Raw genomic sequence first — 72089 nt, 5'->3', positions numbered from 1 at the left:
GAATTTCTCTTGAGGTTTTCCTCAGTTCTCTCTTCTTTTGCGCAACCTCTGGGTCGTACTTGTGTTTTAGATAATTTTGGTTCCTTGAAGAGATCTTCTTTTTGGTTTTATAAATTTCTAGCAACTGCTGGTATTCCATTGCCTCAGTTAGGCCTTTTTCCTGGGCTCGTTGCAGTTGTTCTGATACCACCTTGATATCAGTTTTCTTTAGCCTTAATCTGTTTCGCCCTGGTTCCACTGAGATATCACAACTCCATTGCTCCCTTTTCACAACTTTGTTCCATTTCCATTCCGTCGATATAATATTGTGGTCACTTTGGTTATCTTTAATGACTCTAAAGGAGACTATTTCTTGCAGTAGATTATCGGAAACAAAAATGTAGTCTAATACAGACCACTGATTTCCTCTTTCCCATGTCGGCTTAGCCGGAATGTCTCCGCTTATTGCTCCATTAAGCATTGAGAACTTTCTGAGTGACATTTCTTCTAGCCAACATTCGTTTTTGTATCTCTCACTACTGGTCTGTATTGTATTCCATTGCTCCAGTTCGATTCATTTCATATTAAAGTCTCCACAAAACATAATTGAAGCCTTTGGGTCGTCTATTAGAATGGAGTCTATGGCTTCAATGATCTCATCCTCAAACTTTTGGATGGATTTTGGTGTTGTGTTCCAGTGTATATTTAATATGTACAATAGGTGGGGATACTTCTCTGATTGCTCCACTTGTTCTAAACAGACCTCCTGAAGAAAGGGTGACAAATTTTGGGCTGATTTGATTCTTAGACCACATGTTCTTTTGATTAGAATCAGTTGGCCTGACATTGGCCGCCCTTTTTTTGGTTTTATGGCTGGATTTATTGCTACTTCAAATCCGTCCACACATGGCATATTAGTAACCCTTGTCTCTTGTAAACATATCAAGTCGGCCTTTTTTAATGCTTCTGGAGGGGCTCTCAGAAGATGTGAGAATCCTCTAGTGTTCCACGAGGCTATCACCAAATTCGCTCTCTCGTTATAACATTAGCTCTTCCTTGAAGTGTTTAGTGACTTTGCTAACCAGGTCCACTTTTTCGTCTCTTCTTCTCCTGCATTCAATTCTATGTCTTTGGGTCTCGCGGCACCTGCCTTTCCACGGTTTTCCACTGTTATTTTGATTTTCTTCTTTCTTATCTCATCAGGTGAGCATGGTGTTTCGACATCACTCTCATCGCCTTTTGACTTGACTTTAGTCTCGCGCTCCTGTTTTGAGCTTTTATCGATTATTTTATTTGACAGTGGCTCTTTCTCCTTTGTTTTTGATTCTTTTGGATCTTTTGTTTTTTCGCAATCTTTGTCCATTAATGTATTGTCTACTTCATACACTTGATATCCAGCTTCCAGAAGCTGCCTCTCGCACATCATGATCAATTCTGCATCTTTCTTGTCATCGATGTCAACAGCACAAATTTCTGGTTCATGTCAGCGATGATTTCCACGCGATTAATTTGTGGACTCTTTATCGCTCTTAACACCGTTTTTTAAAAATATCTGTAGAATAGTGTATCGATTCAGAGGAGTGGCGCTTTTTTTACTGTCTATTTTTTCGACTAGAATTCTGTACTGGTGATTCGTTACTGCCGCTTTACTGATGGTATTCATAGTGGCTTTTCGTGGCTTAACAGGCTCATCTGCGTTTTCCCTTATCACCCATTCTTCTATTATTGGTTTCTTCCGATTCTCATTCTGAAGTTCGACTTCCGACTGATTGTTCTCCTGCTCAACTGTTGAAGAGCCTTGTATTTCTTCCCTGTTCTTAAGGATAGTTTTCGACTCCAGCGTACTCTTTAACCTTTTCTCTTCTAAGGTGAGGAAGATTAGAGGGTCTTCAACCTTTTTTGCAGCTTTCTTTGCTAGAGGCAAGGCTTTTTTGGGTGTTTCTGGCCAAGAAATTACTCTTTTACTTGGCGTTTCCTCCTCTCTCTTTTTCTCACATTCTTGTGTGGATAGTGTTGGAGTAATTACCTCTGGCTCGAGGACACCTTGCCCATTACTATTGACGGCGTCTTTGGTTTTCCCTGCCCTGTTATCTTCCTTATGATCGTCAGCATCAGACGTGCTGTAGATTGACATGTTCAACAGCTCCTCATCGTCACCTTCTACGTCCTCAGAGTCTAGCTCAACTATGCTCTCCATCTGCAGCTTATTGTCCTCGTTCTGAATTTCTGATTGAGCCTTTTCGCCCACATTTACGGCATCTTCTGTCTTTTTTTTCCCCTTCGCTACCGGTTGTTCAGAGGTATTCACTGCTATATTCAAAGCTTTAATATTCCTAAAGGAGTTTGCTGAACTCCAAGGGTTCTTACTCTTTTGTATTTGTTGATTCTTCATTTTTTTTTTACAATCGTTTTGTTTTGAATTGTCCCTCTTTGTCTTCATCCCTTTGCACGTTCCTAATTGCGCTTTCAGGTGCTCATATATTTTGAACCACTCTCCATCATTTTTTTTTTATGTTGTAGAGCAGAACTGCTTCTTGTGGCCTTTATATTGGCTTCAATGGTTTTTTGCGCTGCGGGTAGGTCTGGGCGAGGGGGGGCTTGGTCGTTGACAGCTTCTCGTTCATTTTGAGTTTTACTCAGTTCCTCCTCTTTTTCTGGCGTTTTCATTGGTACCATCAATGTGGGTGACCTTGTTTTCTTTGCCGTCTCGACAACCTTGGGATCTTTCTCTGCATAGTCACTATCTTCGGTACTAATTAGTAGAACCTTGTCATAACAGCAGTTCTGTTGGGAGATCTTTTTCTCCTCCTCTCTCTTTTTCTCTTGAGGGTGTTTATTTAATCCAGATTTCTCTGACGTTTCTGATAGTTCCGAGGTGCTCACTGTAATCGTGTTCGTTTGAACTTTCTTAGAGACTCGATTTATATTTAGGTCACTCTTTCCTTCTCGTTCTTTTTGTAGCAGCGTAAGAGCTTGTCTCGTCACCTCTGCTAGAAGTTTCTTGTCTTCAGAGTTATTTCTTAGCGATTTCTTCAGTGCTGTTAGCGAAATATCGTTCCCTCTTTTAGTCAGCAAGACCTCAGATGTCATTTCCTTTAGGTCTGTCTCTAATTTGATAATTTTAGAGTTTAATAAGGCAATCAGGATCGTTTGGTCTCTACAGTTCTCATTTAGGTTCTCATACAGCTTCATCAGAGGGGCTACAGCTATCGTTGCAGCTGACATAAGAATAGGGCTTTGCTTTGAGATTATGGTCTCAACACCAGACAGGATGCCTTCTAAGTTGTTTCTTTCCTTCGAAGTTGTTTCCTTATGCTTCTGCAGACTTACATTTCTCCAAATTGTTTGCCGTCCTCTTCCTCGGACTCTGAAGCTACATTTTTGGAGGGACACCTTTTTGTCCTTTTGGGTGAGAGCGTCTCGCCTGTTTCATTCCTGCCAATTTTTCTTCTTGATGTTCTGCCTTTGAGTCGTTTGTTCACGTTTCCCTCTTCGCTCTCTGAACTTTCTCTTCTTCGGCTCCTCTTTTGAGACACTATGATCTCTTCATTTCTAGATTCGAATGCTGGGGAGTTTGATTCAAGATTCATTATTTCATGAATGCTCTTATGCTTAAGATATTGTATCTCCGCTTGTCGTGGACTTCCCCCATTGGAGCTTATTTGAGAGGCCATCGAGGTTGCATTAGGCTGGCATTCATCCTTGCTAAATCTTTTAGCACTTGGTCTGCTATATCTAATGAGTTTCTTCTACCTCCTGATTTAGTATTGTTTTGCGGTGCGATATTTGGCAATGCAGATCTTTTCATCCATTCATCATGGGGTGACCACGTCTCTGCCATTTCTTCCATTCTATTAGGGGCACTGAGGCTTTCTTTTGTTCTTGGGTTGACAAAGCATCCTCTCATATCTTGCTTTGTCTCGGTAATTTGATCATCTTGTTTTCTCGACATAATCAGGGTTTCCTTTTTGTTTGCCACCGGTTTATGCATCTCGGCCACCTTTGCCCATGCCAGTAATTTTAAAGAGGAGCTGGGCTTTATTTGCTCATCCATATTTGGAGCCTTCTGGTTGTTATGTGTGCCTCCATTCTTGCTTTGTGTCATTTGCCCCGAGTCTTGTGTCTGGTCTTCATGCGTCGGCCTAAAGAGAGGGGATGTCAGGGAGGACCGAGCACTCTGGACCTCGTGAATCATTACAGAGCATACTTCCGTGCTCTTCTCTCCAGTTTGCTTGTCTTCCAACTCACTGCTCTCTCCGTGAGCGCCGCTCGCCTGTCCCCCTGCTCCCTTTTCCTGCGTCAAGATGGGGTTTGTTTTAAGTCTCTCCAGGGTTCCCATTTGTTTATCTCCGTTATTCTTCCTCCCCCTCTCAATTGACCCCTCCGGGGTTCCCATTTGTTTGTCTCTGTTATTCTTCCTCCCCCTCTCAATTGACCTCTCATTTTCTTTCTCTGGGTCACGCCTCATTTCTCTCTCTTCATCCTCATCCTCATCCTGATCCTCATCGCATTCGCTCTCAGTGTCACTCCTTAAGTCTAGAGTTTCTATCGTATCATTAACATCCTTTTCTCTCCACAACCAAGCCGCGCCCCCCTGGAGACCACAGCCTCGGGCCGCTCGGGTGGCTCGTTGAGGAATTGCCTCTGTAGGAGGCAGCGGACACTGTCCCCGATCCACCATCCCAGGGAGCCGAGCTCTCAGCGACCACCGCGGCCGCGGCATCAGAGATATGTTTTACAGTTCTTGTTTTTACGTTGTGCTTTACTTTTGCAGTGCACACCACGTTCAGCCCTCGCTTGGCTTGCGCACGTGTGTTTGCCTTAATCGTAGCAGCCTTCATTGTTGCTGATATTATTAACACGGCGCACAGCGCTTGCACAAGCTCTTACCGTGGTCCTTCTGTTGGTGTTGGTGTTGGCTCTGTCGCTTTTTCCAGCTTTTTCCCACGGATCCCACGGAACCGCCAGGGAACACAGGAAACACACTCCCTCACACTCTGCTATGCTCCGCTCTGTAGCAGTGGGAGTTTTTGAATGCTTACTCCGCCTCCAGTCACAGCAATGGCAATGGCAAACAGACTCGCCAGTAACAGGAAACACCCCCCCCCTTTTTAGTACTCACCTTCTTTCCTTTCTTTCCAACCATTGCCGTTCGCCCTGCCCTGTTTCTTAGCCTTCCTGTCCATTTTTCTACAGGAGACAACCCTTCCCCGAATGATGCACCGCTGGCGGCAATTCCTGACCTTCCTGACCTTCTGCCCTCTTCCTCCTGCTCTTCTTTGTCCCTCCAGCACTCTTCCTCCCTGTCTGATGTTGCCCCTCCTTCCTCTGCCTCCCGTTTGCTGTCTGCAGTATTTATTTCTATTATTTGTGCAGGTGTGTCATTTATTCTAAACAAGATCTCTCCATTCTTCCATCCCTCTTCCCCTATTCCACACTCAGCGGGGGAGTATCGTCTCGATCTGCCTGTGGGATGGGCGTCCCTCCTCCTTCCCCCAGTGCCCTTATGCGGACTGTTCTGTCCGGGCCATTGTGAGCTGAGATTCTAAATCTTGGGCTAGTTTCCCAATATCAACTGTTAAGGTATCTAGGGGTCTTGCTATGCTTTGGCTCTCGTATGGGGGTGGTGTAGTGGCGGATTGCTTGTGTACAGGCGACGCGGTGGGCTGTGCTACATACACGGGATCACTATACCCTTCTACAGGCACTGGTTTTGACAATAAGGGATAGACACGTGTGACCTCTATGTTCTTTTCATCTTGAGTGGGTGGCCCTGTGCTGCCAGCTGTTGTCAGGGGAGATGCATTCTGTTTGTTACCTTTACCTGGGGCACTTCCTCGAAAAGGCGCCACAGATCCAGTATTTCTCTCCTATTGTGATGCTGCTTCCGTTAGTACTTAATATACAAACAAGTGGCAACCATATCTAACACTTCCTTGTCGAATGATCCCATCGTCAGGCCTTACTTGGGGTACTCCTTCCCCCTTCAACTCTGTGACCCACTGCTCGTGGTATTTCATACTTTTTTCAGGATACCGTGGTAGTATTTTGCAAATATGAGCGAGGGGTGTTTCTGCACCCATTGTACTTCACTCTTACTACACCTTACCTGACGGTTCTGCTCTGTACTTATTCACTTCTCATTATACTCAACTTGACCTGTATTACAATTTTCATAAACCACAATTGACTGTTTAGTCACCTTTCAATATTTTTACGCTGTGTTATTTACAAGACAACTCTCCTCAAAAATCACCAGGTCTGCTTTTTCGCATCATGCACCAAAAATAATAATTTCACTTACAAAATAGACATTTAACGTTTCACATAGACAACAGAAAACATAAATACAAACATAACACTCCCACCGTCCCCAATGTTCCTCTACTTTTACCCACTCCCTTGTTCTTTTCCAAGTTTTAACCTCTCCCTATACCTTCCACCAGTTCACCCACTTGGGAGGGGCAAAGAAAGAACAAGTAAGATAAAGATCAGAAAAAGTGTTTCTACCTAATACCCCGGGTCTAACTTTTGACCCCTTTAATACCTTATTTCACTTCAACTTTTTACACCGATATATCCTGTACTAGTCGAGATAGCACTATGCAGCTCCGCCTTCTACTCCCCAAGGAGATAGGATCCCTTTTTAACTTCTTGTCCCCTTTTGCTTCATTACCGTCCTAATGGCCATATGCAATAGGATGAGAATAGTATGAAAGATAGGAAAAGACCCCAGACTCCCAGAACCCCTTTTACCCCTCTTTGGATTCACCTTTACACACCCTCAATGTCACCGAACTATGTCCTTTTATCCCAAGACCTCCTAATCTGACTCCCACCCGTGCCTTTAATATCACTCGTTAATACTCACGTGTTTGTCTTGAGACCCGATCGGCGGGGCGCTGCTCCTCGCTCAAAGACCACGCCCGGCTCCGGCGAGTTGTACATATGGGTTTTGTTAAGAGGGATCCCGTACCCGCTCGCCCTACTGTGTGCGCACATCTAGGTGTACCGGTTGCCGTTGGCAGGTAGCTCTTGAGGGCGCACGCTCAGGGTCAAAGCAGGGGGCCGTCTCATGCCAGAAGGACATGAAAGAACACTATCGCGTTCAGGGTCTCCAATGAAAGTGAGAGGCCCCCAGGTCTGTCGGTATTTTGCCCAACAGAGTCAATAAAGGTACATCCCAGGAGGGAATAAGACCAAGACCAAGGGAGAGTATGATCAAAGGCTTTTTATCTAAAGTTAGGGCAAACAGAATCTACTCTGCTCACGCCGAGAGCGCTCTGCAGAAAACATGTTACAATTTAGTTACATACACATGTTAGGTCATCAGCAAGGGGAACGCCTAAGGGGCACATGTTTGGTCGGGATTGGTCACTAAGAGGAGGCACCTATGGGTGCTATATGGTCGGTGATGGCTAATTGGTACATGGGCACGTGACAAGATGATGTGATACATGGGGTCAAACGTTCAGCTGGGCTCATCCGTCTGACATCCGATGAGTTGACACAGTGATATTCTACTCCTGCAACATTTGCCCTTGTGGCCACACAGTCCCATCCATTCATACGTCTGACCGGTTCGTCTGGCGGCAAGGCCACCAGGTTGCACGTGAAAAAACAAGGCAAGCTTATTCATCACTGAACATCAATTATATGTGTCTATCAAGGATATCACTCTTTGGTTCAAGCATATTCGGACATTGTGTTGGGGTGGGGGTTGTAGGGTCAGTGTATGGTCGGGGGTATTCATTCAAAATTGACAACAGGAAGGTTGGGGTATATGGTTACTGTGACTGGATTACAAAGAATATATTTCATCTTAGACGTGCACTTCTTTTAGATGGGCTTCAGTGACTAGGTGTCCAAACAGCATAACTCTTTATGAGGCCAGGGTGATCAGAAGTGGGCTTAGGCCCTCCTTTCATGGCTTTAGGTCTCACACAACATGATGGCTGGAGGCCTTTATATTTGCATATAACGGGCTTTCGTCTCATATACATTTAGCTGTTTTTTTATTTAAGTGAAGTACACTTATGACATCTTTTATCTCCATACAATTTGGGAAATGTCATAACACTAAAGCAAGGAATGGTAAGAGAGAAATTGCTGTCAACTAATCACAGAACAAGGGCAGTCGAGAAAGACTAAACTTTATATGAGTTTTTCTAATGCCATGCATGTTTTTCTAATGTCATTCTGCATTATCAACAGCGTTGTGTGAGCTTGCACAGGTCTAAAGTTCATTATTTGTTATGAAATTACAATTAGTCATGTACACATTTCAACATTAGAAGTCAACATATATTCTACATTTGATACAACAGATTAACATGGGGATTTCCAGTGGTACACGTATATGTATTTACATTGTTTACTCATTAGCTTTTTTAAGGTACCAGCAGGTTTATGTGAACTTACACACACTGAGAAGACATCTTTTACTCATGTAGGTCAGGAGGAAAATACATTCACTGATTTAAGGGTCTTTTTCGGTTGTTGATTTTGCTGTGTGGTAGACAGGGATTAGGTTTTTAGGGCCAGGGTCTGTGCGGTGCAGGGCAGGCTTACAGAGACAGATAGCCCTGGCTCTCGCCTTCTCCCCCTGAGCTGCACCTGAATCAATGAAGGGAGTTGGACGGCAAGTGATACAGTGTGGATCTTGTTGTATTCCTGCTGCCAGCCTTCTCATGGGAACCAGGCAGTAATGTGGATGGCAGAGAGGAGGTGGTAGGGGGAGAGCCGCGCTGGCTGTGAGCTTGGTAGAGATGGCGGCAGACGGGTGAAATCTGAATGGCCTTTTACTATTTGCAAATGGAGTCTGTATGTTACAAAATGGAGTCCTGGTTTTGATGTACCAGGGTACGCACGGGAATATGGCAGCACCCATGGATGTACTTGCACGAAAGGGGTGATGGTTCCCGGAGATGTTCCCGCATGAGTCCCCCAGGGCCGGGGCCCTGGACATGAAGCCGCCATGACTGGGCCCACTCGGGAAACATGGAAATATGGGGAGGGGGGATCTTCAGTGTCCCCTCTTTCCACTCACCTGGTTGATCCTGCCAGTGAAATATGCTTGTCTTAAAGTCTTAAAGATTAAGCCATGCACGTGTAACTACACCTGGCTGGCACAGTGAAACTGCAAATGGCTCATTAAATCAGTTATAGTTCCTTTGATTGATCCATCTGTTACTTGGATACCTTTGGTAATTTGAGAACTAATACACGCCAAAGAGTGCTGACCTTGCAGGATGCATACATTTATTAGCACATGACAGATCTCTCAATACTGCCTGGGGCCTCCATTGCGGATTACAATTGAGCCCACTCTCATGCAGTGCAGCATTCACTGCTGTCCAAAACCTCTGGTATCCAGCAACACAACGACTAATGTTACTCAAGCACACAAAAGTATGGTGAGTTCATCTAGACATGTCAGGCACCATTTAATTAGCCTTCTACATCCTGCTGATCACTACATTGATTATGCATTATATTATTAATTAATGTGCAGACCCTTTTGGCACATCCAGTCCAACTCCCACAAAACTGTGAGAAGAGTCACAGTTGAGCCCCAGTTTGGCATAGTTTGCCTCACGCTTCAGGTGCAAATGTTGTATGATATTATATGTTATCATGTACATAGCATACGTATTTCCTCTCTCCTTTTTAGGTCCCAATCTTTACTAAACTATAGAGGACAATTGTGGCTCCACAAACATCATTATTTTCATCATAACATTGGCATTGGTCTCGCAATAGAGGTCACTTTGAAATTCTCTAATTATGTTTTGAGAGCCACACATGATTTTGCACAGTGTATGCAGTTCTATTATTATTATTATTATTATTATTATTATTATTATTATTATTATTATTATTATTATTATTTACACCACAGGTCAAAGCAATTCATTTAATGCCCACATTTGAATTAATTGGACATCAAACACGACACATATATGATTTAGCCTCTGGGAAAGATCCTACAGTAATATCACTGGGATGAAACATGTCAGGCAGGCATGGTCTTGTTTAAACCATAGAGAAAACAGACATACTACATTATCCTGAACATCTTGTTTTCTCACTATTTTCACTGGCTGTCTCATTGATTGTTACATGTGTGATGCTTTGGATTATTATCTGCACGTTTGCGCTTTTAAATGATTTGATTACAACATGTCTCTTTGGAATAAATTGATCAATGCATATCTTGTTGCTCATATTTGATTGCCCTTGATTTTATTTAATAACTGGTTATCACAAATCGTCTTGAAACCAATACAAAAGTATTATCATTTTGTACCTAGTTGTCATATGTATTTTGTTCAAGTATGCATTTGTTTCTTCATACACCTCTTTATTCACAATACTACTGGCAAGGTTTGCTTTGTTTATGCATTCCGTGGGCCCTACTCCTTTGTGGTTCACCGTGGAGTAGCCTTCTGTGAAATCTCAGGAACTCCTTCTGGGCGGCTGAAGCAGCTGGTTTACAAAGGGTCAGTGCTATCCCTGTTTCCCTGTTAGCCAATCAAACTCTAACAGATAATGATGCCATTCATGCAATCATTGGGAAAAGAACAGAACATCTTTTTTAAAAATATTTGAAATGAAACTAATCTTGTTCTGCTAATATTGTTTTCTGTTGCTTACACATAACTGGCATGTTTGAACAAAATAGGGCTTCGCCAAGTTATGCAAGACAACAGCGGTTTATCATTGACATGTTCTCCTATCAGCAAGTCCTAATTAAGTAGTCAATCTTGGTTTGTGGTTCATCTACAATGGTACTTGTGTCTTATTTGTTTGCTTGCAATTAAATGGACCTTCCGCAGAGCCCTCAAAACTTGGTTGTTTGCCCAAAATGTTTGCCTAAAATGTCTGGATGCTCTAGCCAGGAGCATATGGATAGTAAACTGGCTGTTTAAGTGAGCTGGCTGTGTAAACAATTGTATATGTTATCTGATACCTGTAACAGCGCCTCGATGCTCATGGGTTTTACACACTTTATAAATGAATAAATACATATTTTCAAAATAATGCTGTTGTTTAATGAAATAATGCATATGTCTTATAATTCTGTGTGCTCTTTGTTTCAATATTTTAATAAGAATCCAATAAAGTTCCTATGTGCTTTGGAAAACAATTTGCAATTGGGACAAGGTTAGAAGATAGAAGTAAAGCAACAACAGCTCTCATGTTGTGTTTTCTGTTAAGAAAGAAACGCATGGATTGTTTAGATGTACCTACCAAGCGTTTTTGTTTTCTACTGAACACATTAGCGCTGTATTGCATTCTGAACATTTTCAGTAATATTCTGTATATTTCCAATTTTGCTTGAGAAGGGAATGCTGGCAGAGCCAACAGTTTTGACTGTACATTTGTGAAATGCATCACTGTCAATGTTAACAGGAATGTTTTGTTTGTTGCCACAAGATAATGTAGCCTGCCTGCTATAGGCATATTATAATGCAAAAGATGACAATTCGATAGCGCTGAGGCATGGAAAAGATGCATTTATTAATGTTCTGACTCTCTTTATCAATGTTCCAATTGTTATCTGTAATAAGCATACACTATCTATGAGCTGTACATTTTTAAAATACAGTTTGACAATTTAGATGTCTCTGACTGAAGCCCATCAAGTCAATCCTCATAGCTATTGACAGTTTCTTTCCAATCCATATGCCCAAGGTTGTTTCCTCTCACGTGGAGTAGCAACATATCGATTTCTAGCGCAGGAGCTGTCATTTTCTTATTCACAAAGGTCAGTATGGTTTTCCTCTTTGCTCCTCAATATCCATGCATAACAAAGTCAGTATTTGACCATTCTAAATGTGCCTATTACTCAAACATCCAGGAATCACTAATTAACCACAATTGACATGTTCGGCCATTCAATTACAAAGAAGAAAAATGCAGCATGATTCATACCCTCCACGCATAACATTCAACAATGGGGAACCACATATCTCATCCACACAGACACTCACATTAATATAAGAGAAAAACAACAATATATGATTTTCCCCAAAAATGTAATCCTACAAACATCAAAAGGCTCTGGAGTGATATGTCATGACGTACACATATACAAATGCCTTAACAATGGCATGGCACATAAAAATGAATAAATCATTGATACATACTTCACATAGTTGAGTCATATTACAACACAAACTACTAACACACCCATACGCTCAGAGCAGTGTGCTTGCAATCAGGAATAGCCAAAACGCCTCATTGATGACGGTTCACATCTGATCCATGGCAAGCCCGTTCATGAGCAACTAATTACTTGTAAATGCGACACGCCATACCGATGACGCACATTTCCTGCCTTATATAACTCTCCATTATGTGAACAATATTTCCAGACAATCATTTTAAGTGATCCACCCTGGGAATGTTCATGTCTACTTCACCAGTGCCCCAGCCCGATTGAGGATACATACATAAAACATTGTGAAATATTGACAGTGGCACATGGCCTCTCACAATAGGACACATCAATTGTAACGCTAACAAATATATGTAGCACGAACAATTGCAGACTTTTCCCAAGTCGTTAACATATGCGTCAAGTTACAATATGCCAAAATGTCCTATTTACCACAAACACTTAATGAACACATGATTTTTAAAAATTCCACACATCATCCCATGAACGTAATAAATGGCACACGTTTGCTTCATTGTTCTTCTTTATGTTAACATATGTGTAAGCTGTCTGTAAAATTTCTCCCCGCTCCATAACCGTGTGTCAATTGTTCATGCTCCACAAGTAGCTGTAGCTAAAAGAGTGAATCATACGTCCTTTCGTACAATGGTCAAGATGATACTACTCGCCTTATGCACAACTCCTGTATACGTAGGCCATGTGGTATTATCACAGTCGTGACGTTACCTCGATTCATGCGCCTGTGTTGCCGTACCTACGTATAACCAATAAAACCGTAGAAATGGTCAAGTATATGAAAATGTAACAATGCATTACCACAGACTCCTGAAATGTGAGTAGTTTTATAAACCAATGTACCACAAACTACAAATACACTACCAAAATGCAGAAAACTATGCTTCAAATCATGTTGTGCCGCAGAGTCCAATTTATGGCATAGACAAGTTAGATTTAAGACAAGTTCCCCATGAACACTGATTGCTTTTAAATGCAAAACACCATAACCATACAACACACTTATTACCTTACATCATTGTCAACTATCTGAAAAATATTTCTAGGCTTCCAGGTTAAGTGTTATGGCCTTTGAAAAGTTTGTGACTATGGTGTATGTGAACTAGTCATATTGAGGTTCCACATATTGTGTCATAATCCATTACAAAAGCATTGGCAGAGGCACAAAATCCCTCACAATCGGTTACATTGGTTTTATGTCCAAATACGAATATACCCATATTGCGCAAAAAATTTCAGATTTCCTGAAGTCTTTACCATATGCTTCAAGTGGCCAACTGCCCCAATTCCCAATTAAATTCAGGTCTGTTATCAACATTATTTTATTCATTCGACTCACCATAACCAAAAATTGGGTAAATGCTACACGCCTTCCCATACATTGTTCTTCATTGTGTTGCCTTTTTTTGCAGGCTGTCATTTAAAATGATCCATGCCCCTTAACTTTCTGTTTGTTTTACACGCTCCACATGTGGCTGTAGTCAAGGTGGAGAATCATTCTTTATTTTGTATTTTTGTATAACACGCAACAAAATAAGAACCACCTGTAGAGGAGGAGCCAAATGCCTCTACCAGAAGCCCCGCCCCTATTCTGTCTATATGTTGGAAGGCGGAAATTGCGACATGCACAATGCTGATAACGATACCTATACCGTGAAAGGTCTTCGAAACAAGGTATCCATTGAGAAAGTCCTATAAGACTTACCTGCAGAGAGATGAATGTCTCTTAAGAGAGATTACTGAAGATGTGTACAGACGCATGAGAGAGAAGATGGGTGGCGTCACATGAGGTGAAGACAATGCACTAAGAAGAATGGTCAAAGAAGAGAATGTATAGACCTTATGGAATCTGATGATGAACTAAATAATGGAGTAACCTTTCATGTGCGAAATGAAGATTGCACGTGTGAAGAGCACTGAAGAAAATATAAGTCGTTTTATAACTGTACAGATGCTGCAAGGCAAGTACACTAAGTAATCATGAAGGCTGGCTATATATAGTGAATAGACTGCAGTCGGTGCTGGCAATATATATATGTGTATAGAATCTGGATATTAAATGTCGCAACTTTAGTAGGCGAGGACCCATGAAAGAGAAGGGCTGAAATGATGGTGCAGCAGAGAAAGCAGCTGAGAATCGAGGGAGGATCGAAATGCTGTCTGACCCAATGTTAAGGGTTGGGGCAGCCAGGAACTGGTTATTTATTCAAGGAGATACAAAGAACATGAGAAGTGAGACGAGCTCACGTTAAGGTGGGACGGAAAGACACTATAAGTGCCAAGTTGTATTAATTTAATATCATTAAATGCAAAGAAGGAGCTAAAACACGGTGTCCTGTCACAAGGGGTAGATGGAAATAGAACATGGACGAGGAACACCGAGACTTGAAGATAAGAACGTGCTCGCACTCCCTTCTATTCTCAGGATCAGTGATACTTTGCAAGACCAAATTCAAAGACAATTCAAATGGCGGATGGCATGAGTGATGATGGCTGATGTGCTAATTGGATGGGGAGGCATGGTCAAGTCCTCCCACCAGCACCTGGGATACCAGCTTGCGTGCTGCTAGCGAGTTGATTATTCCATAAGGGTACAAGCATGCCAACCAATTATAGAGGGCCATGTATTGAAGAGCGCTATAGTTTGAGAGCCAATGGTGTGTTGTGTATCTAACAAATATTGAGGATGACTTGCACAAGGGGTGGGCATAAATTGTCCACCTGACTATATAGACCCAATTACAATCCAATCCCCTACAGAAAGTATACTAAAATGTTCCCCTTAGACCAACCTCAATCCTAAATACTTTTTCTAAGTTTACCACGTAGTATGATGTCACGTATGATGAGTTTTCACTAAAAAGTGTTATTTTTTGTGTGATGCGTTGAGATTATGCTGTGAGACGTCCATTGATGTCCGTTGTACTCCCTGTTTTAGACAATTGAGAATAAAATAGATTACCTTTGCCAACTTGCTGCGTCGGTCTTGTTATTGATGTAAGAGTTATTCTGCACCCCCATCCATCTAACAACCGCTACCTTATTTAAAAGGACTTTACCCTACACGTGGTAGCATGTTGGATGGTTGAAGACCCATCGATTAAGTAGAACTCCAGTATTTCTGAAGATCATGCTCCCTTCGCCATTTAGCCGGAAGATTGCTGGGCTTGCTGTGGAGAGCGGCCGACATGGAATTCTTGCAAGAAAAATCGATACAGGTGGGACGGGTCCCTCTTGGACGAAATCCCTCCTGGTTTCCACAGGCTCTTCTTGGACGGAAGGCAAAATCGGTCGATTGGAGAGGGGAGCCGATATTGAAGGTCCCGAGCTGAACAAGCAAATGTTGAGTAGACTGAGGGGAATGGCAAATTGTCGGGATGGGATTGTGGAGGTTTAGAAAGGTAACGTGTTGATCATAAAAGAAACGAAGAGCCTTTTGAAAGTGTAAAATAAGACAAAAGAGTTAATGACCGGGATTCCTAACTCAAGGAGTTTTAGAAGAAATCATCTTACACCCCAATTGGGGTAAAATAGGCGCTGCATAAACAGGTTTATATTAGGAGATGATTTAAACTCTAGTCAGAGTATGTTAGGGGTGAGATAATGAAGATGGGTACCCTGGTTTAAATGTAAAAGAGTCGACTAGTTTGTCTGTTTGTGTGATTTGTAATTTTAAAAAAATGTCGAAGAGCGACAAGAGTAAGTTGTGTAAAGTCGAAGTGAGGATAAAAAGTTACTGCCTATTTAAGGTCATTGTTGGCGCCAACCAAGAAGTAGGTTGAGATTATTGAGAAACAGGTTCTGAGCAGTGAGTGTTGGAGCGCGCTCATATTTGTTGTTTTTATAAACCTATCTGTGTAAAACACTGGTAAGTATTGAAAGTAAATTGAGACTTGTCACAATGGGAGATATTTCTCCTCTGATGCACTTATGCAAAACATTGTGAAACATATGCCTAAGCTCAAACAGTACAGTGTGGAGTGGGTAAAGGACACAGCAGATAAAATGTTTATGCCATGGCCGCAACACATGACCACATACTTGCACGCTGCATACACGGGGAAGACATTTGAGACGAGGTTAGCTATTTTAGGGCTTTGGAAGATGTACCTAGAGGAGAGAGAGGATCCACCGTCTGAGGAGTGGATGCTTACTCAGTGTAGGGAGGACGGTGCTGAGCCTTCTGCTCCCCTTACTTCGTCTGAAGTGAAAGGCGAAAGTACAGAAGACGTAGGATTCTAGCCGTTAAAGGAACTGAAAGGGGCGACAGGGTATAGTAACTCAATATATGGACCGCCTGCTTATAGCAGTGATGATATTCCAGAAGAGACCAAAAGAAAGGAGAAGATCTTTAAGATCATGCAGAACAAGGAGGAGAAAAGTGAGCAATTGAATATGACAACAAATATAGAACGAAAGATTAAAAGATGGAAAGGAGAGGAGGATAAAGCTCACGCGGTAACGCTCATACAGAACAAATGGATGGGAGGACAGATATTACTCAAGCTCGATGGGAAAAGTATTGAGGAAGTTAGGCAAAGGGAAGATCAAGATGAACAGGACAGAAAAGACTGAGAATGAGAAAAGAGATTGAAAGAGGATGAGCACAAGAGAAAGAGAAGACAGAGGCGAGAACAGATGTATCAGGAAGAACAGCAAAAGAAGGAAGAAAGGGCAGAGGAGCAAAGAAAGTATGACAACAGGCAGAGAACACTCAAAGAACGAGATAGGCAAGAAAGGAAAAGAGAAGAGGAGGAAGTGCAGAAAATAAGGGATAAAAGGATACAGAGACAAAGGCAAGAGGAAGAGCAAAGAGCGAACGAAATAAGAGAGGAGAAAAGCCAAGAAAAGGAAAGAGTCAGATGGAACGCGAGAAAGCAGAAAGAATTAGATAATGAATTGGAACAAAAAAGGAGACAACGGGAGCGCGATATTGATTGCATTCAGAAGGAGTTAATGGAACCGAGTCCAGTAATATCATGGGGCAATATAGAGGAGTTTCTTCCTTCAAAGGAGGCAATTCCAGGGCCGTGTAGAGTAGGCCTAGAACAGAATTTTGACATACGGAGCATTGGAGATAGGATCAATAAGGCCTATCAAGACATAAGAGAAGGTAGCAAATCTGGAAACCAAGGGAAGGGAGATCAACCCCTGGTCTTCCACTCATGAAGTAAAGAAAGAGACCCATTCAGTCTCGAGCATAGAGCTTTGTATTCAGACAGGCTGACTTTAGATAAGGGTGAAGAGGATGAGAGCCATACCAGTTGGGGGCTAGATATGTCAGATGAAGAGAAGGAGAAACCTTCGATGGGGAGGAGGGAGGAAGTGCATGCAGCCCCGAGGGATGTCTGCAGACAGACAAGGAAGTAAGATGGTCTGATTTAGAGGAACCTAAGGATAGGACGCCAGATTCTGTAGCATAACCAGAGTGTCCTAGAGGATGATCATATAGCGAGAACAGACAGTCACCGTCATATGTGAGCAGGCTAAGGTCATTACCAGGTAGAAAGTGACCAAGAACCATTGTCCCCACTATGGATAGGCAGACGATGGGAGCCGATTGTGGACTGGGATTCACGCAGTTCCCTTTATTGGAGAAAGCAGGCGCCAGACTGCAGTATATTCCATGGCCTCAAATGGATAAGGATAATTTAAGATGCAAACTTCCTAGTTTAACGGCAGGTGTGGGAAAATGGATCTATGAATTTAGAGAAAATTACAGGAGGAAATATTCTGGCAATAGGGGACATTAATGGTCTCCTAGAAGCATTATTGGGGAAAGAGCTGATGACATTTGGACAAGAGCAGGCTATTCGGGTGTTATGAAACAGAACACAGCGCACAATGGAGCACCATTTAATAAATGTAGAGCAAATGTCTGGAGAGCTATCAGGGTGCAGTTTCCTGACATGTCAGATATGGGTGCAATTATGGCACGTAAGATGAAAGAAAATGAGGATATGCTTGCTTACATTCAGGACATTCAGGAGGGCTGGACTCTTGAAACTCATGAGCCATGGGGAAAAACAGTGGCAGTATTTTACCATATTTTATGTCAAGGGTTGCCGGAACAGGTACAGAAGCAGCTCAAGACACTAGTGGAAATTGAAACGAAGCCATGGGCAGAGATACAGTTGACTATAGTGCATAACAGTCAGCTGTTACAGGGGAAAAATATGAAGAAGGAAGATGCTAGAAAACATGAGGAAGCCAAGTTAGTTCAGAAGAAATTGTCAAAATATGCCATAGAAGGAGTAGTATTGACAAGTGGAGAAGGACTGGGAATACAGCAAGCAGTGGGTACATCACAGTTGAATTATCAGCACCAGATGGGCCAAGTAGGGAATGGATTTGTGCCATGAGGCAGAGGAATGGGATATAGAAGAAGGGGTAGTTTTCAGAATAATCAAAGCGTTTTCAGAATAATCAAAGCAGTTCTCAGAATATACAGAATGATAATCAAGGAGAATTTAAACAAGGGGGAATAGTCAGAAGTGCTCCTCCTGTATTTTGGATATGTGGGATGACAGGGCACATTGCATGTGTATGGGGGTGCCAAGGGTATGTACAGAATGGGCAATTCTCAAGAGGGGGGACAGCTCATTCTCCAGCATATAGCTCACAAGCTAGGGATGGGTTTGCCCAAGATCAGACAGTGTATCAGGCACAAGCACTGCAAATGCAACAGACATTGTAGCCACAGCAAGCACCAGTGAATCCACCACAAGGGCATTCACAGCATGCACCCATGCAGATACAGCAGAACGCAAAAACGGGACAATTATTGACACCTAGAATAGCGGGTGTCACTGTGGTGAGAGGAAGTCCTTTCACAGGTACGGGGGTATGTATGTATCCACAATAGGATAGCTCACATGGCAACTTGATGTGTTCAGTACTATCAGTGACACCAAAACCCCAAGAGGAACCAAGGGTTGATCTGACAATATGAGGCAAATCTTTTTCTTTTTTAGTAGACACTTGTGCAACTCGCTCATAAATACGAAAGGGAAAGTATCCAATGTCGGGAATTGCCCTGAATGTTCAGGGATTCTCTGGAGCTACAAGTCGAGTTCCTTTTACTGACAAATTACTAGGAGAGTGTGACATATCTGTTCCATTATTGTACTCATGGCAGACACCAGTTAACATTCTAGGATGAGATTTAATGACAAAGCTTAATATGACGATTTCTTTCACTAATGAAGGCATAGTGTGATCTACTCAAGGGATACATTATATGTATGTGGATTAATTTATATTGGCATTTACAGGGGAAATAGCTCTGCGTGGCATGCCACTAGAACCAGAGGTTTTTCTTTATGGGGTACACATTCTGTTGACATGGCTACGCTGCTTAGTAGGAAAGATTATGAGAACACCTGATGAATTCTTGTTCAGGCCACAGATAGCTATGGACGAAGAGGGGGGACAAACTATTCCCCTAGAGTTAAATGCAGCCATAGTACATGGGGAAATGGCAATGCTCAAAGGAACAGATGACGAGGGCAGGCCATGGAGAACAGTGATTGTCATTGCGGAAGGTTGTAGACTGACTGACTTCACTAACAATGACATGTTTAGAGATGATCAAACAGATGATGAAGTAATGTTCGAGATGAGTATTACATATTGGATTAGAATAGAGAAAAGAGACATCCCACAGCGAATGGCGATATTGCGGCAAAGGTGCCGAGCACTTTATGGACTACAGGCCCCTATGATGCAGGCCTATTGAAGGGGAAAGGGGAGGTTAAGATAAAGTTGAAACCAGGAGCAATTGTACCTCAAGTAAGACTGTACCCCATGTCTTGAGAGGCAGATGAAAGGATTTTTAATACTATTTTACCAATGATGGGACAAGGTATTCTGGTACCGTCAGAATCATTGTGTAATGCTGCAGTGTATCCAATCAAAGGATCAAAAGGAGGTTGGTGGAGATTCATACGATATGAGACCAATTAACCAGATTGTAGAGGCAGAGTTTCCCTTAGTTCTGAATCCAGTGACGATACTGTGCAATATCCCAGTAGAAGAGTGATATTTTATGGTGATTGACTTGAAAAATGTTTTTTTCTCAATCCCGTTTAATTAGGACTCACAAGACTTGACTTACTTTTTGTTCTGCCAAATCCAACTGTAACACACTTGTTTGCCTCAAGGGTATTGTGAGTTCCTGTCAATCTTTAATAGGGTCCTTCAGATGGACCTAGGCAATATTGATTTGAAAAGCATTGTGATACAGTACATAGATGACATTCTGATTTGTAGCACTACAGAAGATGAGTGTACGCAAGACTCGATCCAGTTGACTATCCTAGCAGACAAGGGATTCAAGGTAGAAAAAGAGAAGTTACAGTACTGTCAAGAAGAGTTGTTGTCACAAAGCGCAAAACTATGGACCAGTGGGGGGGTGACCTCTTATAATGTGTTTATCTTTTCATAAATACTGATAAACAATTTCTTCAAATATCGAAAACAAATTCCACTTTAATTTCAACAAAATGTTTTTCAAAAAGGCTGGATTTACAAACATCAATTTACCAAAAATGAACCGATTAAATACAACATTGCAGCTCACTTCTACAATCTCCCACCATTCATTCACTCTCAATCTTCATCATACTCAGACTTCATGCTCACTATCTCTGTGTCCATTTTTGTTGGTCACGCTGTTACACTATTTTGCTAAATCTGTTCCCTTAGTCCATTTCTAGGTAACATGATCTGTGTAACTCTAGTCTCACAGATTTATGTCTACATGTGTTTCAGTTGTCACCGGACTGTTTCAATCAAGTACCATAGTTAAACAACCTTCTTCAGGACAGAAGAAACAGGAACCTGTCTATATCCTGTTCCGTTTGGTAGGGTGAGCCACACCACCTATAAAAACAATTAAAAACCATCATCACAACTCTATTTGTCATCCCTCTCACAATTTAATCATAATTTTAATGTGTGTTAGAAATGACTGATAATTAGTGACATAGTCTGACTCACCTCCACTATCCAATCTGTGGGGGCGATTCAGATATTTAGGATGTATCCAACTTCACCTACAGGTCTTTCCCGCCCTAGTTTAGTTAAGCATGTAGAATCAAGTACTGAAAAACATCAGATATTGTTCTTTTCCTAGATCAGCTCTATCTTGATCACAAAATCAGAACATATAAACCCTCTTCGGGTATATGCATAATTATGCACTTACATCTGATGGTAGAATTATTAGTAATCCACTAGATGTATCAGGCCTTTCCTGTCTGGTCAAATTCATCTCCAGCGGGTATCCTTCTTCACCCTGTTTGAAGGACATCCCCCGTTAATGCTACAGATTACTTTTTAAGGACTTGTTCTCTTTTACTGGGTCAATGTACTCACATTTAATCGCTCATTGGGCCAAATGGATTTGAATTCTTGGCTGAGTGTCATTCTCACAGGACACAGCGTTCCTTCGTCATTTGTCAATTGGGAGTGCATGACTTAGTGCTCAGTACCTCATACCCTAGAAGAAACCAAACGTCCCATATAATTGCAACTTCATTTATGGTTTCCAGCAATAGCGCAAAATTTGTCATCTCTATCTGTACCTAATCCTGTGTCGCGGGCACCTCATAGAGGTATATGGCTTACCCTGTGTCATTTCCAGACTAGTATACATTATAAAGCAGATTGCATCCCAATTGTGTTTTCCGTATAGGATACGCAATCTCCCCAATGTTTTCCTCGAATTTATTTCTTTACTACTGAAGCCCAACTCCCGTTATGGGGAACCGCGGCACTCAATTCGCACTTCATTTTATGTTATTAAAGACTCTCATAGTTTCAAAAGCGTGCATTTGCATTTACATGCACGCTCAACTAGCGAATATCCTCCTGTTTAGGAGCGTCATTTGAACACCCCGTAACTTCCTCATTTTAACACCACCATTATATACATGCCCCCTGGGGGGCATGTATATAATGGTATATAAATCCGTTGGTTTCCTAAATAGGGTGGTAGGTAGTTCCCTACCAGCTTTTCTGATTTTAAAATCTAAAAAGCTCACTTCCATCTTATTCCATTCCATAGTGAATCTGATGTTACTGTTACATTAGTTTAACCAATTCTGGAAAGCCTTCAGGGAATCAATGTTACCCCTACACACCAGAAAAACATCATCTATATGCCTTTACCAGGCGATGATGCACTGGTATAGGTCAGGTTGTTGTCTAGATGTAAAAATCAGAAAAGCAGCTAGGGAACTAACTACCATTGTATTAAGGAAACCAACGGATAAGAACACATTATTGCATTTTACGAGTTTCCACCCTGTGGGCCTATGGCACAATTTACTGTATGGACAGTTCCTACGAATACGTAGGAACTGTATAGCGAAAGAAGTATTTGTAAAACATGCAGGACAGTTGAAAGCAAGACTTACGGAAAGAGGTTATCCCAAGAAGCTAGGGAGAAAAAACATGAAAAGGGGACCAATACTAGCAGGGGTGAATGTTTAAGACCACGAGAAAAGAAATAAGAGGAAAGATTGGTCAGTGTGACCACCTACAACCCAGTCAGTAATGACATTAAAACATCATAAATCGAAACTGGGACCTCATTAAACAACCAGGGAGTCTGTCACAAAGACCCCTGTTTGCCTTTAAGAAAAGTCAAACTCTGAAACAGAGACTGGTGCATATGTATCAGGATATTAATAGAGATCAGACGATACTGAACCAGGGGCATCTTCCCCCAATGGTAGGACACCACAGATCTGGCGGCTGTGTGGCGTGTCCTCTCAGAGAGAGTAGATTGGAATTCAATCACGAAAAAGTGAGATGGAAATTAGGAACTCAAACGAATTGCAGAACCAAAAATGTAATTTACATAATTAGCTGTCCATGTGCTGTCCTGTGGTAGGCAAGGCCATAACACAGGTGAGACAGCATATAGGGGAACATAGATCTTGTATAAGGAATAAGGTTCCTGATAAACCCCTGGTGGACCATTTCAAGAAGTTTGGCCACAATGACACAGATCTGAGATGGTTTGTTTTGCAACATATCAGACTACATACACGTTTTAGAGATATAGCCTCTACTCTACATAGGAGAGAGCAAAAATAGATTCATACTGTGGACACTGCCAAAGGGGGGATGAATAACTCTGTGGAATGGAACAACTTGATTATAAAAAAATGATTTTTCCTACACAAGAGGCATTATGGGGAGTGAAGAACATTTCACAAGTTCTGTAATGGACCACAATGGATTTGGAATTATGTAAATATGTGATCTGCGAATAAATCAATGCTAAACTTTCACATAATGCATTATGAGGAACAAAGATTTGCACGCTCCAATATTTGGAAAGAGTGCTGATCTCAGCTACGAATGGAACCATAGTCCACATTGAGTTCTTTTGATAAAATTATGATTAATCCATGATATGTGGGTTGAAGCATGGATTCATAATCCATCGTGATCGAATTAGATTCATCTGAATTTATTCTACTTGATTCTTGCCCACAGAAATGGTGCGCAACTATGTACCAACATAAAAATTCCCTAGCTCAATAATACAATAGGAATAGTGACTTGAACAACAGGAACAAAGAGGGCCAGGTAGATCCTTCGTTCAGTCCTCTTTCCATGATGGCATGCAATATGATAATAGTAGATGCGGCATGGGCGTTCCTCGAATCCGCCTGCAACTTCCAAACCAACGTCGGAAGCGAAAGTGTAGCGCATAGAAGTAAGATGTGAATGGCATGACTGAATACACAAATTGCTAATGTATGTTTCGTGAAGTGCGAAAAGAGTGCATGGTGATGAGAACAGAAGTGAAACATTTTACTAAAGTTTTACTGTTTGAGAGAGCAGCTCCTTTTTTGAATCACCGAGAATGCAAACAAAGGCCATTTTTGGTGATGGAGAAATGAAGGGGCGTTCACTGTACCCGGGAGCATGCGTATACTGGCAACGTTAAAATAAGGAAGCAACGGGGCATTAGAATGACGCTCCTATACAGGAGGATATTTGCTAATTGAGCGTACATGTAAAGGCAAATACACGTTTTTGAAACTATGAGAGTCTGTCATAACTTAAAATGAAGTACGAATTGAGTACATTGGTTCCCTATAAAAGGGGTAGGGCTTCACTTGTAAAGAAATAAATGCGAGGAAAATATTGGGGAGATTGTGTATCCTATACGGAATACACAATTGGGATGCAATCTGCTTCACAATGTATACTTGTCTGGAAATGACACAGGGTAAGCTATATACCTCTATGAGGTACCCGTGATACAGGATTAGGTACATATAGATATGACACATTTTGCACTATTGTTGGAAACCATAAATGAAGCCGCAATTATATGGGATGTTTGGTATCTTCTAGGGTACGAGGTAAAGAGCACTGAGTCCTGCGCTCCTAATTGACAAAGAACGAAGGAGCGCTGTGTCCTGTGAGAAGGACACTCGGCCAAGAATTCAAATCCATTTGGCCCAATGAGCGATTGAATGTGAGTACATTGACCCAATTAAAAGAGAAAAAGTCCTTAAAAGTGATTTGTAGCATTAACGGGGGATGTCTTTCATGCAGGGTGAAGAAGGTTCCCCGCTGGAGATGAATGTGACCAGACAGGGAAGGCCTGATACATCTAGTGGATTACTTATAATTCTACCATCTGATGTAAGTGCCTAATTATGCATATACCTGAAGAGGGTTTATATTTTCTGATTTTGTAATCAAGATAGAGCTGATCTAAGAAAAGACCATTATCTGATGTTTTCGAGTACTTGATTCTACAGGCTTAACCAAATTACGGCGGGAAAGACCTGAATGTGAAGTTGGATACATCCTAAATATCTGAATCTCGCCCACAGATTGGATAGTGGAGGTGAGTCAGACTATATGACTAATTATCATTCATTTAACACATATAAAAGTATGTTTAAATTGTGTGAGGGTTGACAAATAGAGTTGTGATGATGGTTTTTAATTGTTTTTATAGGTGGTGTGGCTCACCCTACCATACGGAACAGGATATAGAGAGGTTCCTGTTTCTTCTGTCCTGAAGAAGGTTGCTTAACTATGGGACTTGATTGAAACAGTCCGGTGACAACTGAAACACTTGTAGACATAAATCTGTGAGACTAGAGTTACACAGATTGTGTTACCTGGAAATGGACTAAGGGAACCAGATTTAGCAAAATAGTGTAAAAGCGTGACCAACAAATATGGTCAGAGAGATAGTGAGCATGAAGTGGGAGTATTATAAAGAATGAGAGTGAATGAATGGTGGGAGATTGTAGAAGTGAACTGCAATGTTGTATTTAATCGAATCTGTGAAAATAAAATTGTAAATTGATGTTTGTAATCCAGCCTTTTTTAAAAACATTCTGTTGAAATTAAAGTGGAATTTGTTTTCGATATTTGATGAAATTGTTTATTGGTATTTATGAAGAGATAAACACATTATTTGAAGTCCTCCCCCTCCCCCACTGGTCAATAGTTTTGCGCTTTGTGATATGATATTGCGTGAATGACCAGGCTTGGAATCAAGCATCCCTTTTGTTGATTGACAGAAGAGTTGTTGTACAGAGGCCAGTTGATCTCACATGAGGGAAAAAAGGATCACACCTGAAAGAGCTGAGTCGATCATGAAAACAGTAAAATCGCACACGGTGAAGCAAATGCAGCGGTTTTCGGGACTATGCAATTATGTTAGAGCATGGGTGTTTGATTATAGTTTGTACACAAGACCCCTTTTGCAAGCTCTAAAGTTAAACAATGAGAAAAGAGAATGGACTGAGGAAATGGAAGAAGGGTTTGAAGAATTGAAAAAAGCAATTTGTACAGCTCCCGTTTTAGGAATTCCCAATTATGCTGAGTAGTTCTTTTTATTTTCACACACAAATGGGACATTCTTGACAGCAGTACTTGCACAGAGGACTACACTAGGGTATAAGCCTCTGGCATATTGCAGTGGGCTTCTACATCCAGTTATGAAGGGGGACTTTCCTTGCGAATAGTCACTGGTGGCAGCCGCGCTCGCAATTGAGAAATCTACCAGTATTGTAATGGGGTGTTCTATGGCGCTTTTTGTGGAGCATGCTTTGTTTGCCATTTTGGAGAAACCTAAGGGTACATTGACATCTCAGAGAGTTTCTGCATATGACGTGATCAGATTGAATCCAGCCATTAAATTAGTCAGATGTAGAATAGTGAACCCTGCCATGTTTGTAGCTGAGCCTGAGGCAGAGGGTGAGCATGTGCATGACTGTGCGAACTACGAGGATGATCCTTATGATGTAGGCCTATTGAAGGGGAAAGGGGAGGTTAAGATAAAGTTGAAACCAGGAGCAATTGTACCTCAAGTAAGACTGTACCCCATGTCTTGAGAGGCAGATGAAAAGATTTTTAAGACTATTTTACCACTGATGGGACAAGGTATTCTGGTACCGTCAGAATCATTGTGTAATATTGCAGTGTATCCAATCAAAAAATCAAAAGGAGGTTGATGGAGATTCATACGATATGAGACCAATTAACCAGATTGTAGAGGCAGAGTTTCCTTTAGTTCTGAATCCATTGACAATACTATGCAATATCCCAGTAGAAGAGTTATATTTTATGTTGATTGACTTGAAAAATGTGTTTTTCTCAATCCCGTTTAATAAGGACTCACAAGACTTGACTTACTTTTTGTTCTGCCAAATCCAACTGTAACACACTTGTTTGCACCAAGGGTATTGTGAGTTCCTGTCAATCTTTAATAGGGTCCTTCAGATGGACCTAGGCAATATTGATTTGAAAAGCATTGTGATACAGTACATAGATGACATTCTGATTTGTAGCACTACAGAAGATGAGTGTAGGCAAGACTCGATCCAGTTGAACTATCCTAGCAGACAAGGGATTCAAGATAGACAAAGAGAAGTTACAGTACTGTCAAGAAGAGTTGTTGTCACAAAGCGCAAAACTATGGACCAGTGGGGGGGGGGGGTGACCTCTTATAATGTGTTTATCTTTTCATAAATACTGATAAACAATTTCTTCAAATATCGAAAACAAATTCCACTTTAATTTCAACAAAATGTTTTTCAAAAAGGCTGGATTTACAAACATCAATTTACCAAAAATGTTTTCACAGAATCGATTAAATACAACATTGCAGCTCACTTCTACAATCTCCCACCATTCGTTCACTCTCATTCTTCATCATACTCCGACTTCATGCTCACTATCTCCGTGGCCATTTTTGTTGGTCATGCTGTTACACTATTTTGCTATATCTGGTTCCCTGAGTCCATTTCAAGGTAACACGATCTGTTTAACTCTAGTCTCACAGATTTATGTCTACACGTGTTTCAGTTGTCACCGGACTGTTTCAATCAAGTCCCATAGTTAAGCAACCTTCTTCAGGACAGAAGAAACAGGAACCTGTCTATATCCTGTTCCGTTTGGTAGGGTGAGCCACACCACCTATAAAAACAATTAAAAACCATCATCAAAACTCTATTTGTCATCCCTCTCACAATTTAATCATACTTTTAATGTGTGTTAGAAATGACTGATAATTAGTGATATAGTCTGACTCACCTCCACTATCCAATCTGTGGGGGCGATTCAGATATTTAGGATGTATCCAACTTCACCTACAGGTCTTTCCCGCCCTAGTTTAGTTAAGCATGTAGAATCAAGTACTCAAAAACATCAGATATTGTTCTTTTCCTAGATCAGCTCTATCTTGATCACAAAATCAGAAAATATAAACCCTCTTCGGGTATATGCATAATTATGCACTTACATCACATGGTAGAATTACTAGTAATCCACTAGATGTATCAGGCCTTTCCTGTCTGGTCAAATCCATCTCCAGCGGGGATCCTTCTTCACCCTGTATGAAGGACATCCCCCGTTAATGCTACAAATCACTTTTTAAGGACTTGTTCTCTTTTACTTGCGTCAATGTACTCACATTCAATCGCTCATTGGGCCAAATGGATTTGAATTCTTGGCTGAGTATTCTTCTCACAGGACACAGCGTTCCTTCGTTATTTGTCAATTGGGAGCGCATGACTTAGTGCTCAGTACCTCATACCCTAGAAGATACCAAACATCCCATATAATAGCAGCTTCATTTATGGTTTCCAGCAATAGCGCAAAATTTGTCATCTCTATCTGTACCTAATCCTGTGTCATGGGCACCTCATAGAGGTATATGGCTTACCCCGTGTCATTTCCAGACTAGTATACATTATAAAGCAGATTGCATCCCAATTGTGTATTCCGTATAGGATACACAATCTCCCCAATGTTTTCCTCAAATTTATTTCTTTACTACTGAAGCCCAACTCCCGTTATGGGGAACCGCGGCACTCAATTCGCACTTCATTTTAAGTTATTACAGACTCTCATAGTTTCAAAAGCGTGTATTTGCATTTACATTCACACTTAACTAGCGAATGTCCTCCTGTTTAGGAGCGTCATTTGAACGCCCCCTAACTTCCTCATTTTAACACCACCATTATATACATGCCCCCTGTCCCAGTGATCTCCCCTTAATTTCTCCATCGCCGAAAACGGCCTTTGTTTGCATTCTCAGCGATTCAAAAAAGGAGATATTCTCCCAATCTGTAAAACTTTTGTACAATGTTTCACTTCTGTTCTCATCACCATGCACTCTATTCGCACTTCACAAAACGTACATTCGCGATTTGTGTATTCAGTCTTGCCATTCACATCTTACTTCTATGCTCTTCGCTTTCACTTTCGATATTTGTTTAGAAGTCGCAGGTGGATTCGAGGAACACCCATGCCGTGTCTACTATTATCATATTGCGTGCTGTCATAGAAAGAGGACTGAACGAAGGATCTACCTGGCCCTTTTCATTCTTGTTGTTCAAGTCACTATTCCTATAGTATTATTGCGCTAGGGAATTTTTATGTTGGTACATAGTTGCACACCATTTCTGTGGGCAAGAATCAGGTAGAATAGATTCTGATGAATCTACTTCGATTGCGATGGATTATGAATCCATGCTTCAAGCCACATGTCACAGATTAATCATAATTTCATTAAAAGAACTCAACATGGACTGTGATTCCATTCGTAGATGAGACCAGCACTCTTTCCAAATATTGGAGCATGCATCTGAGTGTTCTCATAATGCATTACATGAACGTTGTAGCATTGATTTATTGACAGATCACATATTTACATAATTCCATATCCATTTTGGTCCATTATAGAACATGTGAAATGTTCTTCACTCCCCACAATGCCGGTTGTGTAGGACAAATCAGTTTTTTTTTAATCAAGTTGTTCCTTTCCACTGAGATATTCAGCCCCTGTTTGACCGTGTCCAGAATATAAATCCATTTTTGCTTTATCCTGTGTAGAGTAGAGGCTATATCTCCAGCACTTGTATGTGATCTGATATGTTGCAAAACGAACCACCTCAGATCTGTGACTTTGTGGGCAAACTTTGTGAGATGGTCTAGTAGGGGTTTGTCAGGAACCTTATTCCTTATACAAGATTATGTTCCCCTATACGCTGTTTCACCTCTCTTATGGTCTTGCCTACACATAGCAGTGCAAACGGACAGCTAATTATGTAAATTACATTTTTGGTCCTCCAATTCATGTGACTTCATAATTTCCATCTCACTATTTTGTGATTGAATTTCAATCTACTCTCTCTGAGAGGATACGCCACACAGCCACCACATCTGTGGTATCCTACTATTGGGGGAAGACCCCACTAGTTCGGTATCGTCTGATCTCTATTAATATCCGGATACGTATGCACCAGTCTCTGTTTCAGATTTGGATTTTTCTTAAAGGCAAACAGGGGTCTGTGTGACAGACTCCCTGGTTGTTTAATGAGGTCCCAGTTTCGATTCATGATTTTTTTAATATCATTACTGACTGGGTTGTAGGTGGTCACACAGACCAAACTTTATTCTTTTTTCTTTTCTTGTGGTCTTAGACATTCCTCCCTGCTAGTATTGGCTGCCCTTTTCAAGTAGTTATATACTAGCTTCTTGGGATAACCTCTTTCCATCAGTCTTGCTTTCAACTGTCCTGTATGTTTTACAAATTCTTCTTTCGCTGTACAGTTCCTAAGTATCCGTAGGAACTGTCCATACAGTAAATGTTGCCATAGGCCCACAGGGTCTTATTTTAAAATCTAAAAAGCTCACTTCCATCTTATTCCATTCCATAGTGAATCTGATGTTACTGTTACATTAGTTTAACCAATTCTGGAAATCCTTCAGGGAATCAATGTTACCCCTACACACCAGAAAAACATCATCTATATGCCTTTACCAGGCGATGATGCACTGGTATGGGTCAGGTTGTTGTCTAGATATAAAAATCAGAAAAGCAGCTAGGGAACTAACTACCATCGTATTTAGGAAACCAACGGATAAGAACACATTATTGCATTTTACGAGTTTCCACCGTGTGGGCCTACGGCACAATTTACTGTATGAACAGTTCCTATGAATATGTAGGAACTGTACAGCGAAAGAAGTATTTGTAAAACATGCAGGACAGTTGAAAGCAAGACTTACGGAAAGAGGTTATCCCAAGAAGCTAGTGAAAAAAACATGAAAAGGGGACCAATACTAACAGGGAGGAATGTCTAAGACCACGAGAAAAGAAAAAAGAGGAAAGATTGGTCAGTGTGACCACCTACAACCCAGTCAGTAATGATATTTAAACATCATGAATCGAAACTGGGACCTCATTAAACAACCAGGGAGTCTGTCACAAAGACCCCTGTTTGCCTTTAAGAAAAGTCAAAATCTGAAACAGAGACTGGTGCATATGTATCAGGATATTAATAGAGATTCATTCATTGATTCAGAACTTCACCAGGAAGTGGCACGAGCCGCGCTTTGTCAGACATTATATAGTGGAAAATGTTACTCCTTCGGCAGTGAAAGTCCAAGGGAGATGTGCTTGTATCCATATGTACAACGTCAAACTCCACACTGGTTCTGATAAACGTTAATGGCTATAGGTTCCTCTTCGCTGTTTTCATATGTATTCTTTAAGCTTATCCTGCTCTTGTTGGGCGTAGTGTCAACATACCTACTTTTCTGCATGATCCTAAAAATGGCCCTGCGATAAGGAAGCTGCTTGTGGTGATAGTTGAACAGATCCTGCAGCTACCATATTTACCAGAATTGCCTGATTAAAAATATGTTTTCCTTCATTTAAGCAGTATACAGGCACAATGAGGAACTTTGAAAATGCTACAGATTTGGAAAAGGAGCGAGCCAAACGAAGTTCAAAATGGCGTAAATGGTCGGGATTAGCTTGTTGGTTTGTGATATATGTATGTGCCACCATACTTTGGCCCTCATTACGACCCTGGCGGAGATCCATGGTGCAATTTGCACCATGGACCATGGCGCAGAGCTGCCAACTCCGCCATGGGGGTTGGCGGACTTACCGCCCCATTCCGACCTTGGCGGGGCGGTAAGTCCCCAATCCCCATTTACCCTTCCCCATTCCCATTTTTGCCCCATAGGGTATAATGGGAGTGGGGAAGGCGTTAATTACGCCACCGTAGAATACGGTGGCGTAATTAACGAGGGGACCCGTAGCGCCATGGATTTTTCCGCCCGGAAAATCCGGGCGTAAAAATCACCATGGCGCTACGGAAAGTCCTAATCTGGCGGAGAGGTACGCCATGCATTACGCTGGCGTAAACCCCTCTCCGCCAGGGTCGTAATGAGGGCCTTTGTGTCTTTTTGTTTCTTCTGTTCAGCCTTCCTTATTATCTTGATGCTCCTGTCCAGATAGAGACTGCTATGATTCCCCTCACTCCAGTAGCTCATGTAGGGATGCTGTTGCTGTGACAAATGTGTCTATTGTTCTCCCTGAAGGGAGGACTATTACTGATATGCTTCTTGATTATTATGCAAGCACCTACTCCATGAAAGGGATACACTTCAAAAGCACAAGGAAAGATGATAATGAATTAAACAGTATGGCACACTTAGGTAATAACATGTGGTATCAACACATGAAAAAGGTGGGAGAGAGAACGTCCGAAGAGAGTTGCTATGTTTGTGCTCTCATACCTTATACTATGGGAACTTCTAATATATTTATAGCTATAGAAGGAGCCGTCCAGAAAGCTCATTGCCTGACTCACCTTGCTCTCTGCCAGACAAGAGGTCATTTCCAGGGTTGAACAGCATTTTTGGTATGGGCGACTGAGAAGATATCTCCAAGAGAAAATGACTATGTGCAAGATTTAAAAACAAGAGATAAATCAGACACAAGGAATCAAGTGATAAGATATAAACAGCCTGGAATAAACGAAGCAGGAATCAGAAGAGTAGATAACAAAATGCTAAATTGTCAAGGAAAGAACCCTGAAGAAATACAAAGATGCAATGAAAGAGGTCAGCTGCAAATCAGGGGAACAGTGCTGACTCCAGAAGGATGGATGGAAGGCCTGATTGTGTGCACGGCTCCAGCACTAACCGGACGACTTGTATCAATTGTGTGGCATGCAGAGAATGAATGCAAGGATGCTTGGCCGAACATTGTGAAGCTTCTGATGTGGGTCGAAGATAAAGGGGGACCTTTGCAGATAGTACCTCTAGCAAAGGCATCCCTGTGCTTCAGAAATAATAGCACCAGGATGGTTGGAATGAATCAGCATTGTAGCTGAATTTTTGATGTACTGGGCATGAAGGATGGAACAGTAGTGTGAATGGATCACTACTGGGCCTGTGGATCCAGAGTGTATATAAAGTTGCCCAAAGATTGGGGAGGGCTGTGTTGCATAGTTCATGTTCCAGCATTAGTGATTCCAAAGAGTGTCCTGAACATTGGAGTTTCCAAAAGCAGATGCTCATATGAGGAAGCAAAGATCACTTGGATTTCTCAATCGGACAAGAAGAGAGAATTACTTTTCAGCAAAGTTAATAGAAGCCTTTCACGCTATTCCGTATGATCACTGGTTGTTCAGTCAGACTGCTGTGATATTCACGACTATCTTCATGTCAGGGATCCAGACAATGGCAAATGTGAAGTGGTTGCAAATCACTCGCTGGGAGCTCCTGCAGACAATCAACACTACTACAAAGGGATTCAAAGGTATCAAGGAAGAATTGAGAGCCATAAGACTGATGACTGTCCAGAATAGGTATGTCCTGGACGTGATTGCAGCAATGGATGCAGCTGTTTGTGCCAAAATCGGAGAATCATGTTGCACATTCATACCTTCTCACGATGATGAGAATGGGACCTTGACAGAGGCCATAATGTTGCTAACAAACTTGCACATCAAGATCGAAGATGAGACAGAAGAGATTGCAGATGATAACTGGTTTGCATCGTTTTTCTCATGGGTTCCACAACGGATAGCGAATATCTTCAAGTTTCTTTGAGCACTATTGGTGATGATCATGTTTGGATTCTGTGTGATCAGGATAATAATCACACAGTGTAAGAAGAAAGTAAAGAAAGTAGTAGTATGAAGGTCATGATCGATGTTGAGTCTGGGTTTGGACCCACAAAGCTGACAGAAGAAGAAATCAGAAAATATATAGAAGCAAGCATTCTAGTACCTGATACAGTGAAGTTCCTGTATCCAAGGAACCACAAGAAGTATGTGGGACGGTGGATTTACTGCAGCCCGAATGGACAATGTAGTTACATGACCTGGAGTGTTGATGACCATGTCAAATCAACAGGATCTCTGAAAGGATTAATGAAGATATGGACCCAAAGGAAGCACTTTTTCAGACAAGGAAGTCTAGATGTGAAGAATGATGGGCGAGTGGTCGATGAATCAACCAGTGGGGGGTGTACAGGAGGAGCCAAATGCGTCTACCACAAGTCCCTCCCCTATTCTGCCGATAATGATACCGATACCGCAAAAAGAACTTCGAAACAAGGTATCCATTGAGAAAGCCCTATGAAATGTACCCGCGGAGAGATGACAGTCTCTTAAGAGAGATTCCTGAAGATGTGTAAAGATGCATAAGAGAGAAGATGGGTGGTGTCAAATGAGGTGAAGACGACGCACTAAGAAGAATTGTCAAAGAAGAGAATGTATAGACCTTGTGGAATCTGATGACGAAATAAAGAATGGAGTAACCTTTCATGTGCGGAAATGAAGATTGCACTTGCGAAGAGCACTGAAGAAAATATAAGTCTTTTTATAACTGTACAGATGCTGCAAAGCAAGTAGACTAAGTAATCATGAAGGCTGGCTATACGTAGTGAATAGACTGCAGGTGGTGCCGCCAATATATATTTGTGTATAGAATCTGTATATTCGATGTCGCAACTTTAGTAAGCCATGACCCGTGAAAGAGAAGGGCTGAAATTAAGGCACATCAGAGAAAGCAGCTGAGAATCGAGGAAGGATCGAGAAGGCTGTCTCGCACAGTGTTAAGGGTTGGGACAGCCAAGAACTGGTTATCTATTCAAGGAGATACAAAGAACGTGAGAAGCGAGGCAAGTTCTCATTAAGGTGTGACGGAAAGACACTATGAATGCCAAGTTGTATTCATTTAATATCATTAAATGCGAAGAAGGAGCTAAAACACGGTCTTCTGTAACATGGGGGAGATGGAAATAGAACATGGGCAATCAACAATGAGACTTGAAGATAAGAGCGCGCTCACACTCCCTTCTATTCTCAGGAGCAGTGATAGCTCGCATGGCCAAGTTCAAAGACAATTCAAATGGCAGATGGCATGAGTGAGGATGGATGATGAGCTAATTGGGTGAGGAGGCATGGTCAAGTCCATCCACCAGCAGCTGGTGTACCAGCTTGCATGCTGCTAGTGAGTTGAATATTCCAGAAGAGTACAATCGTGCCAACAAATTATAGAGCACCATGTATTGAAGAGCCCTATAGTTTGAGAGCCAATGGCGTGTAGTGTATCTAACAAATATTAAGGATGACTTGCACAAGGGGTGGGCATGATTTGTCCACCTGACTATAGAGACCCAATCATAATCCAATCCCCTACAGAAAGTATACTTAGATGTTCCCTGTAAACCATCCACAATTCTAAATAAGTTTTCTTAGTTTTCCACATAGAATGATGTCACGTATGACGGGCTTTCACTATAAAAGTGTTATTTTTTATGTGATGCATTGAGATTATGCTGTGAGATTCCGTTGATGTCCGTTGTACTCCCTGTTTTAGAGAATTAAGAATAAAACAGATTACCTTTGACAACTTCTTGAGTCTGCCTTATTATTGTTGTAAGAATTATTCTGCATCCCCATCCATCTAACGATACTCTACCTCATTTAAAAGGGTATAACAGTTCACACTTTCACCCAATGTCTGTGTGTGTGTGTGGGCCATGTGATATTACCACAGTTTTGAAGTCATCTTGATTCATGCTTCTGCACTGCCCAGCTTGTTGGAGAAACCAGGCTCACAAATCAGGCTAGGGTAGTAGCATAGACAATGACAATTTCTGTCTCCGTCTCTGCTACTCTTCTAACCTGTGTGGGTCATGTGGTATCATCATAGTTGTGAAGTTACCTTGATTCATGCCTCTCCATTGCCCCGCCTGTCAACGAAAACAGGATCACACTTTAGGTTAGGGTAATAAAATAAACAGAAACAGCAGCTGTTGAGATTTACCATCTGTGGCATATCAATTGGCACAAAGACATTGTTTACTTTAATATGTGTCGTAAGCAAAAAGTATATGTCAATTGATGGTGTCCTATTCATCCAAATACAACTATGATAGCTCTGGACAGTGCTCTACCTTGTAAAGTGCCTACAGCCAACCCCTGCCAACATATCCTATCTGTTACTAACAATACCTGACCAATGACTAACTTACTAAGACATTGCAACTGTGGAATCTGAAGGTGCCATAATAACCAATGTGTGTGTCACCTTAGCCAAATGTTTGATGATATTCCGGCGCACTTATCAAATATCTGGCTTGGGACCCTGAAGCTTTCACTTCCCACACACCTGTGAATCACTGACTCCTAAATGAAGCCAGCACACAGACCAGGTAAAATCTTACTGGTCGGCACCCAGATACCATCAACAGGTCCCCTGGCTTGTAAAATTCATGGTATTCCTCAACACCTACTGCTTCTCTATTTCGATATCTTTATCCATGAGAAGGAGATGAGATAAACATCAGAAAGAGATGTCTGCACTATAGAGCATGAGTAGTATCCTGAGTTGTGGGATGACATCACGGTAGCAGTATACATCGGGCTCACATAAACATACTATTCCTACTACCATCTGGTTCTCTGTGGTCTACTGAGTTACCAAATAACAAGAATTGTCATTGTTCCCATTAACTTCCCCAACAAGTTTTATTTCTTCTATACAGGCACGGCTACCGTCATGCTCGTAATGAGGCCGATCGAGTAGAAACAGAATAGGAAAATTGATTAAACAAATGTCATAGCATAGGCCAGTTGAGTTTATTTAGGATGCTGGACACATGAGCAACACTAACAGGGAGCAGAGTTTGATGAATCAGCACAGCTATCAATGGTGGTGCAGGGACTGCTAAGGCTTTGGCATAGTCTTCATTGGACAGTTAATTGGAAGGTGCCAGACATGGTTGCACAACCTGTCCAGCCCTACATTTGACAGGTGAATGGATAAATACCAAAATCACATCTACTCTGCACTCCCATGTGCCCCCCATGTGCCACCCTCCAACGTCATAACATAGTGCCTCTAATATCAGGGCCCAGATTCCACCTAATCAGATGTTGTGATTATGTTTGTTAAATTAAATCTGCATGTTGACCTCAAAAGTCTCTGTAGCTGTGCTCATTACTGTCAGTGGCAAGTTTCATTCAATATTCACCAAAGTTCTGTTATCACACAAATCAAAAGAAGCTTCCTCTCCACCTTCTAGCACAAAGCTGCTGTTAGAGTGAGAAGCGTGAACACAGGTGGCCACATCACTGACCTTAAAAGCAGTCTCTGTAACGAGATTTACCTGAAAAGTGCTGATCCACCCGGGTACCAGTGACGTCGATGGATTCCTTAATAAATATGTAACCTCCAGGCTGGCTGGAGCGGCACGCTTCCTCAGGTTCCTTCGGTAGAGCATTCTGTTTTCAGCAGTACATAGTCCTCCATTAATCAATGACATTGTATTGTTTACTGGCGGTGATGATGACAGATGCACTTGAAGTTCGAAGAGCGCCACATGAAGGATTAGGCCCTCATTACAAGTCAGGCGGTGGACCATGGTGCTATTAGCACCATGGTCCATGCCGGATTCCGCCATGGTGGATGGCGGAATTACCGCCCCATTCCAAGGTGAGTGGGGCGGTAATTCCCCATTCACCATTTGCCCTTCCCCATTCCCATTTTTGCCCCATAGGGCATAATGGGGACGGGGAACGTGCTAATTACGGCACCGTAAATTACGGTGCCGTAATTAGCACCAAGGTCGCTTAGCGCCTTGGACTTTAACACTTGCAAAAAGCAGGCGTTAAAGTGTGAATCAGGCGTTAAGGGTTAACGGCGCTGACGGCGCCGTTAAAGCCTTAACGCCTGACTTGTAATGAGGGTCTTAGTCCTGTTTCCTGTATCCGGTTGGTTGTGCTGCTCATGCTAAACAAAACTGGCAGTGTCCAGGGCCAGTCTCTGAAAAAAGGTTTGCTAAACGGTTTCTCAAGACTATGGCCCTCATTACAACCTTGGCGGAGGACCATGGTTCTATTAGCACCATGGTCCATGCCGCTAAGGTTACGATTCCGCCATGGTGGATGGCGGAATTACCGCCCCATTACAAGGTGAATGGGACGGTAATTCCCCATTCACCAATGGCCCCGTCCCCATTCCCATTTTTTCCCCTATAGGGCATAATGGGAATGGGGAAGGCGATAATTACGGCACCGTAAATTACGGTTGCCGTAATTATCGCCAAGGTCCCTTAGCGGGTTGGTATTTAACACCTGCAAAAAGCAGGCATTAAAGTCACCGGCCCTCATTACAACCTTGGCGGAGGACCATGGTGCTGTTAGCACCATGGTCCATGCCGATAAGGTTACGATTCCGCCATGGTGGATGGCGGAATTACCGCCCCATTACAAGGTGAGTGGGGTGGTAATCCCCCATTCACCAATGGCCCCTTCCCCATTCCCATTTTTGCCCCATAGGGCATAATGGGAATGGGGAAGGCGATAATTACGGCACCGTAAATTACGGTTGCCGTAATTATCGCCAAGGTCCCTTAGCGAGTTGGTTTTCAACGCCTGCAAAAAGCAGGCGTTAAAGTCACCATCCCGCTAAGGGACCTTGTAATCAGGCAGTAAGTGTTTAACGGCGCCGACGCTCTTTACGGCGCTGACGCTCTTTACGGCGCTGTTAAACACTTACCGCCTGGGTTGTAATGAGGGCCACCATCCCGCTAATGGACCTTGTAATCAGGCGGTAGGTGTTTAACGGCGCCGACGCTCTTTACGGCGCCGTTAAACACTTACCGACTGGGTTGTAATGAGGGCCTCTGCCCTGCCTCTACATAGTCCTTATGAATTGTAGATGATGTGGTCAGTAGAGCTTGTGATGGATGTTCAGAGCAGTACACATCTCCCTTCTCAACTTAGGAGTAAAGTGCATCCCTCTATTACTGTGAAAGCTGACTGCCACTCTAAATCTTGGTATAAGATCCCATATCGAGGTTTTGCCAGTCACTATATCCACCCTCCTACATGGAAAGGCTCTGACCTAACGCAAAAAGGTGTCTACTTCTACGAGAATGTACTGGAAATTGTCACACTTTTGGAGCTGCACAAAGTCCCATGGGCACATCCGTTCACTGCTGGCATTGTCTGGGCAGTTTCTTTCCCACGTTGTCTACAGACAGGTAATGCATTCTCTATAGTAAGCTTGTAGCATGGCTGAAAGGCCTGGGGCTTACCCGTCTTGATTGAGGATTGCAGTCGTACCCCCTTACCTGCAAGTGAAGAAGGTAAGTGAACACTATTTGAAAACGTACACCAAGACGCTATGGTAATTATTCAAGTTTACTTCATTTGTTATAAGTGAAAGAACACAGGCATTACAATAAGAGCAGATGTTTATATTTAATCTAACTTGGATATCTTTTGAATTTAAACAGGCTAAGCAATACGAAAAGGATATCCCATCCCAGACTACATCATACAATAAGACAAAAGTCATCATTTCGTATTCTCTGTTGCTTATTATCAAGGGTACATATGGCTTCTCTTTGACAAAATATTGAAAGTTCATGATAATGTTTTTTCTGTAACCCATTATCATTTGCTACCCATATCTTGTGCAAAAGTACATGTATTTAAAGTTCATGAATCAGTGCAATTTTGCCTACACTCAATATACATTGACAACCGTATTTATGGGGATAACCATTAAATCATAACCTGAAAATGTTTACATGAAAATAGCCACAGTTAATACATTATTACTAAATTGTCATAATGTTCTTATAACTGAACCACCACAAACACAGTGGGCCTCATTACGAAGAGGGCGATAAGGGGTTAATGGCGCCGGTAAAGGTGCCAGAGCCGTTAACCCCTTAGCTCCCCATTACCAGGTCCGCTCGCGTACCCCCCTCAGGACGCCTGGTTTTACCAGACATCCTTAGTGGGTCCCACGAGCGGCCCAGCATGCTAACAAGGGGGCTGTCATTAACGGGCCCATTGTTAGCATGCTCCCCATTCCCATTAAGCCCTATGGGGGCTCAAATGGGGATGGACCAGTTCCGTGTTCCCTGAATGGGGAAATACCGGGCCCTCCAAGGTCGGAATGCCCCGGTATTTCCCCATTCAGGGAACCCAGACCCAGGTTTGGGGGTAGCCATGCCCTTTTTAAGGGCATGGCTACCTCCAAACTCGTAATGAGGCCCAGTGTCGAAGAAGTGGTAAAACACTTACTGAATGTCAGCAGCCAATTATACTTGTAACAGATTTTATGAGACTGCACACTCCAGCCAGGGACTTCTTCCGCTGACACTGAAGGTGGCACACAATACAAAATACCTTTTTATTATTATTTGAACTCTGAGTTCTTTTTTTTGAGTATGCAACCCAACCCATCTCACACCCACCTTAACAAGTACCCCGTGTCGCAATGGACCATGAACCAGGAAGGTGTGTAACAATTTATTTTTAGAATTCAAATAAAAAATCAGAGCAAAACTAAATTTAGGGCAGCAGCCAGCACGGGGTGGCAATACAAATGCAAAACCTTATAGCACAGTTACTGCACTAAATACATACACCTTTAAGAGACATGCCAACAAAATCACTTTTCAAATAGCAATGGCAAATAGCGTATGCACTCCCCCTGCTACACTTCCCCCCAAACACATGCTGACTAAATTCTGTGTGAATAGAAATCAGTGGCAATGAGTCAGTAAGAAGAGGGAAAGATCAGATTGAAAATTCAGCCCACTACCCCAGAATGGGAGGCCAGAAACGAAATGAAAACCTTCAAAATGAGCAAAATGGCATAGTCAGATTTTACTGATTATTTATAGTTCAGTTTACACTTGCAGTAGGATAGCTTGGACAGAAATTTGTGTGGCTGCACGGAAGAGACAAGGAAGCTTACAGACAACTGAGCAGGGCACTAAAGCAACGTGAACACAGGTGAGAAAAACAATTTTGGGAAGGAAAAGAATGCAGCAGAAATCACACGTGGCAGAATTGAAATTCCTCATTTTACACATGCTTTCAATAGGCAAACAAGAAATTGGGCTTAGCAGTCAAAATCAGAAATCGTTTTTTGGGATGAGGAACAAATGCACAGAACAGGTAGGATATTGAGGGGAAGGGGTGACTCTTTATAGGAAAATAGTATGGGGTTTTCTATAAGAAATGCAAATCGGATTTTAAAGAAAAGCAAAATACATGGGCAAATTCGGTTTTGGTAGCACAATAACTAGTTCTACCGAGACTATATTTTAAGGACTATAATTCTTAAAGAAAGGCACTTGACATGAGATGGTTGAGTTTGAATTGCAACCAGCTCACTGTGAATCATTTTATAGGGGAATTAATTAATTATTTCAAATGATACTAGGGACTTACAAAGATAACTGAAATGATTATTAAAAGGAATTACCTAACAGATATGGACTAACACAGATTCTTCTAAGGAAAGGGTAAACAGAGGATACTGGCAATTTGGGAAATGACTAAGGTTTTTTGGGATTATTATAGGATATGACCAGGATGCAAGGTAAAAGAGCAGGATATGTCGTTTTTGTGTACTGGGTCATGTGCTACTTACAAGGTACACTTGAGTTTGATAATTTGGATGGCCAGCAAGGTCTCTGTACAGTGGGCCAACGATCGGGTCACTGGGCTGCGAGGTGAAGAGACCTGGTTACTGTGTCAGCTGGGCTCCCCAGGACAGGAACAGCTGGGCAAGGTCTGGTCACTGTGGACAGAGGGATGGGTCAGCTGGGCAAATGGTCTGGTCACTGTATTCACCTAAAGGGGATCAGCAGCCTCTCCTCTTTTCTATCTGGATTATTGGGTATGCCAGGATCTAGATGGGTGGTTCTGACTGGATCCAGCTGGTCCTGCCTCTGGATCTGGTTTTGGAGTTTTGGAATCTTGAATTTTGAATTTTGAAGATCTCCTGTGCCTCCCTGTCTCCCACTTAAATAGCCAGAGTGACATCATATAATTTTACAATCTGGGGAGAAGCACCCAACAATTAGTCCTATCCTAGGATAGGCCAGCCTATTGGTCCTCCCACATCCCTCCAGCTGATAGGTTCAGGGAAGTGACATCAGTTTATGTGTGTGCATTTTATGACTTGCTTTGTCTCACCACAGTTACTTTTTACCAAAAATAAGTTATGGAGCACAATTTAACATTTCTACTAGTCACCATCATGAGAAACAGATATGCATATTCCATATTTCACACGGAATCTGTCCGATCACCAACTCTGTGCGAGGTAGCATCGTTTTCTAGCACAATTTCAGCATTTTTATACACGGCATAATACTTAGAATTATGCAAATGGCTACACAGATGCATACTAGTATTTGGCAAATTGTCATCAAGTTTAATGTCTGTGCCATTTATGCTTCAAGCAGAAATGCATTTTTTCCTGCCATTCCTGTTCGCCACTTGCCAGAAAGATGCACATGGTCTCATTGTACAAAAATCAAATGAAAACTATCATAATATCACATTGCTGCTTATTCAGATGGCGTGAAAAATGTCTTAAAGTATAATGTCCTTTCTTGTCAATGAGGAAGATTTGCTCTTGGCTTGGGCGGTACTACAAATCCCCACAGCTTCTGTCTCTGCCAAGTTTGGATGGCAACAAAGAATTATGATGGCTTTTGAAGTTGTTGCCAGTTCCCCTTTCAGAGGGAGGCTTGAGGAAAACGCACCTCACTGTTATGCCCAGCCCAACTGGCCTCGATTGTTCACTCTGGCAGGGCTGCTGCCCAGTCTGACGAGGCTGCGAACCTCCACACCTCTGGACCTTTCATGTGCCCATGGGGGGGCTGGTTCACTGGTGGAGGTAAGTCTGTTCCAATAGGAGGCAGGGCAAAGTTGAATTAAGTGCCTGCCAAACCTGTTCTGCTGGATTCCCAAGTTTTTTTTTCTTCCTTTCAACAGAAAACAAGTCTTTCTAGGAATAAAGATAATGGGCCTCATTACGACCCAGGCGGACTTCGCGGTGCTAAATGCACCGCGAAGCATGGCGGAAAGCCGCCGATAGCGCCATGGGGGTTGGCGGATTTACCGCCCCATTCCGACCTCGGCGGAGCGGTAAATCCCCAATCCCCATTCTGCCCTTCCCCATTCCCATTTTTGCCCCATAGGGTATAATGGGAGTGGGGAAGGAGTTAATTACGCCACCGTAAAATACGGTGGCGTAATTAACAACGAGGTCCCGTAGCGCCATGGTTTTCTCCGGCTGGTAAAACCAGGCGGAGAAAACCTCCATGGCGCTACGGGAACTCGTAGTATGGCGGAGAGGTACGCCATGCACTACGCTGGCGTAATACCCTCTCCGCCAGGGTCGTAATGAGGCCCAATGTAAATTCTACAGCAAGACCCCCATCCCCACATATTTAATCCCTTTTCTGTGTGAGCACAGGCTGTAATTGTCTTTCATTTGGAAACAACATTCACCTGTTTTGCAAAAACCACTGCTTTACACGTGGGTTAATTTTTCTTGGATGTCACTTTCCAAATGTGGTTTTTGCTGCAGACAGTTTCACTTCACTCAATCTTCTGGAAGGCTTTTACAGGTAAGGTCAGTTTCTGAACACAGAGAGATATATTTCCAAGCATCTCTTTGAAACTGACATGTGAAAAAGAAACACTGCATACTTTCTTTCATTTACTGTGGTTTGTGCGCAATAGTTGATATCAAAAGAAAACACAAGCCGTGTTTAGGAGGACATCCAAATTCTTTGTCTTTAAAGTGATTTCTCAGTACATCAGCTGTCTGGAAATGTATTGCCTTTCTTCTTGGTACTGTCTTGGATGTCATGTGTGCAACTTAAGTATTCATAAAACAGAACAGCAAATTTAGTGCGGTTCTGCACATAGGTTATTTTCAGATGGTTTAAATGGAGTTATAATAATGCAGAGCACTTCTTTTGGTGGCATTTCTTGTATTCAGTGCTCGACACACATGTGCGCCATTGAAAGGAAAGTGCAGCAGTTTTTCAGCAGTATTTCTATGTGGTTTTGATGTAAAATAAATTTTGTTATGGGCCTTAACTGTACCCCAGAGAATCCCCCATGCTCTAGCGTCACTTCTTGTTGAGGAAGAGAAGGGCCGAGTGGGTTTCATTTGGTGGCGTTCTTCGTAATCTGGGAACAGCACTCTGGAATCCTCTTCCGTCTTTATGTTGGAGGGCATGGAGCGGCACCCCCTATCCTTCCTTTCCTTCCTGGTCCCCGGAACAGTCCACATCAAGCTAGCAGGTAATGGAGTTAATTATCTAGAAGATAGATAAAAACAAGTTTTAGGATATTTTACTGACATTGTTCCCTGAAGAATTACAGCAGTGGGACAATAATTACAACTTACACTTTCTATGACATAAACATTTCTCATCTTTACCATCACACCAAGTAGATTACTCAATCGGACAAGAAAAACAATTTGACTTTTGAAACACATTTATTTCATTTTTACAGGAACACTTAAGGAAAATATTCCCTGTTACATAAATATACATATGCACCAAAATACATCTCCCTGTTTTTTTCTTTTCCTTTCTTCTCATTCTTCTGATGGCACCCCTGTTTGATTTACCTTTGGCTCATCAATCAGCTGCAAAGTGTGCCTGATTGATGTGGACCCATTTCTCTTCTAACAGCTCTCCTTTGGGGATGCAGATCCTGTATGCGACAGGTGAAATTATGTCTACAATTTCAAAGGAACCGTGCCAGGAGGGGAGGTATTTTCTCTCCTTAGTCTGGGTCCTCTGTAAATTGTACAAGTAGACCATGGGCCTCAGTACAGGTTGGGCGGTCTGGAAATAACAGTGGCGGTAAACCCGCCGCCACTGTTAATTCCGGACCGCCGATCCCGACTCCTGCAGGCGGGAGGTGATGATCCCGCCAGGTACCTGGCGGGTTTAACACCGCCCGCCTGCAAGTGGACTTGGAAACACAAGCACCATCACAAGATGGGACTCAATGGGAATGGGAATTCCCGGGACACCAAGGTCGTAATGAACTGGTATTTCTGGGAGTCACGGAGGCGGAAAGGTAATACGGGTCCGGCGGTAACCAGGTGGTTTTATCGCCGGACTCGTAATGAGGCCCCATGTGTCACAATCCACTTCCTGAAACACCCCCGGCAGGCCCATGGGTTTCGGCTCAGGCCCCCAACAAGCTTGGGCATCCTTTGCCGAGGCCCTCTTGGGGCCAGTCCTGGCACCTTTGGCGCCAGGCTCATACTTAATGAAGAATTGTGCTTGGGAACTACTTTATTTCAGTGCCAGTCAACATGGAGGCATCCACATAGCTTGGCTCCTTGGAACCAAGCTATGCGGTATAGTGTTTTGGGTGTGGTAGCCTAGGGACTATTTCACCTGGACTACTTTCTTGATGCTATTTAAATCACACCCGACTTGGAGAACACGCTTCGCGTTACTTTGCAATCCTGCAACGTGACGCTCATAGTGTTGAGCTGCATCTGTGAACCTCGGAAGAACAGCATCTGAAAAACAAAAGGACATTGTTAATAGCAGCAGTTTACCTATGATTCCACCACTAGCTGCCACCCACTCCTGCAAACAGAATCCAAGGAACAGCGAGCCTCTTGGACCGTCGGATCTGCAAAAGGAGAGAAACAGGACATTAGACATTTTACAATTGTGCCGGCAGCTTACCTTACGAGTCGCCCATCGACCAGCATCGCCTTGGGACTTCTTGCTCCGGGTGAGCACTGCAACCTACGGGAACAAGAGACAACAGGTTAGCCAAGGCAAGGCATCATAGCGCTGTACACAGCGCCTACTTACTGCATCAAGGTGCTCTCGAAGCACCATCACCTGCCGGTGAGTCCCAATTCAGGCAAACGCTCCACAGTGAACTTCCGCGCACCTAAGGAGAGAGAAAATACATTATTTAAATCCAAGAAAGGCATACAGTATAACAGTAATAAGACCTACCTGAAAGACTCTAAAGGGCCTGCATCAGTGAAGTAACTAGATTGCACTCGCCCACAAAAGACAACACGCCCCTGCCAAGAAGGCAGGACGGAGAGCACGCCAAAACCCATAACAAGGTGAGGAAAGGTCCGCAGAGGGGCTGCGGGCATACAGGGTGTTGGGAGGCTCTTACCCCAGTTGCCCAGTCTTGAACATTGCCCACCTGTTTTCCAGGCAGAACTTCTCTGCTGATTATACCTGGGAGCGGCTGAGAAGGGCACCAGAGTTCCCACAGCTGGGTGGCGTCACCGTGGATACCAGGTGAGCATAACAGAATGCAAAGCCTGCCAAACCAATCCACCTGGGCACCAGGGAAACATCAGAATTAGACCAATTGGCCCAATTGTTGGGAGAACTTTGTGCCAAGGTTCACTCTGCCAGACAGGAGACTAACGCTCTCCGGAGAGACGTATTGGTGACTAAAGAGTGTACTGAAGATATCAGCAGGCAAGTCTTGCAATCACAAGCGGGTCAGACGCCTCTACCTGGTAACAACCCACCGATGCAAAATCCTAGCATGTCATCCACTGTCTCTACTCTGGTACAAGTTGTGTTACCAGGTACAGTTCCTATGGCACCACCGGAGAGTTTTGCTGGTGATCCACGAAAATACGCAGCTTTCATGAATCAGTGTCGCCTTCATTTTCTTTGCAGGCCGAGAGCATTCCCAAACGACCAAGCCCGGGTAGCCTTTGTTTTATCATAACTAAGTGGCAGCGCTGCAGATTGGTCGGTACCATTGGTGTCCCATGATGACCCTTTATTACATAACTTTGGGGACTTTCGCCATACCCGAGACCAAGCTGTGGACAATTAAATCCTTTCCCTCAGACAGGGGAATCAGGATTTGTTAACATACATCACTACTTTCAACTGATTGGTTGCTGAAGCTCGGTGGCCAGAAAACAAAAGAACCACATTGTTTCATCGGGGCTTACGAGGCGAATTAAAAGACTTTCTAGCTCAAGGGGTTAATCCTCCCAGAGATTTTTCTGAATTAATAGACTTGGTTGTGCAACTGGACCACCGGTTGCAAGACCGAAAAGCAGACCGTTATAAAATGGACCCTTGGCCAGTGTACGTTCGACCTAGAGACAATGTAACTCGAGTGCAAGACAATACTGTGGAGCCCATGCAAATCGGAGGGGTACGACACCCGCTAACAAAACAAGAGCAAGATAAAAGGAGACAACAACTATGTCTGTACTGCGGAAAGTCAGGGCATTTCCTGAAGGACTGCCCAGTGAAACCTCTGAGGAAGATCGTTGGAGCCATGGAAAAAGATGAAGAGAAGGAGTGTCAGTCGGGAAACTACCCAGCTCGTAAACATAGAGGTCAGTTTGTCGAGTGAGGGAAAAGAGCCACCGACCTCACACTTTGCAATTCCGGTGATCTTAATTGATAAGCAATGGTGATCAAGAATGCATGCCATTGAAGCATACATCGACAGCAGAGCTGTTGGAAATGATATAGATCAGGACCTGGCTGCAGAGATGGGGCTTCCCCTGTGTTCCAAGCCGACTATAGACAAGGTAACCACGGTGGATGGGACAGAAATCGCTTCCGGACCCATAACGCAGCGCACAGCCGAGATAACCTTGCTGTGCCAGGACGGACATCGGGAATTTATTTAGTTAGATCTCATCAAGGCACTTCAATTCCGGCTCATACTAGGGATGCCATGGTTAGTTGCTCACAACCCTTTGATTGACTGGCGGGCAAGAAAATTAACCTTTCCCAGCGACTGCTCTCCAGTCTGTTATTACCAAGAACAGAAACCTGCTTTCAGTATCCCTGCGACTCCTGAAGTGGCAACTTTGGGAGTGACTAGTACCTTGCCTGAGGAATACCATGATTTCCAGGATGTATTCCAGAAGGATCAAGAAAACACGCTGCCGCCGCAGAGGCCCTATGACTGCCATATCAACCTTGTTCCCGGTGCTCAAGTTCCTTGCGGCAGAATCTATGCTCTCACAGAACCCGAAAACCTTCATCTAAAGGCTTATTTAGACCAGTATCTCACAAATGGATTCATCCGCCCATCCAAGTCCCCTGCAGCTAGTCCTTTGTTCTTCGTACCGAAAAAAGAAGGGGACTTAAGAACCTGTATTGACACCCGCGCATTAAACCAGATCACTGTAAAGAACCGTACCCCTTGCTGCTCATCCCAGAAATGCTGGACCAGGTCAAAGATGCCCGAATTTATACCAAACTGGACCTTCGAGGCGCATACCAGCTGGTGCGGGTCAGAAGCGGAGACAAATGGAAAACTGCTTTACGCACCAAATATGGTTTGTTCGAATATCAAGTCATGCCCTTTGGGTTATGCAATGCTCCTGCAGCGCTTCAGTATTTCATGAATGATGTTTTGAGAGATTAAATTGATGTCTGCGCCCTAGTGTACATAGATGATATCTTAGTGTACTCAACTTCAAAACAGGATCATATCAAGCACGTCCGTTTGTCAGAATAAAAAGTATATTGTGCCTCCTATTGTAATAAATATATTAATATTGGCCTGTGCCAAGTTGCTCGAAAGTCATTTGCGAGATCTGTGTTACAAGGTCCTGACCTTTAATCTATTTTAGGTCAAACCACCATTTTAGGATTTATGTGGAAAAGTCACCCTGTGAGATAAAATGGTGGACGATGTCATTGCAAAATACAACATGGCCGTCTTGACCTCTGTACATCGCTAATGTGCAATCTGCCTGCAGGCTACTTGTTGAGGTCATGAACTGAGACATCGTCCTACGTTGACCTATGTGTAAAAGGATTACTCACGCAAGCAAACCAATCCACGGGTATGTATTATGATAATGTATTTACACATTAGACAAAGAACATCTGTTTTACTATATTTTATTAATGTTTATTGTATTTGATAGAGAATAAAGTACTTTGTATATTCCTTTGAAACCTGTGTTTGGTGTATTTCCTTTTGGGGTACTCGGCCTCGATATTTTGTTTCTCTTTTCACAGTTGACGCCCAAATAGGGACCCTCAAGATTGATGCTGGATTGGTGAAGGTTGACAATTGCTATCGGACCGGCATCGGACGGTGTACAAAAGTAAGGGGCCCCTGGATGAGACGCGACACCTCAGCAGCGCTGCACGATCCAATCCCTGGACGACTAGCCTGTGGTCTGAGACGGCATCTTGACGAGGGTCCACTTATCGAGGCGGGTAGATTTGCCGAAATCACCATACGCAAGGTAAGATTAGTTAGGTAAGATTCCTAGAAGTACCGATCGGTCCTCCTTAGGTTTGGCCAGGTGAGTCGTGACCCGATTCTTAATTTAACCCTGGTAATTAAAATTTTGGCGCATTGTATCTGCAGACACAATTATTGACCAGGTAACACCAAGAATTTGAGATATGCCTGGGAAATTGTCTACCTACTTTAGGGCATTATTCCGCAGTGATAGACAATCTTTGGAATTTAGCCATCCGGCACCACAGGAGGGGTCGCCGGCATGTACTATGTACTGTAAGCATGGCATTGGAAGTATAATATTTAATGATATTTGGCACAGACAAACCAGACATACCTCCGAACCTCAGTGACCAATCAATGGTAGTTTTGAGATCCCTCGCGTTGAATATTTGGAGTCAGTATTGGTAAAGAAAAAGGCTAGACCTGCAGTATTTGATGTTTTACAGAATTGGAAAAAAGAGGCGTTACAACAGCTTAAAAGTATAGAAAAACATGCGCGCCGTCATAAGACGGTTGCCGAAAAAGCATTATTATATGATCAGGATAAACAAGCTGAGTCGCCTAAAAATATGGAAAGGGCTTTTTCACTTTGTATTCAGAAATTCTATCCTTCCAAAGGTCTCCATGATTCTGATGAGTTTTTTGAGAAAATATTAAATGAACAAAAGCCTGGAGCCTCTGCGCCACCTCCATATGTTCCTCTTCCTGCTACGGTACCTTTTCCTGCTGTTATTCCTACTCTTCCTGCTCAACCTGCTGTTCCTATCCCTTTGACTGTTGTTCCTTCACCTGCTCCTCTGCCTCTTCCTGTCGCACCAGTTATAGTTCCTCCATCGAATGTGCCTATCCCCTCTCTTCCAAGTGGTCTTGGGCCGCTTGTAATCGATCATGGTGCAGGCTCGAAAGTTGTCACTCGCAGCACTGTACCACCGGAGAAGAAACATGAGTTAATTGCATGGGCTAAACATTGTATGGAGAAGGATGATCAGGCTAGTGTTTTTTCCACACTTTCTAATACAGATAATTTTCAGAGAAAAATGTTTTTATTGAAGGTTTGGGGATTCAGTTATGTATAATGTGGGAAAGATTAAATAATACGGATGTTCCACAAGGGTTAAGGGATCTAAATACTTTAGCACTTTCCAGAGATACTGTGGAGAAGGTAAATTAGCATGTCGAAAGGCTATTTGAATATAGAAAGGAGTTAGAAAGGATATGGAATGAGGATGATGAAGAGGAAAGTATGTATGTACAGAAACGGTACCTTCCATGTTGTAAACCAATATCAGAGGAAATGTGAATTTGTAAGAAAGATGCGATTAGATGGATTTCAGACATATCGATAACTCCAGTTGAGGTGTATGACACATATAGTCAATATACGTTGGAAATGCAGAGAAAAGTTATACAGGTAATGATAGAGTACCTGCAAGATGAATGTGTAAAGAGGAAGATTAGTTGTCCCACAGAGTTATTGAATATTTATAAGAGAGCTCTTTCATTTGACACTTCTTCGACTGCTTTAGCGCTCGATTTGGCTCTGTTGCTTAGTAAGCGTTCGGAGTTGCCTACATCTCAGTTGCCTATGAAATAGGTTCCTCCGACATTTGTCCCGAAGGTTGAGGTTGCGTCCGATGCTGCACGAGGTATAGCCGCTATGGACATTCCCACACATTATGTATCACAGTTTGTTCACGTCCCTTTTTCACGACAGGAAGTGAACACCATTAGACAGTCTATTCCTGATATTAGGAAAAATCCGACAGGGTTCTATAAAGAGATGGAATCCGTTTTGCAATCCTCAGTGTTCACCTTGGGTGACATTGATTTGTTGTTCCAGTACACCTGCCCGTACATTTATGGAAACAAGTTAGAACTATTGATGATGTACCCGGCCTGGGAGATACATGGGCGAATTTAACTAGATTCGATGGGGAAAGGCCAGCTGGTGAAAGACTACAGTAGGTGATATTAACCTTGCCTGATAGAATCATTGCAAAATTAAAAACCATAATTCCCGAAAAAAAGAATTATAAGGGACAAGCTTACGGCCTGTGTCCAAGGAAAGTCTGAGGGTGCTACCGAGTTCTTTAATCGGTTTGAAAAGGTATTTGCGGATTTCATTGGACAAGACTTGGGCACAGAGTCTGGGAAAAGGTTATTTGTGGACAAATGTGTACGTGGATTGCTGCCTGACATCCAGTCACAGATTATGTCCTCTGAGAGCACTTGGCAGGCGAAACGCAATCAGAAGTACTGCATATGGCTCAGTATTATGAAAATCGTGTCAACAATGAAAAAGATAGGATTGAAAAACGGAAATGTGATTTAAAAACAAAGGTGTTATTGCAGCAAATTGTTAGAGGCCCCAGAGGGGTTAACTCTCAAGTTAGAGGTCAGTATGTCCCACAGGGGAATGTGCCCTTGGGTCCTGTGAACATTAATCGATGTGCTTATTGTAGACGAGAGGGTCATTGGCGAGCACAATGCCCCGTCCTTCAACAGAGGTCGAATAATAACATGGGTAGGCGATCTAGAGGTCGCCCGGGCGTAGGGGGCCCTGGTAGAGGTCAGTTCACACAGGACTCTCAACAACCTTTTTCACAGGACAATCCGACTCTGAGTGTGGATACTAGGAACATATTCGATCATCCTTCCGCTGCATATTTGTCTGAAGAGCTTCCTTTTGACAATATTCTGTTTCGTTAGGATTGCCCGAAGCAGGGTTTGGAACCTACACCTATTCCCGTCAATCAGAAAGATCCCTACGTTGAAATAATAGTGGGAAATAGGAAACATCAGTTTTTGATAGACACTGGAGCGCAGAAGTGTTCCAAACGTTCCACTGTCAGGGCAAACGAATGTTTCTGTAGGGTTTTCCGGTACTCCAGTTATTTGTCCGGTCTCTATGCCAGTACCTATTTCTTTGGGTCCTTTTACAGACCAGTGTCCTTTCCTATTGACCTCGGATTGCGGGGAAAACTTGCTGGGATTGAACTTGTTAAAAGAATTAAATGCAGTGATTTATAGTTCTTCTGATGGAGTATGCTTGACAATTTCATCCCAGCAACCTTCCACCTCGCAATTTCTGACTAGACCTTTGCCTCCAGAATTCATTGATGTACCAGAGAGCTTATGGGCTGTCGACGACAATGATGTCGGTGTTTTGCAGATTGAGCCTGTTAAAATAGTTTTGAAACATGGAATTGAGCTGCCCAGTATAAGATTTCGGTTGAGGGCGAGCGAGCGTTGAAATTGATTGTTTCCGATTTTGTGCACCGTGGTGTGATTGAAGAAATCTCAGGAAGTTTGTGTAATAGTCCGATTTTACCCGTGTACAAGAAAGGTGATAATGTAATTCTATTCCGTTTTATAATTGATTTACGTGCCATTAGTAAAGTCGTGGCACCGCAGTTTCCAATTGTGCCTGATGTGACAACGATTTTAACCATGATTCCAACTACAGCTACTTACTTTAGTGTTGTGGACCTAAATAATGCGTTCTTTAGTATTCCTATACACAAGGATAGTAGATATTTGTTTGCCTTCACCTTAGGGGGACGCTCGTTTACATTTACCTGTGCACCTCAAGGGTACACAGAGAGCCCTAGTATTTATATTAGGGCTTTGAAAGATCAACTTGATACGCTTGAATTGCCCTCTTCTTGTACTTTGCTTCAGTATGTTGACAATTTGCTTCTGGCTGCAGACTCTGAGACTGCCTGTAAGGAGGGCACTGTGTTACTACTTATTCATCTAGCTCAGCATGGTCACAAAGCTTTGCTTAAGAAATGTCAATATTTTTGCCAGGAGGTTGCCTATTTAGGCTATCTCCTGTCAAAGGAGGGAAGAAGATTGACACCTGAAAGAATAAAACACATTTCTGGTATGTCTGTCCCAAATACACAGAAGGAAGTTAATGCCTTGATAGGTATGGCTTCTTACTGTAGGTTGTGGATCCCAAATTTGACCGATGTTGGCCATGACGAAGAAGGGCATTTCTTCGCCGTTGCCATGGACTTCGGAACACCAGCAATCGTTTGACTTGCTTAAGACTGCATTATGCTCTGCACCCGTTTTGGGCACACCAAACTATGAAAAGGCCTTCGTATTGTTTGTCCATGAACGTGATGGATGTGCTTTGGCTGTATTAATGTAGGAGCATGGAGGGAAGAATAGGCTGTGCGGTTATCCTTGATCCTGTAGCATGCGCTTTGCCAAGATGTTTGCGCGCTGTCGCTGCTGCTGCTGCATCTGTAAAACAGAGTGAGGGAATGGTCCTAGGCCATGATTTATCCCTGATGGTGCCTCACTCTGTAGATGTTCTATTGAACCGAACTCAAACGCAACACCTCACTTCCGCATGGTTGACGAGATACAAATTGATCTTGTTTGCCCCTCATATTCAAATTAGGAGGTGTTGTGTTCTTAATCCGGCTGAACTCCTACCTTTCCCGCAAGATATTACTTGCGGCGATGAAGAGTCACATGATTGTTTGTACACGACCGAGCAAGAAACAAGGGCAGGATTGATTTGAAAGATACCCCTTTGGATAATCCGCAAGAAGAGCTTTTTTGTGACGGCTCCTGCTTTAAACTTCCGGATGGCACATCCACAGCCGCTTATGCAATCACTACCTTAAGCACAATTGTGGAAACTGTAAGGCAGAAACCTGTGCAGTTCCCTCTGGGACCACTGCAAAATGTTTAAGTCTACAGGAGTTAGCAGTAAACCCGATTGGTAGCAGTCTGTACCACCCAGATTTACCTGGTAGCCATGGCTGAGCAGTCAGACTTCTCTCAAGACGAGTTAGGCCGTATTTGGAGTATACAGGATAGGGCAATTTACACAGTAGAACAAGCAGACACTGATCAGAGCTTGGGTGTAAAGATATATAATTATTTATTTAAAAACACATCTATGAAAAACACACTGGCACTAATATGGCAAACAACTTCAATCACAGTTACTATAAGTATATATCAATCCCATAACAATATTTTGACAAGTCTAGGTTCAACGGCACCACTTATTTGCAGACAGAGGTGAATGCTTTAACCTAGGTGGCACTCTAGTATTCGTTAGAAAGGGAGAGAAAAGCAGGGTATGAAACCAACTCAGTACCAACACTTTTACAAAACAAATGCAAGGCGAGCAAGGGAGGGTCTACTGTAAATCACAAAGTTCAGAGGCCAGGCCCACTCGGAGAGAGGCAAGGCTGTATGTCCCAAAAGTATCACAGTGGAAATGCACTTCAAGTCTTTGTAGCAAAATGTCACAGAAAGGTTGGACCAGTTTAGAACAAATGTTTAAGAAAGTCTGGAAGCGACCCAATGGAAAGGTAAGGATTTAAGACACCTCAGACTAACCGTTTCAAGGGAAGCCAGGCGGACACAGTACCTTGTAAGTGAAAAGACAGCTCCGGCGGGGGCAGTTGTTCCTGGTGCTGGATGCAAGTCGGGGCTTTGCCAGAAGATGAGAGGATCCCGTTGTCGAGGAAAAATTGAAGATCATTGCACCACCAGGGAAGAGACCGGCCGCGGAGTGCTCCGTCACAAGGCACCACCTTTTGGTCGCAGTACAGTGGTTAGTGGCTATCCGGTTGCCGTGGTGCTCAGCACGGGCAATTCGACCACTAGACGTCCTGGAAGCGAAGAAAAAGCAAGGGACTGGTTGTTCCCACCAGTCAGGGGAAGAAGACTTTCCAGTAGAGAGATCTCCTCTGTTGTTGGGAAGTGGTGAGTCGGTTCAGCAGGGCTCCACCGAAGGTGTCGTCGTTGCAGGTCGGCTCAGCTTTACCCTCGTCGGATTCTTAGGTCCTGTGGGGACTTCTGAAGTTCCTGTCCCAAAAGCCCTGCTTTTATGCAGAAAACCGCCATTCATTCAGCCTAGCTGTCAATCAAACATGCTAAGTGGTGAGTGGGGCGGCCAATCACACCAGAGTGTGACTTGAGTTGGCAAGGCAACTCAGTCCAGGGTGCCTAAACCCCCTCCCCACTCCCCCTGTGGTACCCAGACAGAATGGCACCACTCTGTGCAGAAGCCCGCCAAAAGTGGAACAAAGGGCTCAACCTTTGGTTCGGAGTTACAGAGGCGAACACATACGCCATTTTAAAAACCGAGTTCTGGCAGAAAATACCAACCGGTGGATTTATTTAAGACAAATAAACCGGCGGTATGTTAGAGACTAATGTGAAAAAGTATTAGCCTCCAACAATGGGAAGAATCCCATAGGAATATATTCGCGGTCGAATATAAAAAGTAGTATCCACTGCCACCAGCCAAAACTCGACGAGGGGGATGGGACAGTGCCCCCTCGAACAACAGACCCTGGGGTAATCGAATTACCCCTACCAGTACGTCCACAATAGGATGGTTTGTACTAGTTCTGTTAGTAAATTTAGGTCTAGTAAAGCCAATGGTGACTTTACATGCCCTGGGAGACAGTAGTCAGTCCCAGGGTATGGAGTCTATGGTGGGGATCCTCTAGGACACCCCAGTGTTACGGCACGGAGGGTGCGGTGTAACATACATAGCAAAACACATGAGGGCCTATGGAGTAAAAGACCCCATAGCCCATAGAACACATTGACATTCAAAGAAATCAACCACATTCACGTCCAAGAGTGGGAGGAAAAGAGTTTCACTCTTGGCAGTATGAAAAAAACAAACTCCAGAAATCCAGCAAAGCTGCTGGGGGACTCACTAGGTTAGGAAATTCAGCCTAAACAGAGAATTCTCCCTAACAGAAACTAAGAGAATTACACATAATTCTGCACAGGCCGCAGAGATTGTAGCCTTAACCCGAGCTTGCGAACTTTCCGAAGGGCTTGCAGTGAATATATATATACTGATAGTCAGTATGCCTTTGGGGTGGTTCACAACTTTGGGAGACTTTGATCGGAAAGAGGATTTCTAATCTTGCATGGCACCAAGATCCAACATAGTACCCTAATAGTGCAACTTCTCTCAGCACTTGCACTCCCTACTCAGTTAGCAGTTGTAAAATGTGCAGCATGTCGCAAGATTATAGATAACATTGGAAAAGGCAATGCTTTTGCTGATCAAATAGCCAGACAAACTGCCACTGATCACCATACAGAGATATATGTTTCTAGGAAAACTAGGAAAACTGAAAAAGCTAATGTGATGGATGAGGGAGTGGGGTCTGTACAGGATATCCAAGCCGGTGCCATAGTAGAAGAAGCCAAGAGGTGGGCTGAGGGCTTGGGAGAACTTGATGACGATGGGTGTTGGGTGGACACGGTGGATGGGAAATGGTTACTCCTCGATGCGTATGTGCCAATGATGGTTGTAATGGCACACGGTCCTACGCATGTATGTGCTCAACGGATGACGAAAATGTTACAACGAGTGTGGCTAAATGACAAAATTTCAAAAATTGCTCAGCACTATGTCCAGAATTGTATGATTTGCCTACAACATAATGTGGGAAAGGGTACAGCAACCCCGAGGGGAAGTTTTATGCCACCCTCTGTCCCATTTGAAGTAATTCCCTTTGATTTAATTGAAATGGAGCGATGCAATAATTTAAAATATGTGTTGGTAGTCATTTGTGCTTTTGGTAAGCGGGTCGAGGTTTTCCCTGTTAAAGATGCCACTGCTATGACCACTGCGAAAACTATGTTAAAAGAATACTTTCCCCGGTTCGGTTTGCCGAGAGTTATCTGGTCGGACAATGGTCCATACTGTGTCGCCGCTGTAATCCGACAGATATGTACAGCGTTACAAATTGACAAACGGTTCAATTCGGCCAGACTTCCTCAGAGCGCCAGACTAGTAGAAAGACACAACGGTATCATCAAGAACAAACTCGCTAAGACGTGTGCCAGCACCAAACTAAAATGGCCAGACGCCTTACCGATCATGTTACTAGCCATGCGTACAACCCCTCAAACTAAGACTGAGCTCTCTCCATTTGAGGTGGTAATGGGGAGACCTGCCAATATCTGGAATTTGCCAAAATGTCAAAGGTTAAGAGATATTGAAAATGTATTACTTTCAGATTATTGTATCCAATTGACTGAAAACATGTATTTGATTTACCATCAGGTACGAGAGGATTTACCTGTGCGGTACGAAGGCCCAGGCCACGGCATACGACCTGGTAGCTGGGTGCTTGCTAAGTCATTTGAGCGTACCTCCTGCCTCGCACCTCGCTGGCGTGGCCCATTCCAGGTCCTGTTGGTCACCCAAACAGCGGTGCGGGTAGCTGGGCGAAAGAATTGGATCCACGCGTCTCACATCAAGAAACTTCCTCACACGTTACAGAAGAAGCAGAACCCCTTGCTGATACTGCAACCAATGATCCCAAAGCAGTAAACAGCACCAAGAGTGTGTCGGAGAATATCTCTAAGCCCGAGAGGCTTGGGGAAGCTGCCATTTTGTTTCCATACTCTCCACCGATTTTGCGCCCGGGCGCGGCTGTTTCAAATGCAGCCCCTTCGTTTGTCCCGGATACGTTTTTTCCAACGGGAAGTGACGACACATTGCTTCCAGATCAATCAGAACCAGGAAAAATCAGATATCCCTTGCATCCAAGAAAATAGACATACAGCATGGTTTTACTGTGCATTCAAGGAAGGAAAAGAATCATCGAGGGCTTACCTTTGCCCAAAATTGAGAAAGGGGATTCTGTTGGCTAGGGTCTTTGGAAGGACACAGAAATCGCGCGACCGGGGGGGTCACCAGTAACGAACATTGGGGTTTCCGTCTGAAGACTGCAATGCCTGCTCTCACCGCCGCTCATATTGGACTTGTAAATAAGGGGGTGACCAACCGGAACAATGGACAGAATGCCTGGGCCCCGAAAACGTACTGCTGTGTTTTTGTAGTAATATTTGGTTTTATAATAGGCACTGTTGTAGGCCTTTGGTATTTAGAAGGAGCTTATCCTTTAGAGTTTTCGCTACCGACTGTAAATGTACCCACTGTTCATACACCTTTTGTGCATTCGCATACTTTGTCCCCTAGAGATTCCCAGCACAGACAAAGTTATCATAATAACACTTTTCTACTTATAATGAACGCTACACATGCCATTTTTAACAGATCCAATTGTTGGGTCTGTTCACATTTACCACAACACGGGGATAAGGGGCTAGGTTGGTATATTCATCCTTTACCATTGACAATTGCTTGCTATGCTTCTCTTAGAGCACTATTCTTTGGCAGATGGAATGATAGCGTCTCAGGGAACTTTGATGGCACCAATTTGAATTGTTTTGAGAAACGTGTTTTGACTCCCCTGGGATGCTCTCTTTTTTCGAATAGGAGTAGACCTAATGTTGCTTCTATTAGGCCTTCTGATAGATTGTCGCGTCCTTTTCAATCTTTGATTTCCTTCAAAATGGCTCCAATAGGCAATAAGGATGCCGTGCCTCCTTCTTACACTGTTAACCATAGCCCCGATTCAGTTTCTTTCTGCATACAGAGGAATGGCACTCGGTCAATGGGAGATTTTAAAGGTTATGCCAACGTTGCAAATTTGACTGGGGAAGACAGACCTTTGTATGTAGGTGAACCTGTCTATTTTGTTTGCGGTAATATAGCGTTTCCATGGTTGGCCAGGGATTGGCAAGGAACCTGTTATTTAGGGATCCTGTTACCTGGGGTGTTTATAGCGCATACTAAAGAAGTTTTGAAGGCTCGTCCACGACGGGATGAGAATGGTGATACCCCGGCACAAGTATTGGGAGATATAGCAAAATCAGTTGTGCCATTTTGGGGGCAGATAGCGAATTCAGAAGATATTAGAAAACTAGCGAGAGTACTGGAGAGAACCATCAACCGGACCCAGATATACTCTACAATATGACATTAGAGCAGAAAGCAATAAGATTAGTAGCACTCCAAAATTGAATAGCATTAGATGTCATTCTAGCTGAGCGTGGTGGAGTATGTAAATTAGTGGGGTGCGCTTGCTGTGTTTTTGGACCAGATTCCTCCCCAACTATCTTTAAGGCAATACAAAATCTGCACGTCCTTGGTTCCGAAATGCATGTTCCCGAGGGAAACTGGGATCTCTGCGCTTGGTTCTGGGACTTCTTGCGATCTTGGGGTTGGAAGGTACGTTCGTTTTTTATTAACTATTTTAGGAGTTCTGTTGTTCCTTTGTTGCTGTATTCAGTGTCTGCCTGGTATGTGTTCGATGCTAGGGGGGTGTTGTGCACAAGCTATACATTTGATGGAACATGAGGTGTATGCCTCAGATAAAACTTCCAAAGAATATGTGTTAAAAGATATATTAGTAAAAGACCTAATGGCAATAGATATTTCAGATAGTGATTCAGGGTACATGGATACTGATGTATGGAGTTATTCATAAGGAGACCCAAAATAGCTTTTTAGCACTTGGCATAGGCCAAAAGGAGGGTTAATAGGAATAAAAAGTATATCGTGCCTCCTATTGTAATAAATATATTTATATTGACCTACGCCAAGCTGCTCGAAAGCTATTTGTGAGATCTGTGTTACAAGGTCCTGACCTTTAATCTATGTAGGCCGCCATTTTAGGTCAAACCGCCATTTTAGGATTTATGTGGAAAAGTCACCCTGTGAGCTAAAATGGTGGACGATATCATTGCAAAATACAACATGGCCGTCTTGACCTCTGTACATCGCTAATGTGTAATCTGCCTGCAGGCTACTTGTTGAGGTCATGAACTGAGACCTCGTCCTACGTTGACCTATGTGTAAAAGGATTACTCACGCAAGCAAACCAATCCATGAGTATGTATTATGATAATGTATTTACACATTGGACACAGAACATCTGTTTTACTATATTTTATTAATGTTCAAGAAGACCTGCAATACGAAACTTAGAATACACAGTTAATGCATATGCTTATTGTTACATGTAATAAAGAACGAACCAGTTAGAAGTGGTTATTTGAGACACGGCAACGAACCCTAGAATTGGTAACATATAAAGTAGAATATTAACCCGAAGAGGGGTTGGCCATAGCACTCACAAAATGTATAAAAAGCGAATGCATTCTAATGTGCAGTCTCTCACTGAACACACTGAACCACGCTGGAGTTTGTTGTGTTGTACTGAGGGCCGATAGCTATCTGACTTTGCACTGTTTTTGTAATTGTATTTGATAGAGAATAAAGTACTTTGTATGTTCCTTTGAAACCTGTGTTTGGTGTATTTCCTTTTGGGGTACTGAGCCTCGATATTTTGTTTCTCTTTTCACATGTTCAGTCCTCTCCAAGCTCCGGGAACATTGTTTATATGCAAAGCTGGACAAATACTTTTTTCACGTCACCGAAGTTGAGTTTCTGGGTTTTATCCTTACTCCAGGAGGCATCAGAATGGACCTGCATAAAGTGGACGCCATTTTCAAATGGCCATCACCAACGTCAGTAAAAGGGGTACAGAGCATGTTGGGCTTTGCGAACTTCTATCGCTGGTTCATACCAGACTTCTCACAGGTCGTACACCCGATCACCATATTGCTAAGAAAAAATAACAAAAGATTTGCCTGGACTGAAGAAGCAGAGAAAGCTTTTCAGGAACTCAAGAAAAGGTGCACCTCCACGCCAATCCTGCGACATCCTCGCCCAGATCTTCCTTATATAATGGAAACAGACGCTTCCAGCATAGCGATGGGAGCTGTCCTCTCACAAAGAGACCCAGTAACAGGCAGTTACATCCAGTGGCCTTTTGGTCAAAGAAATTTTCTCCCCGGAGATGAATTATGCCATCACGGACAAAGAACTCTTGGCGATCAAATCCGCTTTTAAGGCCTGGCGGCACTAACTTCTGGGGGCCAGACACACCATACAGTTATCACGGACCACCGAAACCCGCAATATCTTAAGACAGCTAAAGCCCAGTCTTCATGCCAATTGCGGCGGGCCCTTTGCTTCGGCGAATACGACTATGTCATCACTTTTCTACCTGGGTTAAGAATGGAAAAGCTGACGCACTCTCTCGTACAGGCACTGATGACTTGGTATATACGCCCCCTAATCCAGTCCCCATCATACCGGAAGTCAAGCTCTTGGGCCTCACTACGGCCTTAACCCAAGTTGAACTGAGAGATAAGATTCAACGAACCATGAACCCAGATGCCTTCCTCACATGGCAAGCGCAAGGATAACAATATTCCATTAAAGATCACTTACTCTTTTTTAAGGATCGGTTGTATGTACCCACCAAAGACTTACAACAACAAATTGGTGCTAGTTGTCATGATTGCCTGATCGAAGGGCACCCTGGAATCACCAAGACTCTAGCCAAGTTAAAACAGAACTTCTGGTGGCCTGCCTGGCGTAAGTATGTCATCCAATATGTTCAGTCCTGTGGCGTCTGTGCGCAAAACAAGTCGCAAAAACAAAAACCATCCTGTCTTCTGCAACCTTTGGACATTCCTCCCACTCCCTGGCACACTCTTTCCCTCGACTTCATCATTGACCTACCTCCCAGTCAAGGGTTTAACACCATTCTGGTAACCGTGGACTTGTTCTCAAAATTACACGGCTTCCCATCAGTCCTGATCTCCGATCGAGGTAGCCAGTTCATCTTCAACTTCTGAAAAAAATGTTGTGCAATGGCACAAATTGACGTCTGGCTATCCACTAGCCATCACCCCCAAACGGACGGTCAGACCGAGAGGACCAACCAGACCCACAAACAATACCTACGGTGCATGTTACAATATGAACTAAGAGACTGGAATGATTTGTTATGGATAGCCGAGTACGCATATAACAACTCCTTGCACTCCAGTACAGGACAAACACCCTTTTATACCCTTCATGGTAGACACCCACGTACCTCAGAACTAGATGTCCCAACAAATTTGGAAATGCCAGCAGTAAAAACTCTTCACACCAACATCACTCAGGCTTTCAAAAAGGCCAAAGAACATCTTATTCTCGCCAAAGAAAAACAAAACCAATACTGGGAAAAGGCTCCAGACTATCAGGTAGGGGACAAGGTTTGGCTGGCTGCCAAGTTTGTACCCATCAAGGGAACCCAGACTTTTCAATCCAGGTACTTAGGACCTTACACCATCAAGGCAATTATCAATCCAGCGGCTGTCAAACTAGACTTACCACCTAACCTACAGATTCACCCAGTATTTCATGTGTCCCTATTAAAACTGATGCAGCCCGGTACACGGATTGGGACACCACCAAAACCCATACTTATAGATGGAGGACCAGAATTCGAAGTCAGAAGCATCTTGCATTCCAAGTATGCGAGGGGAAGGCTATACTACCTAGTTGATTGGAAAGGATTTGGACCCCAAGACAGATCCTGGGAACCCTGTGAAAACATTCATGCACCACGTCTGATCAGAACATATCATCGCAACTTTCCAACTAAACCAGGGCCGGACAGAAGGAACACCTTGAGAGGGGCCTTGGGGGGAGTGCTGTCACGATCCACTTCCTGAAACCCCCCCGGCAGGCCCACGGGCCAGGAGGGGTCTCGGCTTGGGCCCCAACAAGCTTGGGCATCCTTTGCCTAGGCCCTCTTGGGGCCAGTCCTGGCGTCTTTGGCACCAGGCTCATACTTAATGAAGACTTGTGCTTGGGAACTACTTTATTTCAGTGCCAGTCAACATGGAGGCATCCACATAGCTTAGCTCCTTGGAACCAAGCTATGCGGTATAGTGTTTTGGGTGTGGTAGCCTAGGTACTATTTTACCTGGACTACTTTCTTGATGCTATTTAAACCACACCCGAATTGGAAAACATGCTTTGCGTTACTTTGCAATCCTGCAACGGGACGCTCATCGTGTTCAGCTGCATCTGCGAACCTCGGAAGAATAGCATCTGAAAAACAAAAGGACATGGTTAATAGCAGCAGCTTACCTGTGATTCCACCGCTAGCTGCCATCCACTCCTGCAAACATCAGCCAAGGAACAGCGAGCCTCCCGGACCGTCGGATCTGCAAAAGGAGAGAAACAGGATATTAGACATTTTACAATTGTGCCGGCAGCTTACCTCACGAGTCGCCCATCGACCAGCATCACCTTGGGACTTCTTTCTCTGGGTGAGCACCGCAACCTACGGGAACAAAAGACAACAGGTTAGCAAAGGCAAGGCATCATAGCGCTGCGCACAGCACCTACTTACCGCATCAAGGCGCTCTCGAAGAACCATCACCTGCCAGTGAGTCCCAATTCAGCCAAAGCTCCACAGCGAACTTCCACGTACCTAAGGAGAGAGAAAATACATTATTTAAATCCAAGAAAGGCATACAGTATAACAGTAATAAGACCTACCTGAAAGACTCTAAAGGGCCTGCATCAGTGAAGTAACTAGATCGCACTCGCCCACAAAGGACAACGCGCCCCTGCCAAGAAGGCAGGACGGAGAACATGCCAAAACCCATAACAAGGTGAGGAAAAGTCTGGGGAGGGGCTGCGGGCATACAGGGTGTTGGGAGGCTCTTACCCCAGTTGCCCAGTCTTGAACATTGCCCACCTGTTTTCCAGGCAGAACTTCTCAGCTGATACCTGGGAGCGGTTGAGAAGGGCACCAGAGTCACCACAGCTGGGTGGCGTCCCCGTGGATACCAGGTGAGCGTAACACCATGTCTCCTACTTCATATTCCTTTTTAGTTGTAGTGAGTTTTCATCCCCTATACCGATTTCTCCAGATTCCGCTGATCGTACGTAAAAGCATGCTGAAGGTGTTTTCTTTGATTCTCAACATATTCATGTGTTGTGGAGGTGTTAATCAGCGTCTGCTCTTGTGTTCTATAGACCATCTGCTGAGGTAGCACAATTTTGCATCCAGTCATTAGCTCAAATGGAGACATTTTGGTCGCAGAAGATGGTGTAGATCTGATGGCCATCGGACAAGCGTTAATCGGATGTCCCAACTTGACCCAGAATCTGCCACAAGCTTCTTAAGAATGCTCACAATGGTTTTATTGTACCTCTCAAATCCCCCACTAGAGTATGATTGGTATGCAATATGAAGTTTCCTTTTTACCACAAGTATCTCCCACATCTTTGTCATCACTTCGCTGGTGAAGTGACTTCCTTTGTCTGACTCAATCCTTTGGGGAAGGCCAAAACGCGAGACAATGTGGTTGATCATGAGGGCAGCTGCTGTTTCCACCTTGCAATTTGAGGCCGGGAGACATTCCACCCATTCGGTAAACAAGCATGTTACTGTTAACATGTGCTTGTTCCCCCTAGAGGAGCGAATCACGGGCCCGATGAAATCTACCTGTAAATCTGACCAAAAAAGTGTCATCCCCCTCTCCTGGAGGGAAGCCTGGTGTGTGAGTGAACTTGGCTGAAATTGTGCACACACAAGACACCCCATCAGATATTGGTGGAGGTCCTGCCCCATGTGTGGCCAGAATGCAACCTCCTGCAAGATTTCTAAAGTAGTGTGAAACCCCCGCTGATGGCTGTGGCCACGTCATGGGTGTCACATAGCATCAGGCTTCAAAATGAGGTAGGTACCACCCAATGATCACATCCAGAGATGGATCTCCTTACCAACAAACCATCTTGGATTCTGAACATTTTTGGGAAACTTCATGGACACCCGGAGATTATCTTTCCCAATGTAATCCGTTTCCGTCAGAGGAAAGTTCATGGGTCCTCAATGTGTTGGTAAAATCTCCCAATAATCGGATCCCCCTTTTGTGCCATAATTAAATCAGCATCTGGGGTCTCCTTACTTCACTGGGCAGTTGAGAGTTTATTTTGGCAAGTGTCTGGGACCTAGTGATAGCAGTGACCTGGATTTCCCCCAACAGGGACTCGATCCTAAGGAGAACCCCTTGTATGGCTCTGGTTTTGGCCAACTGATCAACCAGGTTGTCTCCAGTTTTGTCTGGTCCCTCTATTCTGGAATGACCATTAATCTTTTTCCTATAGATGCTTATCCCATTAGAAGTGACAAGATCATCAATATTTTGTATGAGTTTCCCATGCTTGAGTGGTTTATTATTTGCACACAGAATGCCTCTGGTTTTCCAATTGATCAGGTGTTCTACTAACCCGTTCCGGACATAATCTGAATCAGTGATTATGACCAGTTCGAGGAGTCAGTGTTGCACGGCCGTGAGAATGGCCTGGTGAACTGCCATTGACTCTGCCATCTGACTACTGCAGGGACCGATCTTGTATCCATCGCAGGGCACCGAGGCATCATCCACCCAGGCATTCCCAACGCCGCCCACCAGTTCCTTTTCCCCGTTGTTGTCAATATGGTAGGCGCACCCGTCACATAAACTGTGGGCATCCCGTTGCATGTGTCTTCTTCATAGGCCTTGTGCAGGGAATTCAGGTACGCCTCCATGTTGTCTTGGGTTTTGAGACTTTCGTCCTAGAGACAGTTTTCTCGGGCACAATCATGCAAGTCAATCAAACCTTGCCCGAGGGGACTCTTCTTGTTTTGGCCATATCGGACCTCCAAAGGAAAGGAATTCTGGAATTACTTACATTTCCTGCCCAGATTCAGTCACTTTGGAGGTATTGCAAAGGCTGGTGCGGAGTCTCCACAATGATGTGCTCCCTCTGGATGAACGGGTGGTAATTTTTCAATGCCCACACCATTGCCAGGAGTGCCTTCTCACAATCGTTGAATTTTTCCTCCACAGAGGATAATGTCTTGCTTGCATAGGAATTAATTTATTGACCTTGACAGGCTTTTGATATAACACTGCTGTTATGCATGTATTTGAGAACCCCGTCTCCAAGAATAAGCTAGGGGTAAGCTAGACAAGGCGCTTGTGAGAGAGTTCTTTTGAGTTGTTTCACTGCCTCGACTTGTTCTGGACCCTACTCCCCTTTGACTCCCCCCTTTAACAAATGGACCAGGGGTATCGTGACCTCTGTGTAATCCGCAATGAACTTCCTACTGTAATTAGTCAGTGCAAGAAGCCTCCTAAATTCAGGCAGAGTTGTGGGGTCTTTTAGTTTTAGTAGTGCTTCCACTTTCTTCGCCTGGGGACAGAGATCCTCAGGGGTGATTTCATGTCCCAGGAAGTTTACACAGGTCTTACACCACTGTGCATTCTGGAAGGACAGTTTTGCTCTGGTAACCTTCAACTGGGTCAGAACATAGCAGATTTCCGCTATGTGTTCCACCACAGTTGAGCTTGTAATCAGGATATCATCCACATAGGCCAGGTTACCCCTTTCATCCAAGTCGGGCATGGCCTTGTGTAGAAAGATGTTGAATTCATTGCTGGTGTTTATGTATCCGAAGGGAGTCTGGGTTCATGTGTACATCTGTCCCCCGAAGGTGGCCAGCTTGTTCTCGTCCTCCCTACTTTCGGGTACTGTGCAGTATCCATTGATCAGGTCAATGGCGGTGTACACCTTAGACCCCTGGATCTGGGACAGTCCCTGGTCAATGTAGGGAAGAGGCCATCGGAACATGTGGACCTGTTTGTTCAGCTCCCTAAGGTCTGCACAAAGTCTCCATTGGCCATTTGGTTTTAAAATCCCCAGTATCGGATTATTAAGGTACTGTGGACTGGACGAATTATCCCACAGGACTCAAGGATTTTGATGGTTTCTGTAAGAGACTCAATAGATGTGAAAGGCATGAAATATTGCTTCACAAATACATTCCAGGGTCCATGGGATTTGAGGTAGAATGTATCTCGCTGCGACCGCAGTCATACGAGTTCACAGCAAAGCTATCTTGAAAATCTAAAAACACCTGTCTCAACTTTTGCTATTGTTCCTCAGTCTTTCAGGCATCAGCGAGGTTGACCCGTTCTTCAGCCATCTGTCTGAAGCCTGGGAAGACCTCGGGTTTTGCAATCTCAGCGGTCTCCTCCAGCTGTGTGGAGAGATCTCTGATGAGGGTGTTGACCTGGACAGAGGGATTCAGGTAGGAGAGGCTGTCATTGTGGACCTGGAATATCACCTCATCCTTCCTAATGTCACAGGTCACCTCTTACCCCCTGTAAGGGGAGGAGTACACCAGGAAATTCCCCACTTGCCGGGTGAAGATCCTTTCTGGAGGTATGTCATTGTCACAGTCATAGCAGTGTTTGGGGATTGGTCATATGATTTCATTTCCTAAATCCATGGAAAAATGCTGGTCATCAACCGCCAATCCAATAAAGATATCTGCGCCCAGAGTTATACTCCTAGGGTCGCTCTTATCCACCCTATTAGAATGATGTTGTGCTCTAAGTACACTAATGGTGTTTGGTTTAACCCCAACCCCTGTTGTTGAAGATGGTGATTCAGGTGTACATATATTGTCATGTCCATCCTGGGATGGTGACATCCTCTCCAATTTGAATTTCAACTGTATACAGGAGCAATTGGGCTGACCGAAATGCCTTTTCATTGGCAATCCTGTGAGCTTTGATAAAGCCCAAATCTCTATGGGTTTTATCAAAGCCCATAGGGTTGCCCCTTAGACGGGACCAGGCCTTGTAATTTATGAGCGACATCTCGCACGACCCAACAATCATGCTTTATGCTTTTATCACCTATGGAAATATTTAGCATACACCTGCTAGTCAGGAGATGTTTGGAATTGGGAGTTTCCAGGCCCATTTCCCACTTATCAATCAATTTAAATGTGGGAATGGTTGGATCTTTAAGGAGTTTCCTGAACAACACTTTGCTGATAAAGCTTTTTCCATTATTCAGGAACACACTGGCGAGAATGGGCTCCCTCCCCTCATTTAACTGAATAGGGAGGAATAGCTGCTCACCCATTTTCTGAAGATCAGCCAGGCTTTGAGCTGCTTTTTCATCACTTTTGACTATAGGACTTGGATTTTCAGATTGGACCGTCCCGGAGACCAGTGTGGAATGCTGCTTGAAACTTGAAGGAAGGTTAATTTTCAGGAATGAGAGGAGGTCCCATCACCAGTTTGTTGTCCTACAGCAATTACAGTAATGTCAGGTGTTCCATTGTTTTGAAAATGGAACTCAATTTTGTCAGATTTTTGTTCAACCATGTGGCATGTGTCATTTAAACTGACATAATTGATGCTTTGTTTTAATTTTATTGGCCGTTTAGTCTGAGTCCAGAGGAACTTGTTCACACAGTCTATCAGGAGAGACAACATCCGAAGGAGGTCATTTCCTAATAGACAGGGGGTTCCGTCTTGAGTCACGACTATAACCGGGTCCTTCACTGTCCAGATCTGCAGACCCCTCAACGGGAATTTCATTCCCGTCGAAGTTCTGGAGTTTCCAGGAAGAGGGGTGAGAAGAATTTGGTGTATCTCCCCCTTTCTGAATTTAGCTGCTCAAAGGCCCTTTTGGACAGAAGAGTGGCTTGGGATCCAGTGTCCACCAGTGCTAAAAATGTGCATTGCCCTTGCACTCGGACGGGGCATACAACCTACCTTCTTTCTCCTCCAAGGGGCAAAGGAAAAGGGCATTTTGGGCAAGCTTTGCAGTTAATTTCTTTATTTTGGACTCTGACACTGTGGGATTTTGCACAGTATTTTGTGTCGGAGTTCGGGAATCTGTAAAAAAAAGTTGGGATCCAGAAATAGATGGGATTTGGAATCCCCTTTTTCCCTTAACTCTTTGCTGTCCCCCTTCGCCTGGAGACACTCACTAGAACTGGTTTGTGATGAGGATCCATCATTTATCGTTATGTTCTCTGCAGGACAATTCTGGGGTTCAGGAATGGGCGATTCTGAATTAGTTCCCACACCTACCCATTCTAGGTTATGGTCTCTTGGGACCCGTTTTTCTTTGGGAGGAATTACCACGTCCTTGAAGGAGAAGACTTTCTTCCCAGCATCCTCCAAGGATTCTTCCCCTTCAAACCTGAGGACAAGGACTTCCTCCACAAAATGGGCCTTTTTGGTTTATTTGTTTCTCCTACCCACCCTCTGTTCCCTGGGTTGCAGATTTTCGGGGGCAGGAGATTTTAGTTCCAGTTCTGGGGTGTCTAGGGGCTTTTCACGGGTGAGGAAGGAAGCTTCCTCTAGGGCTTTACATCCCCCTTCCTCTTGTGCCTCCTCCTCTAGAACCGGTTGGTTATCAGGGTTTTCTCCCTGTCATTTTTCTGGGTTGCCGTGATCCTTGGTTTGAGTTATTCTGAGCCACCATGTTCATCTGAGAGTTCTGCTGAGCCCTCAACATGCGACTCTGATCCTGAGTTAGGTTCTGGGCCTGGCGCTCCAATTGGGACACCCGCTCTGGCTGGTATGGGGGTCTTGAATCAACTCTGTGTGGCTCTCGGGAAGGGTAACCATCCCTTCTCCCAGAGTAACCTGGGTACTGGGGGTTTCCCTGGTAGCCCTCCACCCTTGGCCTCCCCTCTCCCAGATTTAGTGCTCTGGAAACCTGAAAGTGGGGAGAGTAAGTAGGGTTGACCTGGATGTTGAGGTTTTGAGGGTGCCTAGGGAAAAACTTAAATTTGGACGATTACTGCCCTCTGAGGGAAGTTAGGAGGGAAGTTCCTTGGGGCCGAAGTCACCTGATTGAATCCCCCCCTTGGGCCGGGGGAGTGCACACGTGTAACGCTCACCTGATTCTCGCAGAGGCGCCGGTCTTGACTGGGCGACTACCGTATCTTCAAAGGTGATGTGTAGCACCCGGTTGTCTCTTTGGGCTGGACCTCTGTGCACTGTATGCCTGACGTGTAGAGTAAGATGTCTGCAGATAGAAAATATGGGGTTAATGAACTGGGGTTATTGGGGTGTCCCTATCTCTTTCCTCTTCTCCTCTCCTGTAGACCCCCAAAGGTTAACGCTCTCACCTTAGGTAAGTGAATGCCGAGCTCTCCATCTGCCTCGGGGCAGGGTGCTGTAGCCAGTTTCTGCACTGGATAGGTAGCGCAGGCCTCTTGACTTCAGAGGACTGCTGTCCGTCGTTTACTGCACGAACGGTAAGTTTCGAGTCATTCAAATGTCTTTTTAAAGTCTTTAGTAATGATGTCTCTTGTTTTGCAGGGTTCCGGCGATGGCGGATGACGGGCTGAAGTGAGTTGAAGATGGAGCCCGTGTGATGAATAGAAGCGCCTGGAAGCACGTGAGTAAGCGCTTGTTGCCTGCTTCACGATGCGCTCTAACTGTCTTTTTATTTTGCAGGTACGAGTTCGGAGCGGCTGCAGGGTGCCGGAATACCCACTGGATTAGATGTGGAAAGGAGTAATGGCACGTGAGTATGAAAGTTCCCCAATGTCTTTAAACGCACCTTGTTTTGTCTTTCAGATGCGGATGCAGCGCCGAAGGCCTCCGGAGCGTGCGAAGAGTTGGTAAGCTTTTGTCTTTCAGGTGCCGGAATGCAGTATGAAGACCTCCGGAGCGCACGAAGAGTAGGTAAGCCTTTGCCTTTCAGATGCCGGAATGCAGTGTGAAGACCTCCGGAGCGCACGAAGAGTAGGTAAGCCTTTGCCTTTCAAATGCCGGAATGCTAACCTGTTCTTTCTTGTCTTTATAGGTGTTGCTGAAGACTGGATTCAGGATGGTAAGCCTTTTTCCTTAGGCCCAGGACTGGATGCAGAAGACACGATGAGCGTCCTGCTGCAGAGGGTGCAGAATAACGCAAAGCAAGATTCATCCACCGGGTGTGGTTTAAATAGCCTCCTGTAGTGCTTAGGTGTCTCCTTCCACAGCCACGCCTAAGTAAGAAAAGAGTTCCTGGTAAGAAAAGAGTTCCTGCCTTCCAGAAGAGTTCCAGTGTTCTAATTCTAGGGAGTGGCTCCAGCCCCACCCAACAGGAAAAGTAGTTCCAAACAGAAGAGGATCAGAGGCTCAACTGGCAGGCAAGTAAGCAGCATGGTCTGCTGCAGGTAAGTCCACCCAAGCATTATGAGCCCGGCGCTTCCAGCGCTGGGACTGGGCATATTTATGAGCCTGGTGCCACTGGCGCCAGGACTGGGTCCGAAAGGTCCCAATTGGGACTGGTTGGCACTCGGAACCTGGGATATGGATCTGCTTCCAAGGGAGTTGGGAAAACCCTGACCTTTTGGAAGCAGAGATCATGACAACACGTACCCCAAGATGGGTATGTTGCCCTTATACCTAGGGCTGATGTCATTGGCAGAGTTAGGGGGCAAATATGTCGGGTACCCTACCTGACCACCACCTGCTTGTGAGTAATCAGAGGGTCTTCTTTGCCTCTGATTGGGTTGGTTTTGGGAAGGTGTATTTTTAGCCCCCCCATTTCTAGGTCCAAAATGGGGGCAACCTACACCTCCGCTACCTTTGCAGCAGCGGGGATGTTGGTTGTTTTTCTTTTCTTTTTCTTTATTTTTCTTTTCTTCAGGCTTTTGGACCACATAAATCCCTTACAAACTGTGTCATGATATATTTTGGGAGTGCATGAAAGTAGGTATTTCTAAATTCCCTACTATTTGTGCGCACCCGCCTAGTAGTTTGCGCAAATGTCCGCTTTAGCTCCTGAACAAATTGTCTTGGGGCCTGATCATCTCCACACTGCAGCTTGTAGGCTGCATTGTGGGCCTCCTGGGGGTTTCTGTATGTGGAGAAGTGCTTCAAGATGGCCGCCTTGTAGGTGGACCACTTTGAATGGTTCTGGTCTTCCAGCACAGCAAAGAAACTGAGGTACTCTGGAGAGAATGTCCATTTTGTAAATTCTATGGAATTCTGGTTATTTTTTAATGTCAAAAAAGGTCCTCATCTGTTCATAGAGCTCGAGATGCTCCCGACAGAATATTTGGCATTTTTGTGGTACAAGGTCATGAAACTCCTAAAAGCTTTAATTTGTTTAATGCAGTCTTTCACCAGAGTCCTCTTTTGTTTATTAGCCTTCTTTTTCCACTGCACCTGAATCCATTCACCCACAGACTCAGAGCTGCTGCTATTTGAGGTCCCCTCTTTATGCTCTAGGTGCTCGCTAATTCTTTGAGCTTGGGAGTTTCTCCCAGACTGATGGGGCCTTATCTCATCTCCCCTGTTGTGCCTCTGGCTCTTTGGGTCACTCCCCTTAGACTCCCTTTTTCGATCAGGAGAGTAGTCTTCTGACTCCTCCCTGCTTTCAGGGTTGGTGGAGAATCCCCCCCATTGCCCAGAGTGGGCGGAGGTTT

This window comes from Ambystoma mexicanum, chromosome 5p (genome assembly GCF_040938575.1).
Source record: "Ambystoma mexicanum isolate Mex_15411 chromosome 5p, UKY_AmexF1_1, whole genome shotgun sequence".
Classification (NCBI taxonomy): Eukaryota; Metazoa; Chordata; class Amphibia; order Caudata; family Ambystomatidae; genus Ambystoma; species Ambystoma mexicanum.
The sequence above is the reverse complement of the archived record's forward strand: the minus strand, read 5'-3'. Positions refer to the sequence as shown.